The 72089-nt window shown below is 34.2% G+C and overlaps 5 protein-coding genes and 1 long non-coding RNA gene across 9 annotated transcripts; 4 read left to right on the plus strand and 2 right to left on the minus strand.

Moving 5' to 3' along the window:
• The first annotated feature begins 4590 nt into the window (after nucleotides 1-4590).
• LOC112783565 (early nodulin-93) lies at nucleotides 4591-5498 on the plus strand. Its single transcript, XM_025826561.2, has 3 exons — nucleotides 4591-4851; nucleotides 4983-5044; nucleotides 5146-5498. The coding sequence occupies exons 1-3, from the start codon at nucleotides 4755-4757 to the stop codon at nucleotides 5314-5316; spliced, it is 330 nt and encodes a 109-aa protein (XP_025682346.1). The 5' UTR covers nucleotides 4591-4754; the 3' UTR covers nucleotides 5317-5498.
• Nucleotides 5499-18635: 13137 nt separating this feature from the next.
• LOC112783524 (early nodulin-93) lies at nucleotides 18636-19731 on the plus strand. The gene is made up of 3 exons (XM_025826504.2): nucleotides 18636-19016; nucleotides 19131-19192; nucleotides 19290-19731. The coding sequence occupies exons 1-3, from the start codon at nucleotides 18917-18919 to the stop codon at nucleotides 19452-19454; spliced, it is 327 nt and encodes a 108-aa protein (XP_025682289.1). The 5' UTR covers nucleotides 18636-18916; the 3' UTR covers nucleotides 19455-19731.
• LOC112783523 (pentatricopeptide repeat-containing protein At1g08070, chloroplastic-like) lies at nucleotides 19642-22069 on the minus strand. Its single transcript, XM_025826503.3, has one exon. It carries the CDS (start codon nucleotides 21978-21980, stop codon nucleotides 19722-19724), a length of 2259 nt encoding a protein of 752 aa, XP_025682288.1. The 5' UTR covers nucleotides 21981-22069; the 3' UTR covers nucleotides 19642-19721.
• Nucleotides 22070-28511: 6442 nt separating this feature from the next.
• On the plus strand, nucleotides 28512-31050 carry LOC112785128 (RNA-binding protein involved in heterochromatin assembly dri1). 4 transcript variants are annotated; one of them, XM_025828566.3, is made up of 4 exons: nucleotides 28512-28834; nucleotides 29206-29565; nucleotides 29963-30033; nucleotides 30136-31050. In XM_025828566.3, the coding sequence occupies exons 2-4, from the start codon at nucleotides 29228-29230 to the stop codon at nucleotides 30147-30149; spliced, it is 423 nt and encodes a 140-aa protein (XP_025684351.1). In that variant the 5' UTR covers nucleotides 28512-28834; nucleotides 29206-29227; the 3' UTR covers nucleotides 30150-31050. The 4 variants fall into 4 exon arrangements, with proteins under 4 accessions (XP_025684351.1, XP_029151894.1, XP_029151892.1 ...); XM_029296061.2 differs by having other exon boundaries at nucleotides 28695-28834; nucleotides 29963-30212; XM_029296060.2 differs by lacking the exon at nucleotides 28512-28834 and having other exon boundaries at nucleotides 29040-29565.
• Nucleotides 29053-32899, minus strand: LOC140182548 (uncharacterized). The gene is made up of 2 exons (XR_011878342.1): nucleotides 32857-32899; nucleotides 29053-30266 (listed from the first exon to the last, which is right to left on the minus strand). It is a non-coding gene; the product is annotated as an uncharacterized lncRNA (long non-coding RNA).
• Nucleotides 32900-60231: 27332 nt separating this feature from the next.
• LOC112784702 (zinc finger CCCH domain-containing protein 39) lies at nucleotides 60232-62776 on the plus strand. Its single transcript, XM_025827999.3, has 2 exons — nucleotides 60232-61592; nucleotides 62119-62776. The coding sequence occupies exons 1-2, from the start codon at nucleotides 60773-60775 to the stop codon at nucleotides 62397-62399; spliced, it is 1101 nt and encodes a 366-aa protein (XP_025683784.1). The 5' UTR covers nucleotides 60232-60772; the 3' UTR covers nucleotides 62400-62776.
• Nucleotides 62777-72089: the final 9313 nt, after the last annotated feature.

The raw sequence follows: 72089 nt of genomic DNA on the forward strand, positions 1-72089 counted from the left end.
TCAAAACACCATTTTCTGTTTGTCTAACTAAGTAAATAACGCAGTTATTGTTGCTTAGTCCATCAATCCTCATGGGATCGACCCTCGTTCACTTGAAGTACTACTTGGTATGACCCGGTGCACTTACCGATTAGTTTGTGGGTTATAAATTTCGCACCAAATACATATATCAATTGTAATCGTAAAATAAGCTATTTCATAATAAATGACTTATATAACGTTGATCTCATTTATTATCATAAATACTAAATTGAATAAGTCATGATTACTTTTGATTTAAAATTCAATAAGAATAAAATTAGATATACTATTTTATTTAAATTTTAAAGTTATAAGTGTCATGTTCAAATATAAATAATAATTTTAGAATTTCGGACATCAATTCACCAAAACTATTCCCGTCCCCCTTTTCTCTATCAAAAGAGTTACAAAAATACAAAAAAAATTAATTAAAAAAGATTGAGATAATTCTTTAATTATTTTTATAAATACAGATATATTTTGGTAATATGACATAGTGATTTAATATGAATAATTTGAATTATAAAATTATTTGTGGGAACATTTGCACCCTAGCTCTCTCTAGTGCTTTTCTTTCAAGGGTCATCCATGCTCTGTGTATTGCACGTGAATTTTGTATACGTGTTGCGAATCTAGTTATTCTAGACCGTGTGATCTAATTTCAGATATCTCAATGCATGCACCTTTAATAAAGAACGGTTTTGTTAAGAATTAATTTTTTGGTTGACAAGTAATCAGTGGGAGGATATAAAATACTCCTAATTTTATTTGTTTAACTTTATCTTAACAAAAGGAACAAAATTATTTCTCCATTTGAACACACCAAAACATAATTACTTCTTGAACAAAGCAATCTTATTCTTAAGGTTTTTTTTTTTTGGCTGATTTAAATAAGTTAAATAAAAAAATAATAAAAAAACTGTTTAAACAGAAGAATAATTCCATTTAAAATTATTTTTAAATTTCTTTTAAGAAGAACAAAACTTTATTTGATAAGGTTATAATCTTATCACTATCTTTGTTATAGTGTATGTCACTATATTTGTATCTCTTATAATCAAACAAAAATCAACACGTCAATTACAATGCATGATATCTCTTATCAATTAATAAACCCAAAATCATCTTGATGATTAGTAATAAGATTAAACGCTTTCACACAATTCGTCTCACAAATAACATTTCGTTGACACACATCTCAAATTAAGAGATATCCTCTCCAAATAACAAACAATTTTTCTTAAAAATACTATTACTTTCAATCATTCTCAAACACCCCTTTTACCAACTCCCATTACAATAATCTCTATTAATGCAAACAAATCTAACACTATCACCAGAACCAGTATAATTAACATCATAATTAATCTTAAAAGTACCAATAAATAGGAGATTCTAAGAACCACTTAGAATAGAAAGGAAGGACATATGTTGTAATTTAAAAATACTCATAAACTCATTTTCTGAAACTAATGTCAGACAAATTTTTTTTTCTGGAAGCCAAATTTCATGAAGATTAAAAATGTCATTATTCCTTACTCACTATATCTACCAAAGTTTCGAAAAGAACCTAAACAAATGTTATTTACTATGATATAAGAACTAATTCTTCGAATTTAGAAAATGACAAGAAATATTTCATTTTATTCTTAATTGTTATGTTTAAAATAAATTATTATTAATTATTAATGTAAAATATTATCAAAATACTTTATATAATTAAAAACAGTGAACAAAGTTAGTTTGTACATTATTTAATAATTTCTTTATATTTTATATATGTATTTTCTTTTGTCTAACAAAAATTTAAAATTAGTGAGTTTGTGTCGGCTACATTCGTGTTAATTTTAGTGTCTGTATAACATAACTTGAGAGGCTAGGAAGCACCGATACGACACGCGATACGGACACGACACGACACGGATACGCCGACACGTTCTTTTTATAAAAAATTGGATACGACACGTTTAGGATACGTTGTGAATTAAAATTTAAATAATATATTAAATTAATAAAATATCATATTGTAAATATAAGAGGAAATATAGTTGCATAAAAAAGTCTAAAAATTATGCAATTATTAAAAAAATAAAAAATTTTAATCTACTCTTGCCATCTCGCTAACAGAAAATGTATCAATTTCTTCTCCTCCAAGTCCATCATCTGCAAATACCACAGCTTCTATGTTTGGTTCATCTAAAGATAAATACGAAACCTCACTCAGATCTGGACTGTTGTCATCAACTCTGCTTCTATTAATTATTTTATTTTTAAATTTAAATTTTGATTTGTTTTGATTTTAAAATATTTTAAAATGAAAAAAAAACAGTTAATTGGGCCATAAAACCACAAAATCGGGTCGGACTCGTTCGAATTCGTGACAGCTTCACTAAAATTCTGCACCGCAAAAAAAAACACGTCACCGATACGCTCATTTGAAGTATTCGTCGAGTGTCGGTGTCAGATTCGTGTCCGACACGGATACGCAGACACCATAGGAGAATCCGTGCTTCATAGTTGAGAGGAAAAGAAAACTTTTTAAAAGAAATCAAAACAATTATATTGATTGTTGAAAAATTACGAATAAATAAAGTGCCTTAATTAACTTAACCTGCATCAGTCCCTTGTACTATCTAGATACATATTATATATTATGATATTGACTCGATCCGAATGATTCTCATGCTTTAATTTCGTTCCTTTGATTAGTACTATTTTTAGTTTCTAATTTTTTTTGTTTAGTTCAATTCTTTTTGTTGTTGGGATGAGCAGTGCCCATGGTTTTCTAGCCTTCTCTCTCGACTAAACCGCTGGCTTCTTCTACTGTTGCCATTGCGGATTAAAGAAAAATGTGTACTTTCTTTAAGTTGCTAAATTGATATCAAGAAAACAAAGGATGTGTGTGAGGTTCAATCGAAGAAAATAAAGGGATCTTTTTTATATGACTTTTGTGATGTTTGAGACACGAGAGGATAATGTCAGTATATATGTTTAATGTTAGTATTTGTTTACTATATATATATTACCCAGGTTAACTCGTTTCTTTATATATGTAACCAGAGATTTTTTAATTTTTATTTTAATAGGGAAAAATATAGATTTTATAATAATAAATCGATGACTTTTTAAATAAATATTTTAAACTAGTCAGAGATATATATAAAAAGTTATATGTAATTATTTTTATATAAAATTTATTAAATATAGACTTCATATTATATGAGTTTTTAATTTCTTTTAATTTATTATTAGATCAAAGTTTTAGCATCTCCAACAATTTTATAGTTAAATGAAAAAATTCTAATTAATTAAATAATATAGTTTTTTATTTTTTTTCTTAAAAGAAGAGAGTAATAAAATTATGAATTATATAAAAAGTACTGATATCAACTTAAACTTTGTTAGATTCCATATTAATTAGTTTTAGAACGAGTAATTTTACGTAGTAGTCAATAAATATTATTATTTTTTTGTTAGTATTTGGTCAGTAATAATTTATATCAATATTTATAGGAGTTTTGTACATAAAATATATAGTTGTACCTATATTTATTAGAATTTTATATACATGAATAAATATAATTTGTACCTACATTCTTTTAGAATTTACACATATAAATTAATAAAATTTATCTATTAAAGATAATTTAGTATTTGTAGCGGTCAAATAATGACAAAAAATATTAAAACTTGCTAGCCTAAAAAAAATTCTCTTTTAAAATTTCATTTTAATTAGTAGAAAAGTTTTTGAAATTTTTATTTTAACAAATAAAAAATAAAAGTATTAAAAACTTCAATTTTACATATTTCCATAAAAGAAATTTCAATTAAAGCACGTGTTAACCAGACATTTGATTTTATTCGTTTAAATAAGATTAATTTGAATTACAACTTTATAAAGTAGATGATAATGCATTAATTTTTGGGAAGACAAAAGAAATGAAGGGACAAGGACAAGGACTTAAATGAAAAACCACTGCCTGAGACGGTGGATTTAGGAGAAACCATCAAACTTCACCTGCCAAGGACGGGTGCAATGCATAATGCATGCACGATGCAATGCAACTCCCTCTCTTTCTGTAATAAAAATAGATAAAGTAGTTAAATCATAAAATATGTGTTAATATTTTATTTTTTATATTGTCTACTATGTTATTAATGTATATTTTTCTCTAATTAAAAAGAGTGTGATATTATGTAAAATGATTTGTTGTAAGAAATAAAATATATATTATTTAAAAAAAACTCACCTGCAATTATTTTCATATAAAATTATTAGTTGAAAATTATTAAGTAATTTGATATATTTAATTAAATTATTATGTAATAATTTTTAATTAATAACTTTACATGAAAATGAGTTTTCAACGTATTATTTATTAAAACAAGAAATATATTAGTATATGATGGTTTCGAAGCAGCTGAGTGTAATGTTAAATAGACAAAAAAAAAACAGCTAAAACTTGCTTTATTTAACATTAATTAATTATCATAACAATTAATGAATACTAAATAAGACAAGTTATGACTGTTTTTGACTGATTTTCTTTTGTTACCAAACATTTCTGGAGTTATAAATATGGCAGCAACTTAACCCTCTCTTCACTCAAATTAAAGCTATTGAGTTATATATATTGTATTGCTCTGCTTAATTACTAAAATTGAACTTGTATTATTCTTCCATTAATATTATAAATTTTTTGTTGAATCAAAGTAAGATATAATATCTGAATATGGCAAAGGGAAATGTTACTGCGAATTATCCTCTTGAGAGGACCAGCTTGGCTTCTCTGGATCAGAAGCTAGCCATGGCAAAGCGTTGTTCTCGTGGTAATTAAATTATTCTTCACACTTATCTTGTGTTATCAATAGTTTTCCATGCATGTAGTAATAATAATAATAATCTTGTATTAATTAATTAATTTTTATAATTATTTGGTTTGTTCATGATTTATAAACAGAGGGAGTGATGGCTGGAGCTAAGGCAGCTGTTGTTGCCGGCATTGCCACTGCCATTCCAACAGTAAGTATTAAGTATTATGATTATTCCATCAAATAATAATTAAGATTTAATTATATACTATAATAAGATTGATGCAAATACATTATTTGCATTAATTGTAGCTGGCTAGTGTAAGGATGGTGCCATGGGCAAAAGCAAATCTGAATCACACTGCTCAAGCTTTGATAATCTCAACCGTGGCTGGAGCAGCATACTTCATAGTGGCTGACAAAACCGTTTTGGCAACTGCTAGAAACAACTCCTTCAACCAACAACCCTCCAATAATCCATGAACTCTTCTGTTATCTATCAAATTAAAAATATCTATGCATGTATTCATAGATAAAGAAACAGTTCAATTTGCATTTCAGATCCAGATATATGTACTACTGATCTGATGATGATGGATGAATGGATTGATGGTTGTCTTTGATTATCTGAATGCAAATTTGATGGCCAGATTATTTTATTTCAAGCTTGATGGTTAATTACTGTGATGAGACCTAATTAATTTGATATACTAATTCCAATTAAGTGCCTTTGTTTGAAATATTTATATATACAATGCAACAAATTTCAATTAATTGTATCCTAAACTAAACCAAGTTTTATATCTTCATGCTTTAGTCAGACTATGGTAGTTAATATTCAAATCTAAATGTCAATTGGTCTATTTGAATAATAAAATTTTTTGGGGGTAATTCACCTAGATAAAATAAATAGAGTTTAAAATTATAATAAATATTTTAAATCATAATTATTTACATGACCTAAATATTTTTATATAAATCGAATCAAATTGATTTAATTTACGCTATTTACGTGTAAATCGAATCACTATTTGTACAACACAAACATAGATTATTGACAATTATATTTTAAAGTTAAACTTTTAACTAAATAAAAAATTTAACTTTAAAACATAAATGTTAATAAAGAAATATTCTCGTTTGAATTCAAATAAAAAATTAAAAAAATAAAATAAATAAAAATAGAAATTCAATTTTTGTATTTTAATTCAAATTCCAAAAAATCTACATTTTTATAAATTTATGAAAAAATTTATGAATTCAAAATAGAATAATAAACTATTTTTAAAAGTTCATTAATAATTATCCTTTAACTCCTTAGTATTTAGTAATTAAAAAATTATTACTGGAACTTTGATAGTGAATTATTTCTCAAATAACATATTGTATAAATATAGTTAGTCTTTTTAACATTAAAAGTCCTGGTAATATAATTAGTCTCTTGATTAACTTAATTCGATTTACATGCAAATAGCATGCGGGAGCCACTTAGATAGAGATGTCAAAAATGTCTTTTTTTAAAGATATTTTTAATAATTAAAATTTAACACATATAATCGATTAAATTGTTCTATTTTTATTAAAATTAGACCGGACAAACCAGTTCAGCCGAAAAATTAATAAATTAAATTTTGAACCGGTCTAAATTAATATTTTTTTATAAAAAATTACCACAATATCCCTATTATAAAAAATAACTAAAATACTCCTAATATATATATATATTAATTTTAAAAACTCTAAATCCTAACCTTATGACTACAGAGAAGTAAAGGGCTAGAATTTAAGATTCTCAAAATTAATATATATAATAGAAATATTTTAGTAATTTTTTATAATAAATATATTGTAGTCATTTTCTATAAAAAAAAGATAATATTAATTTAAATCAGCTCAAGATTTGATTCACTATTTTTTTAATTTGACTGACCTAATTTTGACTAAAATAATACAGTTTAATTGATAATATATGTTAAGGGCTTGTTTGGATAAGCTTCTAAGAAAAGATCTTTTTTGAGTTATCCTTTTTTAAAAGATCTTATGAAAAAGTAAAAGTAATTTTATGTTTGGATATCTCATGTAAAAAGATCTTTTTATCTATCAATTATGTTTGGGTATAACAATATAAAAGTACTTTTTTGTTTATTTATTATGTAAAAAATATCTTTTTTTTAAGGAAAAAAGATCTTTTAAAAAAAGATGTAAATTGTAACTTCTCAAAAAAGATGTTTTTTTTTATTTTTCTAGTGCTTTTACTTTTACTTTTACTATTAGAAATTTGTCAAACACGTTAAAAATAAAAAATAAAAGATATTTTTTCATTATTAAAAAAATCTTTTTTTATCAAGATAATGACACCCAAACAAATACTAAATTTTAATTATTAAAAAACATCTTTAAAAAAAGACGTTTTAGACGTCTTTATTTGAGTGGCTCTCATAGCATAAATCGAGTCAATTTGATTCGACCTATATATAAATGTTCAAGATAGAATGCGTAACTAATTTTTAGGGTAAAAAACTAAAATAAGCCATGGGGAGATACATATTACACAATTCAGCCAAAAAGAAAATTGATTCACCAATCAACCAATGCACAATTTAATGTAGTTCGAATCAACTCATTTCGAACTTGAATCCTATGTAATTCAAAATGAGTTGATTCGAACTACATTAAATTGTGCATTGGTTGATTGGTGAATCAATTTTTCTTCTGACTGAATCGTGAATCGTGTAATATGTATTTCCCCATGACTTATTTTAGTTTTTTATCCTAATTTTTGTTTAGAATATCTGTATAATTTTAAACTTCATTTGTTATCAAAATAAATTATCCTATATTTTGTATATGTAATATGTGGATTAAGTTCTTTTTTTAAGTGAGAAAATCGACAAAATAAGAAAAAAAATCTAAAAAGACCCTCAACTTAAAGTTATAAACTGAATATGATAAATGTTATAAATTTAATAGTAATTACTTTTTTATTTTATTATTTTATAAATCTCTTTATTTTAGAAAAAAAATTCGCAATAACATCCAAAATGGAGAAGATTCGGCTCCCTGTGTCAAGATATAAGCAACTTTCATTTTAGTAAATGATTCTTTAATAAATTTAAGTACATGTTTTAATTTTATAAATTTGATTTCGATGTATGTATCATTAAGTATAATTTTTTTTATAATATATCTAATTGCATATTATCATGTTAGTAACTAAAAAATATGAATGTGATTAGATAGTTGTAAAAAAAATCATACTATTTGTTATTATGGGTAACCGGAGATTAATGGGCTGGACTTGTTAGGCTAGTCCAATCGTTCGAGGAGGGAAGCCTTTGAAGGGATTCACGCTTCTAGGCCTCCGTCCGACTTGTGAGTATGAGTGAATGGGGGTGGTACCTGCAAAGACACTCCGATGCCTAAGTCAGCAAGGGTGTAAGCAGGCCTAGAGAGTATTGGGACTTAGAGATACCTGATGGGTGTCAGTGTATTTATAGTGGTGAACCAATAACCACCGTTGAAGCAGTTCCACCTTTTAAGGTGGATAACCGTCCCTTTATCTTAGGGAAGTTGAGATATGGCTCCCGGAAGTGGGTTGAGAGATTTTAGGGGCAGTTACTCATTTGAATGAGTGTCTATCTGCCAGCTGATCTTCGTCCCCGACTTCTTTGGAACAGGTCGTGGCATGAACCGACTTCTTTGGGAGAAGGTCGGTGCAGGGTGAGGCTCAAATCTTTGGGTTGAGCCTTTCGTTTGGACCTGGGCCTTAACATTGGGTCAGGGTATGAACAGTGCCCCTACTCGAGCCCAATTTCTTTCAAGAATTTGGTTCGAGTATTCTACTCGGGGTTGTAGCCGACCTGTAGGGGAACCGACGTGATTTTTTGGGACCGACGTGACTTTTTGAATTTCCACAGTCGCGTCTAATCAACCGTCGCGTCTGTTAGGAATTCGTGTATCCACACGTAGGGATTAATTGCGTTGGTAACAGTGCACCCATTAATGATTGCTTCCATTTTTACTATTATGCCCCTAGCGTGTTTATAAATACTTTCCCTCTCTTTCGTTGTTTCGTTTCTAAAAACTTCATATTTGTGCATCCTTGTTTTTGGAGAAAGCTTCGTTCTTGCCTTCGATTGACTGTTGCTATTCTCATTGCTTCAGAAGTAAAGGTCAGTCCTTCTCCTCTATCACAAAATGCTTTTTATTTGCGTGTTTTTGTTTCGGAGGAGCGTTTGATCGTAGTTTTAGCCGTTCCGTTGGTTTTGGAAACTTCTGCCTCAGACCCTTAAACTTTATTTTGATTTCTTTCCTTTTTTCTTTGTAGGATTCGTTGCCCCCTTTAGAAAGATGTCTACCTTAGAGTCTCTTTCATTATGGGTTGACGGTACGGTTCTTGGGGAGGAACCTTGGGTGGATATTGACTACATCATCGACCTCCGCATACGTCATAGGCTCTGTACTTCTGATGAGGATGGGCCGAGATATGAACTGATTGCCTGGGTCCAGGAGACCAGGTTTGCTTTGGGAGGGCTTCTGAGGCGGCCCCTCATTTTTTCTATATGTATGAGAACATGATTACCCGCTTAGGTGTTTTTCTTCCTTTTTTCGACTTTGAGATAGCTGTTTTATGCCACTGCCGTGTTGCTCCTACCCAACTTCACCCTAATTCTTGGGGTTTTCTGAAGATTTACCAGTTTATCAGCCATGCATTAGACTTTCCGACTTCCTTGAGGATTTTCTTTTTTCTCTTCCACATGACTAAGCCCTTCAGTGGGCAAAATAACAAACAACAATGGGTGTCTTTCCGGACCATACAAGGTCGGAGAGTTTTTACCCTTTTTGATGAATCCTTCCATGACTTCAAAAATTTCTTTTTCAAAGTTCAAGCAGTAGAGGGTCACCACCCCTTTTTCCTGGATGAAAATTCTTCTCCTCGTTTTCCCCTGTACTGGCTAGAGGCCTCTCCTTGTGAAAAATATGGTTTGGAGGATTTGGATGAGGTAGAGGCGACCATTGTGGGGTTCCTCCGAGAAGTATGGGGGAGAGCCCCTTACCTGGATACAAAAAAGTTTCTTCATGGGTCTCCAACCTTTGTCCAGGCTCAACTAGGTAGATTTTATTTATTTATCAGATTTTCCGACCTGATGGTCGCACAACTTGTATTCTCTGACTTGTTTTACTGACTTTAGCTTCCTAATTGCTTTTTACAGAAATGGCGAAGAAGAATTCCAAGGAGTCTTACCAGAGAGTTCAGGAGGTCAAGGCGAGGTCACGCGCCAGAGTCGGCGGTGCCAGGGCAGCTGGTCCTTCTCTTCCTTCTCCTCCCCCTCCTCCTCACAATATGGGGACCCCTACCCAACCTATTGTCCTTTCTTCCTCAGCCTCTTCTCAGCCGTCCCCTCCTCCCCGATCTTCCCCTGAGCCAGAAAAGAAGAAGCGCAAGACTTTAGAGTCTAGCTCTTCTTTTGAAGGTGAGGCCAATGTGGATGCCCCTCAGTTTGTTCGGAAACATATCTATCCTCATACTCACATAGGTATGGATGATGCTTTTGATCGAAACCACCTCACTATTCTGGCTCAAAAGAGTATCAGGGCGGCAGGGGTGTGCACGAAGTTCCTTAATATTTTTTAGAAGACTCCCCTTAGCTTTTTGGGTTCATCCTCGAGGGTTGGGGAGTTGGAGAGGAGGCTTCGCTTATATCAAGGGCAGGAGAAGGTGCTGAGGGAGGAGGTCGCCAAATTGAAGGAGGAGAGGAATGGCCTCCAGGAGAGGGAGAGGAAGTTGCAGGCCCAGTGTTCCATGGCGGAGGGTCTAAGGGAGAAGGCGCATGAGAGCTATTCGAGTTTGTTCGAGGACCTTGTGTTGGTGAAGAAGGACTTGATGAGAGCTCGGGAGGCCTACACAGAGTTGGAGGACTCCATTGCTGATGGGGCTGAAGAAGCATGGAGGATCTTTAAGGAACAGGTCGGGGTTCTTGCTCCCGACCTGGATCTCTCTCCTTTGGATCCGGATAAAATTGTGGTCGAGGGAGCTATCGTTTCTCCTCCCTCTCCCTGCTATGTCACCGAGTCTGATCTAAAGACTCGGGGCAGAGGATAATGGAGTCCCCTCCCCGACCAAAAGATGCCCCGAGTTCTTCGAAGGCTCCTGGAACTTCCACTCCATCTCCTATGGACGCTTCTCATCCTGGCCCTGATGGCGCTCCGACCACTCTCCCTGACTCTGGTGGTGACGTCCTTCCTAGCTGAAAAAATTTGTTGTGCCTATATGGGGGCCCGGCCTGTGGGTCCCCCTTTTTTTTAAACTATTTGTTTTTATGTGGTGGTGGTGATCTGCTGACATTTTCTTGGCCTTTTATGGCCGTAAACAAAATATTTAAAAAGACCCTTTTTTGGATAAGGGTTTAGGTTATATTTCTTTGTCTTGTTGTGTGCATGCTTTTCTGTTTTTAGGTTTCGAAAAACCTTTTTGATCCTTGTTTTGAAAAACCTTTTTCTTGGCTGACTGCCCCTCCTTTCAAGTTTCTTTTAAGTTTTCCTTAAGAACTTGGGGCAGCCTTTTGCCTTGGCGCTTTCAATAGGTTTTCTGATCTCTTTTTGGTATTCCTTATACTCAATTTTTTTATTTATTGAGTTCTTATGACTTAGGCTATTTTTGCGATGCGTTTCTTTACTTCTCGGTTATTCCGACTTATAAGTCGGGTGTTTTCGAGTTTTTCACGATCTACTTTTATAGCCTCTTTACACCGACTTGTACCTCGTCGTTTCATCCTGACGACCATCTAGGTCGATTCATGGGATTTTCACATTTTGTCGAGTTTAAGTCGGCGCGTTTCGTAGAAAGAAAGAAAACGAGAAGGAATTTATAAGAGATATTGTAAAAGATCTTTATTTATTTGCGAAGGTACTTTACCGCTACTAAGGGTTTTTGACTACCTATGGTCCCTTAGTCTCTACTGTGATGCCTCGTTAAAAACCACCCTTCAGAAAAAACCCTTTTCTTTTGGGAAAAAATCATGAAGTTGGGAAAAGAGTACATCAGGGAGTAGAGTTAGCTATAGTACCTTTTCATATTATAAGCATGCCACGACCTTGGTAACTCGGTGCCGTTTAAGTCGGTCACCTTATAATAACCTTTTCCTAAGACTTCACTAATTTTGTATGGCCCCTTCCAATTAGCAGTGAGCTTTCCTTCCCCAGATTTGTTGACTCCAATGTCATTTCTGATTAAGACCAAGTCGTCTGGGGAAAAACTCCTTCGAATGACTTTTTTGTTGTATCTGGTAGTCATTCTTTGCTTCAATGCTGCTTCTCTTATCTGGGCTTGCTCTCGGATTTCGGGGAGCAGTTCAAGCTCCTCTTTGTGCCCCTGTATGTTTCCGACCTCATCATGGAAGATCACCCTTGGACTTTGTTCGTCGATTTCTACTGGTATCATGGCTTCTACGCCATAGACAAGTCGGAAGGGTGTTTCCCCTGTGGCAGATTGAGGCGTCGTCCGGTAGGCCCATAACTCTTGTGGGAGCTCCTCGGCCCAGGCTCCTTTTGCATCTTGTAGCCTTTTCTTTAGTCCTGCCAGTATGACTTTGTTAGCTGCCTCGATTTGTCCATTTGCTTGTGGATGTTCCACCGAGGTGAACTGGTGTTTGATCTTCATACTGGCTACTAGGCTTCTGAAGGTAGAGTCGGTGAACTGGGTTCCATTATCTATAGTGATGGAATGAGGTATCCCATACCTTGTGATGATATTTTTGTAGAGGAATCTCTGACTTCTCTGGGCTATGATGGTGGCTAATGGTTCTGCTTCTATCCACTTTGTGAAGTAGTCTATTCCCACAATTAAGTATTTGACTTGTCCTGGGGCCTGGGAAAAAGGTCCTAACAGATCCATCCCCCATTTTGCGAAGGGCCATGGAGAAGTTATACTGATGAGCTCCTCCGGGGGAGCCACGTGGAAATTTGCATGCATCTGGCATGGTTGGCACTTTTTCACAAATTCTGTGGCAGCTTTCTGCAAGGTCGGCCAGTAGAACCCAGTTCGGATTACTTTTCTGGCTAGCGACCTGGCTCCGAGGTGGTTTCCACAGATCCCATTATGAACCTCCTCTAGTATTTCCGTAGCCCTTGAGGTCGGTACGCACTTCAGTAATGGTGTTGATATTCCTCTTTTATAGAGGATATTTTTCACCAGAGTGTAGTATTGTGCTTCCCTCCGAATTTTCTTGGCCTCTTTTTCCTCTTTGGGGAGGATGTCGAATTTTAGGTATTCGACCAAGGGGTTCATCCATCCGAGGTTTAGCCCGGTCACTTCAAGGACATTTTGTTTGTCCTCTGCTTTCACCACAGAGAGTTCTTGGAGAGTTTTCTGGATCAAGCTTCTATTATTCCCCCCTGGTTTGGTACTTGCTAACTTGGAGAGGGCGTCTGCTCTGCTATTAAGATCCCGAGTTATATGCCTGATCTCGGTTTCTGCAAAGCGCCCAAGGTGCTCCAGAGTTTTTTCCAAGTATCTCTTCATATTTGGGTCTTTGGCTTGATACTCTTCATTTATCTGGGAGGCACCACTTGGGAGTCACTGAATATCATCACTTTTGTTGCGCCAACCTCTTCTGCCAGCTTCAAACCTGCAATCAGGGCTTCATATTCTGCCTGATTATTTGAAGCTGGGAATTCAAATTTGAGGGAAACCTCTATTTGTGTTCCCCTTTTATTAACCAGTATTATGCCTGCACCGCTTCCTGTCTTATTTGAGGATCCATCTACGTATAGTTCCCATGTAGTTGGCTTTTCCTTTTGATCTCCTGCGTACTCCGCTATGAAGTCAGTGAGGTATTGGGTTTTAATTGCCGTCCGGGTTTCGTACTTCAAGTCGAACTCGGAGAGCTCTATTGCCCACTGAACCATTCTCCCTGCAACATCCGTCTTTTGGAGGATTTGCTTCATAGGTTGGTTCGTTTGGACTCTTATTGTGTGGGCTTGGAAGTAAGGCCGTAACCTCCGTGAGACTATTACTAAGGAGTAAGCGAACTTCTCTAGCTTGTGGTACCTTAGTTCAGGGCCTTGTAGGACTTTGCTGGTGAAGTACACGGGATGCTGCCCGACCTCATCTTCTCGTATTAGTGCGGATGCTACAGCTTTGTCTGCTACAGACAAGTATAGGACGAGCTCTTCCCCAACTAGAGGTCGGGTCAGAATTGGAGGTTGGCTCAAGAACCTTTTGAACTCTTGGAATGCTTCTTCGCATTCTAGAGTCCATTTAAACTGACATCCCTTTCTTAGTAAAGAGAACAGTGGAAGGGATCTTAATGCTGATCTTGCCAAAAACCTGGAGAGGGCTACAAGTCGTCCATTCAATTGTTGAACCTCTCTTAAGCAAGTCGGGCTTTTCATCTCTAGGATGACTTTGCATTTGTCGGGATTTGCTTCAATCCCCCTTTGCGTCAGCATAAATCCCAGGAATTTTCCAGCCTCCACCGCGAAGGTACATTTTGCGAGATTTAGCCTCATCCCATGCAACCTTATAGTGTTGAAAACTTGCGAGAGGTCTGTCAAGAGGTCGGCTTCTTCCTTGGTTTTTACCAGCATGTCGTCTACGTAGACTTCCATTAAGTTCCCGAGGTGGGGAGCGAACACCTTATTCATCAGCCTTTGATATGTGGCCCCGGCATTCTTTAATCCAAATGGCATGACCACGTAGCAGTAGTTTGCCCTAGACGTGATGAATGATGTTTTTTCTTGATCCGGCTTGTACATCGGGATCCGATTGTATCCCGAGTAGGCATCCATAAACGACAAGTATTGATACCCCGAGCTAGAGTCTACTAGAGTATCAATGCTTGGGAGTGGATATAGGTCCTTAGGGCATGCCTTATTCAGGTCGGTATAGTCAACGCACATCCTCCACTTGCCGTTTTGCTTCTGGACTAGTACTACGTTTGCTAGCCATGTTGGATATTTAACTTCTCTGATGAAGCCGGCTTCCAGTAGTGCTTGTACCTGCTCCTCCACCGCTTGAGCTCGTTCTGGGCCAATTTTACGTCTTCGCTGCTGCACAGGTCGTGATCCAGGGTATATTGAGAGTCTGTGAGACATGAGCTCGGGGTCTATCCCTGGCATGTCGGAAGCTTTCCAGGCAAAGAGGTCATAATTATCTCTTAAGAGCTTTGTCAACCTTTGTTTTAGGTTTTCTTCTAGGTCAGCTCCTATGTTGGTATTTTTTTCCTTCCTCTTCGCCGACCTGTACTTCTTCAGTTTTTTCCCCTGGTTGTGGCTGCAGCTCTTTTTTGGCTCTCGTGCCGCCTAGCTCTATGGTGTGGACTTCTTTGCCTTTTCCTCTCAGGTTCAGGCTTTCATTGTAGCATTTTTTTGCCAATTTTTGGTCTCCCCGTACCGTTGCTATCCTCGCATATGTCGGGAATTTCATGCAAAGGTGGGGGGTAAATACCACTGCTCCGAGTCGATTTAGGGTAGTTCTGCCAATCAATGCATTATATGCTGACCCCACGTCGATGACTATAAAGTCTATGCTCAGAGTTTTGGATTTTTCCCCTTTCCCAAAGGTCGTATGGAGGGGCAGGAATCCCAGTAGTTTTATTGGCGTGTCTCCCAAACCATACAGGATATCGGGGTAAGCTCTTAACTCTTTTTCATCGAACCCTAGTTTGTCGAACGTGGGCTTGAAAAGGATGTCTGCTGAACTCCCTTGGTCTACCAGAGTTCTGTGGAGATGGGCATTTGCCAGGATCATGGTTATCACCACTGGATCATCGTGTCCAGGGATTACTCCTTGCCCATCTTCTTTTGTAAATGAGATAGTTGGGATGTCGGGTGCTTCGTTCCCAACCTGATGAACTCGCTTGAGGTGTCTCTTACGAGATGACTTGGTGAGTCCCCCTCCCGCAAATTCTCCCGAGATCATATGTATGTGTCTCTCGGGGGTTTGTGGTGGTGGGTCTCTTCTGTCCCCGTCATCTCGCTTTCTTTTCCCATGATTGTTTGACCTTTCCATGAGATATCTATCAAGTCGGCCTTCTCTGGCCAGCTTTTCTATCACATTTTTGAGGTCGTAGCAATCATTTGTTGGGTGGCCATACATCTTATGGTACTCACAGTAATCGCTGCGACTTCCTCCCTTTTTGTTTTTGATGGGCCTGGGAGGCAGCAGTCTTTCAATATTGCAGATTTCTCTGTATACATCCACTATGGAAACTTTTAGAGGAGTATAAGAGTGATATCTCCTTGGTCTGTCGAGACCGACCTCTTCTTTTTTTCTTGGGCTCCCTTTCTTTCTCCTTTATCGAGTGGGGGTGCCCAAGTCGCCAACTCGACTCTCTTAGTCTGGCATTCTCCTCCATGTTGATGTACTTTTCTGCTCTTTCTTGTACATCACTCAAGGAGGTGGGGTGCCTTTTTGATATGGACTGTGAGAATGGACCTTCTCTAGGTCCATTTACTAGTCCCATGATGATTGCCTCAGTGGGCAGGTCTTGAATCTCCAAGCACGCTTTGTTGAACATTTCCATGTAGTCCCGTAAAGGTTCTCCGACCTCCTGTTTTACTCCCAGGAGGCTCGGTGCGTGCTTTACTTTATCTTTTTGGATGGAGAACCTCATTAAGAACTTTCTCGAGAGATCCTCAAAGCTGGTAACCGACCTTGGAGGGAGGCTATCGAACCACTTCATCGCCGCTTTCGACAGGGTGGTCAGGAAAGCTTTGCAGCGAGTTGCATCAGAAGCATCAGAAGCATCAGCCAGATACATCCGACTTTTAAAATTGCTTAAATGATGCTTCGGGTCCGTGGTACCGTCATAGAGGTTCATATCAGGACTTTTGAAGTTTCTTGGAACTTTTGCCCTCATTATGTCCTCACTGAATGGATCCTCTCCTCCCAGGGGCGACTCTTCTCGGTCGCCACGGGGGTTCCGACTTCTAAGGGAAGATTCTAGCTTCAAGAGTTTTTCTTCTAACTCTTTCCATCGCTCTATCTCTTCCCTTAGATTTCGCTCCGCCTCCCGTTGTCGTTCTAATTCTTGTTCCATCTGTTCTAAACGACCTTGGTGATCATGGACCAACCCCATTAGCTCGGCTTCAAAGGGTGGCCCTTCCTTTCCTGATTCTCATCCCTCCGAGGAGTTTACCTTTGGGTTTTTTAACCCAGAGGTGCCTTCTCTATGTTGGTCGTTGGCTCTCTGGTGAAGGGTTAGGTCCGCGTCGTTGTTTCCAGTATCTAGGTTTTCTTGTTCGGAATCGGACGTTGTATGACCATCTTCTGGTGAATTGTCCGCCATCACTGGTTGATCTCTCGGGTCCCCGGCAACGGCACCAATGTTACGATGGGTAACCGGAGATTAATGGGTTTGACTTGTTAGGCTGGCCCAATCGTTCGAGGAGGGAAGCCTTTGAAGGGATTCGCGCTTCTGGGCCTCCGTCCGACTTGTGAGTATGAGTGAATGGGGGGTGGTACCTGCAAAGACACTCCGATGCCTAAGTCAGCAAGGGTGTAAGTAAGCCTAGAGAGTATTGGGACTTAGAGATACCTGAGGGGTGTAAGTGTATTTATAGTGGTGAACCAATAACCACCGTTGAAGCAGTTCCACCTTTTAAGGTGGATAACCGTCCCTTTATCTTAGGGAAGTTGAGATATGGCTCCCGAAAGTTGGTTGAGAGATTTTAGGGACAGTTACTCATTTGAATGAGTGTCTATCTGCCTGCTGATCTTCGTCCCCGACTTCTTTGGAACAGGTCGTGGCATGAACCGACTTCTTTGGGAGAAGGTCGGTGCAGGGTGAGGCTCAAACCTTTGGGTTGAGCCTTTCGTTTGGACCTAGGCTTTAGCGTTGGGATAGGGTATCAATATAACAAATTTAAAATAAATCTAATATTATCACTAAGCTTCTTTTTATAATGTTGTGAGAATATATAAAATTAAGTTTAACTATTTAAGAATGACCTAGCGATTTATCAGTTAGTTTGTTAAGTAAAAGCTACTTGGTAATTCAAATTCTATCATCGCTATGTGAAACATTTCTATTTTCTAGACAAGGCATCTTAATTTGTTTAATAACCCTAATTTATTTATCAAAATATTTAATCATCTCTTTCAATTTTTCTTTTAAAATGGCATAGCTTAAAGGAAAAAATGTTGCGTTCTTTAACTTGTCCAGTAAAATGTATGAAGTTAGCAAAGAAAGAGGCACAAGAACAGGTTCAGGTTCAGGGGAAGAATACAAAGTTTTTAATGGCATTTTTTTGGGTGTTTTAGGAATTAGGACACGAGTTGATAACGTAATAAACTTGCATACTTTACTTTCGTAGGATCTGATCTTGGATCTAATAGCACTTCCAATCAACGTGATGCTAAATCAAGCAACTGCAATACTGGATAATGTTTCTTTTCACATACTCTTTTAAAAGATTTTCCTTTCTTTTGAGTTTTGAATAACACTAATTTCCTTTCAAAAATGATTATTTCTTTATAATAATAATAGCTATAAATATATGATTAATAAAGATGTTAAATATTTTATTTTTTAATAACTTTAATTTAAGTTTTAGTTTTAAGAATAGTAAAAGAATTTTATATTTAAGGAAGAATATTTTTAAAAAATTATGTACGAAATCTTTTTTAGTTCTCTTCTTATGTGGTTTATTACCAGGAATAATATAAAAAATAATTAATTCAATAAATAAAGTTATTTGAATTAATGCATATTCAAATTTTTTTATTCATTTAAATTGAAAAATATATGCTTGGTGTGCAACAGTGGAAGTACAAGCTTAGAAAAAGTAGTGGTATTTTAGGAATAACAAAAGAATGGACAGACAACAACACAAACTCAAAACAGCTGCCTTAGACGATGGATTTTGGATGAAACCATCAAACTCCACCTGCCACGTACGGCGCAAATGCAAAATGCACTCCCCCTTCCCTCTCTCTGGCGAATTGTTAATGGTTTCCTTAATCAGTGACTCCCTTATAAATATGGCATCAACCATTCTTCCTCTTCATTCAAATCCACTCTACTCATCATCTGCTTACTAAAACTTGTTCCATTGTTACAATATTAGCTTTTCTGTGGATATGGCAAAGATTAACAATGTTGCTCCTCACTCTCCTCTTGAGAGGTCTACCTTGGCTTCTCTTGATCACAAGTTGGCCATGGCCAAGCGCTGTTCTCATGGTAATGCATGCCTTATCTATGCCTCTAACATACTTAACCTTCCTTTTCTTTTATTCACTTGGTAATAAACTTGAAAATCTGAAAATTACTTTGTTCATTTCATTTTGTAAACAGAGGGTGTGATGGCAGGAGCTAAGGCAGCTATTGCTGCTGGAGTTGCCACTGCAATTCCAACTGTAATTATTTCTTTCACCACCTATTCAATCTTTTTTCATTTGTTCTACTGTTTTACAATCAACCTAATTGGGGTCGTTCTTGGTAATTCATATACAGCTGGCTAGTGTAAGGATGCTGCCATGGGCAAAAGCCAACCTCAACCACACTGCTCAAGCTCTCATAATTTCAACAGTTGCTGGAGCAGCATATTTCATAGTAGCTGACAAAACCGTTTTGGCAACTGCAAGAAAGAACTCCTTCAAGCAACCCACCAACCCATGATTTATTTCCCAGTGGATTGCAAGAAAGAACCCGTTTAAGCCACCATCCAATGCATGATTTCCCATTGGATAATGCTGGATTCGGTTGCTTACATTGTATTAGACAATTTACTTACAGCATCTACCAACCTTGGAACACATCAAAATATGTATTAATAAATAAAGAGTTTCAAGAGACAGAGAGCATATATGTACCAATTATCATTTAGTTCTCTCAGAAATGCAAATCATTAAGTTTTCCCCCTTGAATATAAAGAAAAATTAAGTTTCACCAGCAATCATTACATGAGCATAACCCATCTTTAAAATGGTGGAATCGGTTTCTATCTCTTGCTATTATTTCCCTATTGAAAATCTTGGATATAAGCTTGGTCGCCAAATGGCAGTTCCTACAAACACGAAGATTCTTCACGATCCTAATTGTAGTCCCTGGTTTTGTGCTAATCAAACCAAAAGAAATAGCCAATTTCTCACTGTGATGACTCAAAGCTCCTTCCTTCCACTCCTCATCCATATCATAGAGCACCTCTGAGGTATCAGGCACAAAACCAGCCTCCCCCAAAAGCTTATCTACCTCATCTAACATTGTATGTATCTCTTTACTCTGAGGATGGAACTTATCGCCTACAAGGAACTCATGAACAACACCATCAACCTCTATAGAGGTACATCCGGGAACTTTCTTCATCCCTTTGTCATTTAACATGGTTCTTATCCTTGCTACATCATCCCACCTTCCTGCTCCTGCATATATATTTGACAAAAGCACGTATGCGCCAGTATTTTCCGGCTCCAATTGAAAGAGCTGTTCTGCGACATATTCACCAAACTCGACATCACCATGAACCTTACAAGCATTAAGCAAAGAACCCCATATAGCTCCATCCGGCTCCATGTCCATGCTTCTCATTAGGCTCTTTGCTTCTTCAAACTTCCCAGATCTAGCTAGGAGGTCTATCATGCAACCATAGTGTTGCAACTTTGGTGAAATTTTGTAATCTTGTGTCATTGAATTGAAATACTGCCGCCCAAGATCTACCAAACCAGCTTGAGTACAAGCAGATAACACCCCAACAAATGTGATGTCGTCCGGCTGGTACCCTTCATCAGTCATCTCGGAGACAAGCCTGAGGGCCCGATCTGCGTGCCCGTACATTGCCAATCCCGATATCATGGCATTCCAAGAAGCCAAGCTTCTACAACTTGTGCTTCTAAATACTTGTTCCGCTACCTCAATGGACCCACATTTTGCATACATGTCTATGAGACTTGTCCAAAGTGCAGAAGCATTGTCTATGCTCTTCAAATTCCTATCAACATAGGCATGAATCCACTTGCCAAGGTCCAGAGCACCAAGGCAAGCACAAGCTGGAAGAACAGCCAAGAAGGTAACATCGGTAGGCTTCACATTTGATCGAAGCATGAGGTCAAAGAGTGCCAAGGCATCCTCATAGAAGCATAGGTGAGAATAACCACCAATCATAGTATTCCATATAATCACATCCCTTTCCTCGACCCCATCAAACAAATCACGAGCCTTATCAATCTCGCCACACTTGGCATACATATCAATTAGTGAACTAGTAAGCTGAAGATTTGAACTAAGCCTATGATCTCTAACCCAAGAACCAATCCACTCCCCCAACTCAAGCTTCCTCAAATGACCACAAGCACAAAGCAAAGTCACCATTGTGCTCTGATCAGGCTCAACACCTGCCTCCTTCATCACGTCAAAGCAATCCAGTGCTTCTTCAAATCGATCACTCTGCACATACCCCGCAATCATGGCATTCCACGACACCACATCCTTCCTGGGGATTTCATCAAAGAGAGTTCTAGCATCATCCACACGACCCTCCGAGACATACCCAGTAACCAAAGCCGTAAAAGAAACAGCATCTCTTAGAGGACTTTTATCAAACACCTTCCTTGCATCACCCAATTCACCAACTTTAGCGTACATAGCAATAACCGAGGTGTGCACATGGGGATCAGATTGAAGGCCAAGCTTGATGACTTGCGAATGGAGCTGTTTCCCTTGACGGGGAGCCTTGGATTTGGCGCAAGACTTGAAAATGGAAGGGAAAGTGTGGGAATTGGGTTGAACACCAGAAGCGATCATTTCGGAGAAGGTGTTGAGGGAATGGAGAGGGGAAGGGGTAAGGGAATGGGCGCGAATAAGGGTGTTGAAGATGAAGGGGTTGGGTTGTTGGGGGGCGGAGCGGAAGAGGGAGAGAGCGTAGGAGAGGTCGCCGGAGGGGGAGAGGGCGCAGAAGTGGATGAGTTTGCTGAGGGCGAAGAGAGTGTTGTGGAGACCAGTTTTGATGACGTGGCAGTGGACTTGCTTCAGGGTGTGGATGCTTTCGCATTGGGACAGGAGAATCAGGGATGGGTGGTTCTCCAGGAGCGTGTAGGGAGGGTCGGTGGAGCTGGGAAGAAAGTGGAGAATGGAAGAAGAAGAAGAAGAAGAAGAAGAAAAAGAAGGAGCAGGAGCAGGAGGAAGAGGGGGCAGTGAAGAGAGAAGCATTGTTGGCGGTGGTGGTGGCTGACGCTGCAACCGTTGGCGCCAAAAGCATAAGGAGTTAGTTATTTGCAGTTTGGAATGTGGTTGGAGAGCTTGGTAGTTAGCGCCTCATGGATATGGATATTATTATTATGGAAAAGTCTAAAGAGCACCAACTTTGTTAAATTTTGGCCAGCATATAACCAGCAAAGAAAAGTAAATTATTGGATAAAATCTCACACCAATCTTACACCATTAAAATCATTATTAATGGCTACAAATCACAAAAGTTGCTGACCCCTTAGTATTCTTCTATTATTATTATTATCAAAATGGTAATTTCATTTTTATTTATTTTTTTATATTATTTTTATTTGACCACAATTTGATCTCATTTTTAAGCCATATCGATCTTTCAAAGACACTTTTAAATAATGTATGGATCGATTTCAACCTCTATTTTTTTTTAAATCCTTTGAAACTATATGTTGGCAATTGCTCCCATATTTTCCAAAACTACAAGGTAAAGTTTGTTGGTAAAAATTCAGTTCCAGTTAATTTCATATGAAGTTAATAGATGAGAACTGATAGATAATAATTTAGTATCATTTAACGACTCTCAATTATCAACTTCACATGAAATTAACTACACCTGAATTTTTACCTAATTTGCTATAATCATATAATAGGTTTACTACGTTCACTTTTAACGCATGAAATTATCACATCTTTAAAGAATTTAACTTAAAATTTGGACAAAAGTAAATTTTGGAAAATACATAGACCGTGCAACTAAATATCTTTTAAAAATTATTTATCATTCAGTCTTTAAAAGAGAGAAACTAAAAAACTAAGTAACTTTTTATAAAAATCAAATAATTTCCTATAAAAGTAGATATTTAAATTAATTAAATAATATTTAAATTAATTAAATAATATTTAAATTAAAAATTTGACTAAAGACTGAAAATTTAAAGGATAAATAACATTTCTCATTTATTAAATATGCGCTTGAATTACGTAAAATATTAATCAAGTTTTATATTTCTATAATAATAAAAATAATATGATAAATAATTGTTCATAATTCAATTCAAATAAGATATTTTAAAATAAAATAAAATATATAAAAAATTTTATTTCATACATGAAATAAGTGCATAGTTAAATTTTTCACGCAATTAACTTATCCTTTAATTTTCGGAGAATACCAAATAATTGTCTTATATTTTGTATAAGGGAAAAAAAAAAATAAAAAAAAACCCGTACTCCTATGCCTATCATATGCACCAAATACTTATCTCCCTGCAGAGGCTAATTAATCAATATGATCACTTTGTATTAATTAGTAGCAGTAGACATCAGGAAGTAAGTTACAATTTCATCTAAAAAATTTGAATAAGTGATAAAAATTTAAAACGCATTTTGTTAAAATATAAATCCAAATATTTTCTGTCAAGGTGATGATCTATATAACGTATGAACATGAAGAATGGAAAACTTAGTCACACTTTAAGCGTAGTAGCTATAGTTAGCAAGAGCACCGATAATGATGATGAAGAGTAGAATGAATTCCTCATTGTAAAATGATCTCCTTAAAACCCTTGTTTGATCCAATAAAGAGTCTCACACCTTTTGTAACAGAGTTTGTTTTCTTTGATTTTTACTTTTTATTTTTTAGCGCGAGTTGAGAATGATTGTTGACAAAAGAATATCTTCTTTTTATGAGTCACATGTTGCTCCTTTATTCTATAATGTAACGTTTCTCAACATTGCTCCTTTGCTTCAAGTAGTCCCCTACTATATTTATATATATGTTTGTTTTTATTTATTTTGCCCTCCTATTTTTCATGGCCTCATACACCACCTCTTTATAGTTTTACAAAACATATTGCTAAAGCAGGGGAAATGTAGCATATAATTGAAGCTTTCTTTAATTTAAAAAGTAGATAAATAAAGAACTCAATTCTCCTGGTATAAAAAAAGGTATTAAGTGAAGGCATATGGAGATCAAAAGCATATCTCAATATTAGAGCAACTCCAATGCTAAGAAATAGAGTTCTTGTGACTCAATTACGATTGGAGTGAAAAGGAAAGGAGAACTCTTCACGTGGATCAAGATTGAGAGTCCCTCTAAACAGGAACTTACAACAATTAATAAAATTATGCCATGTGGTAAGTTAATAAAAATAAATAAAAAATATATTAAATATATATATTAAATAATTAAATTATAATTAATTTATTAATAATTATAATAATTTATTATATTAAATACTTATATATCTATTTAATTAATTATTTATATTAATTATTTAATAATTAGTTATATTAAATTATAATTAATATAAATAATTATGTTAAATCAATATCTAATATTATTTATATTGTTATATTATAAAATAATTTTTAGTTGGATTATTTATTTTTATTTATAAAATTTAAAATACTAATCAAATTTAAGTTATTTATTTTAATATTTTATAATATTGAATTATTTTGAATTTATACATTTAAATAATATTATTATAAAAAAATAATAATTATATTAATTTTAATTACTTTAATTAATTAATTAAGTGGGACCACAATAGGGATTAAAATTAGTTCCTTCTAATGGAGAAGAGAGAGATTCTTTGAGTTCCTATTTATTGTTTATGACACAAAAGCTGATGTAGAGTTACTTTTTGTGACAGGTGGGTCATAAATAGGGACTGAAATGAGTTTCCTACTGGACATGATCTTAGAGCCGTGAAAACAAACGATGGCTCCTGAGCTGGCTCATCATATCATGCCTAAAAATAGGCGCATCAAATTAATAAAATTACAATTTGTTTAAAAATTATTCAAATTGGATATCTCTAAATGAGGAGGGAAGATTATGCTATTTTAAGTTATAGTTTGTTAGCATATAAATTTTTTTTTTTGTTAACTAGTATTTTAAACTTTAAATAATTTACTATAAAAATATTTGGATGTATAATAATTTTTTTTATTTGTATAGATTGTTAAAATTATACAATAATGTTTAAAAATAAATGAGTTGACTTATCTAACTTGTTAACTTTGACGAGTCAAGTCAGATTTAATATTGTGACTCGGATTTAACATTTTCTTGACTTATTTAAAATACAGACTAACTCGTTTTCTAATTTTGACTCGTCGGTTCGAATTTGCCTACTAACTCATTTAAAAACTAATTTTATCGCATTGGAAAATTGACTTTTGCTTTAAAGAATGAGTAATTATTTATGAATAAGAGAAATTAGAAATAAAAAAAAAAACTAATTTCTAATTATAGTATATTAATTAATACTAATTACTCATTACCAATTATCCAACTTGGAATATTTAAACTTTTTAAGAGGTCTTAACTAAAACTCGAGGCAAATTAAAACCCACTTAAACTTTATAAACACGTGCATGAAATAACAAAATCATGTATGTAGCAGGCTTATTCTAAAACGAAACACACAAAATATGGCAATTATCAACCATTAAAAAGTTCCCACTTGTACTAAAGTCTTGATGTGACTTTGAAAAAAAATAAACAAAATCCTGAAGAGTTCGTTGTCAAGTGGTGGCTTATCAAGTAGTTTCCATGAACTAAGATGACTCATATACATGGATTGTTCGTTTTAATAATATGTAAACAACAACATAGATTAATGTATGTATAATATATGCTTAGTTTGTGGTGGTGGTGGTGGTTGGTGTTGTTGAAAATCCAAAAGGAACGGCTATACTTTAGAAGCAGCGTTGGATTCTCTTCTTTTTTTAGGGTATTGTTGAACAGTGTTGGAATTGCCATTGGCATTAGCATTGGGCATGGCATGGCCCCTCTAGAGAATAGTTCCACGCGTTGAGAGAGAATTCGGAATTCAGAATAAAACTAAAGTGGCGGTGATAACTGTCAGTCTAAGGTTTTATTTCATGTCAATTAGATTTTTTATTGATTATATAAAAAGAATTTTATTCATTAATATTTAATTAAATAATATTATATTAATAAAAATAATTATTTTTTATATTATAAAAAAACGAATATAATACTATATTGCATCAAAATTAAATCTATGTCTTTTATTTAACTTAATAAATATTTATATTTAATGGTTATAACGTGAATTTTAGCCATATATTTTTTTTAAATATGCGAAATATTGATCTTGTCATGTTAAAAACTAGTGAAAGTGAGATTAGGATACATTCTTATCGAATCCAGGGCCACCCCGCCAGCACGGTTGCCAATCAGGATTCCGCTTATCTGCCACTTTGCCCATACATGCCATGTCAGTATCCAGATATTTTTATTAGATAATTTTTTTAAAAAAAATTAATGATATAACTTATATTTTAATGTCTTTCATTTTTCTATAAATTCATATAAAGATATGATGAAAAAAAAACTAATTGAAAAGTAATATTATGTCCAAAGATTAGATTGATCATATAGTTAGTTATAAGTGATGGAAATGGATAAATACTTGCAAAGATATGAGACTCAAATCTGTGACATAAGTATATAAAGATTATCTCATTTGAATTATAAGGAGACAATGGACTATTTGTACAATGTGTATAATGGGTTATTGAGTTACAAAATGAACATCTCCCATACTATCTAGAATAATCATCCGAGTACTAGCGATAATAAACATCTTCCCAAAAATTTAAACTGATTTTAGGATTCACCAAAACTCAAACTTTTGACCTTTTGAATTTAGCGCTTTAATACCATGCATGATACCACTCATCCCAAAAGTTTCAACTGATGGGAAAAGATAACACTAATGATTATATCTCTAATACTCTCTAAACTTTTATTGTATCCATTGTATAAATATTCCATTGGCTCCTCGTACTTTCCCTAATTAGATATATGTTCAAAGCATTCCATTTTGTTTAAAGTTCACCGACGTTACTCCTTAAAATTAACCACAAAGCCTAGTTCCGATGGGTATTTTTACTAACAGGTAACTAAATGGCCGAGAATATTGTTATTTCTATTTTTATAACATTGTTCTACAATTTACACGTAATTTTTTTCTTTGTATATTTATATAAATTTGTGGGAATACAAATAACATTATTAAAATATGAGTGACAATATTCAGGAATTTGATATGCAGGAATTTTCATATCTTTTTCTTTTCCCGTAGATGTTAAGATATTTGCTACTTTTGTTTTAGTCTTTTAGAGAAGAAAAGGGTTAGAAGAAGAAGAAAAAATAATGGTATGTAATTTACATTTTATATTAACCAGTTTTTTTCCGGTAGAGTTTGAAAGCGAATACTAGAAGGATAAAGTTTTTATTTCACCACCCACTCGTTCTTTCATCTGTATTTTCACTCTTCCATCCAGAAAGTAGAGAAATTAAATAATTCACTGATTCCACAGACTGAAAATAAAAAATAAAAATGAAGAAAAGGGAGTTCAGCTTAGAACTTAAATGCTTAAAATCCATTGCTTTCTAGTTCTGGAAACATGTTTCAAGTTAAAGAATGTGGGGGTAAGAGGTTTATGTCATGTTTATTTTATTATTTTTTTAATAGAAAAAAGAGCAATGAACTAGAAGTTCAAGTAGTGTTCATCTGTGCTTACAGTTTGATTAGATACTTATGAAGAATAAAGATAGAGAGATGTGGAGGAGGCAAATATATTTTTAAGGTTTATGCTGCTAGATCCGTTTCTTACCCTCTTGCATATAAAATTCCAGTTTAGAGGTCCAAGGGACTTTGATTCCACTGTAGCACTTTTTAGAAACCTATATTTTTATATATGACTTGTCCATTCTCACCAAAGTCTGCTCGCCGCATCCTTTTTCTTTCACTATAATTTCTTCTCATTTTAATCTCAACAAATATACCTCGTTTTAAATACAAATTATTATATTAGTCTAAAAATTTTCTAATTAAACTAAAGTAAGTAAAGCAACAAGATTAGCTTATTATCTTTCTAATCAATGGCATATGGGCTACATGTCAAAGAATTTAACTGCATATATAATATAACTTCAACTCATGTTACCCTGATATAGAGACATTGCATCAGTTTTAAACACACTTAAATCATCTTAATAGACTTATCAGTAATTAAAGAAGTGTCGATATTGCCATATTGGATACGAATCTTGGAATGGCATTTCAATTATTGTAATAAAGCGATTGGAGGAGGGAAATAAAAAAAAAGAAATAGATGTTGCATGAGATAGATAGGCATCTATTCTCCATATGTACATGTTTTTTATTTCTTCTTTTTTAACTGTGTAACTCCACAGACACCATTGCATAACTGCATAAGCCTAACCAGTGAAGGCTTATTTGCACATATAGAGCAATGCATTTAATCAGAAATATTTTCTTCTTTGAAACAGTTACTAAACGAGACGTTATGCATGGATCCGATAAAATGCCGGGTCGGATACTCATGTTGTGGGGTTGGTTTAAGGGATGTTTGGATTCTAGACCACATAGCAGCTACCCCTCATAAGCCTTGCTTCCCTTGGATATGTTCCTCTCAATAATGCATAGGAATCACGTAAAGATATTGGCCAAAAGACTATATGGAAAAAAACGTGTGCATACATGCACTATTGTTTACCAACTTTACAAGCCTCGCCTACTCTCTCTTAGATTAACCACAGAATTAGTAGTAAAAGATTGCAGTAATTTCTACTTTTGGAATCTCATATCAAGAAAACCACTTATGGATTACCAGGGAACTAAAAGGGACATTCATGTTCCCCACAATAGGTCTTACAACCAGTATATAAAGCCTCACAACACAAGCAACCAAACTCACCATCTTCACCAGCAACCTGTTTTAAAACTAGTAATCTAGCAGCAACAAATTTTGTTCATAACTCTTCATATAAGGTATATTTCTTGTTTCTATGTTTGTCAATCATCACTCTTTCCTTGTAAATGCAGAGTCATTGATCATTCATCTTAAAATTAGGGAACTTATTGAAACTACTATAATGATAGAACTTCTATGCTATGTTGAAAGAGTATGCTATCACTCAACACTGTAGCTACTTAATTATGCAACTAACTTCTATGCACTTTACATGCCTTTTGAATTTTAATAGAGGTTAGGAGCAAAAAGTGAAGGATTATTATTATTATTTCCTAGTGGCATGTAACATAACTCTAGGCAACATGCACAAGGAGTCAAGTAATATAACTCTTAGCTTGCTGCTCTGAGATTTTATGAACCCTAAATTTCTTGTCATTTGCCACTACAGAGTTACATATCAAACAGGGAAAATGAGCTGGTCAGGAGGAGATTGGATGTGTGGTGCTTGCCAACACATAAATTTCAAGAAGAGGGAGGCATGCCAAAATTGTGGATATCCCAAGTTTGGAGGCCCTGACCCTTCAACTTATAGATATCACAGGACGGAAGCATTGGCCGGAGACTGGTTTTGCACCGGTATGAACTGTGGAGCTCACAACTATGCCAGCCGATCAAACTGCTATAGATGTGGTGCATTCAAAGATGATTATTCTTCTGGATATGGAGGGAACATGGCAGGCTCTGTAGGCTATGGATCTGACTGCAGTTTCCCACCGGGATGGAAGAGCGGTGACTGGCTTTGTCCTAGGTCAGTTCACATTATCTTTATATATATTTGGAGTATTGAAAATAGTATCTCTTCTGTTGGTGTTAATGTGAAATAATTTAATAAAGAAGCTGCATTCAGTTGCAACTTTCAACTTAAATGACCTACTATATAACACATAAATGTCCTACTATCATAAAAGCTGAACAATGTGATTGAATAAGAAGTAAACTGATATACACAAAAAAGCTACAATGCAGCATTGTCTTGTACTGAAGGCAGAATCTATTTTCTTTACTCAGCACTTGCACATTGATATATAAATCGCTGAGATAGTTAATAAAGACCATGCAAACAAGAATCGAAAATTCTTAGATGATTTTTTCTTTTTACCAAGGTACAGTATCTCATCTTTATTTTCTTTATCCTATTGCAACAGAATTGGCTGTGGAGTGCATAATTATGCTAGCAGGACAGAATGCTTTAAGTGCAAAATGCCAAGGAATTTTGGTGAGAAGAGTTTAGTGTTCTAGACAAAAAGCATTATCCAAATGTATCTTAAGATAAACTCTCACTCTCAGTTCCATGATACATATATTGCTTCTATTACAGGTGGTGCAGACTAAAGGAATTTCGGTACATCTGTGATATCATTGATTTCCCTTAACATCTTCCTTCTCCAAACAACATTCCATCTTCCTTTCCCTATGTTGAGCTCTAGACTAGTCATGGATGAAGGCCCTCTGTTAGAATCAAAGCAATGTTCTTTCATTTAGAAGAATTTCTAGATGTAATTGTTTCTTGCTACATGTACTGACAAGAAGGTTATGAAATCCTTGTATTTTCACTTTTCCTTACTGAGGTAATTAAGATTTACGGTCTACAACCCATTTCCTAAAAAACACTTCTATTTAGCTTCATTATTTTGAATGCAAGACAAGCACCATGAGAGAGAGAAAGAGATAGAGAGATCATTTAAGCACTAGTCATGAGTTGCCTCTACTGGTCCAAAGAAGGTTTTGCATGGCTATAGAGCAGGCCGATAATTTAAACACTAGTTATGCAGAGAAATAGATTCAGCAACACTCTCCAAATTAGAAGGTATACTAAAATGAGTTCACAGTCAAGGGAAATATGCACACAATTTACTACGAAATCCAGCTTAATCTCTTACCACTATTAAGCATATATAATCTGAGCAAGAAAATGAGAAAACATGAACTTGATGCACTATGTAAAAGTAGAGATGCTTCAAACAAATTCCAGACTTGTCACTTATATTTTTGTTGCTAATTAATCTGTTTCTGGGCCATGAATACTGTCCTGATTCCTTGTTATGCCCCAAAATTGGGAAGGAATTCGAAATTTCAAATCAAGCATTGAGCTTCATTATCATTTTGTGATCTTCCTTCATTGACTTAATAGCAACTTTGGAATGTGGAAGTTGAGTCAAAAAGAATATATATGTTCTCTCTTTCTCGGTGTGCCCTATCACTTAGCTTTCAAAATATTCTTGGCTTTCTTTAAGCTAGCTTTCTGTTTATATGCTTTGAAGATGTTAAGAAAGGACCCCACTTCTGGTGAACTAGTTCCCCCAGCATAATGCAGGGGATCCAAAGTGCTGGACCAGTAGTCTGCATATGTTGGATGCCTTTGTTTCCTCTCATTATATAGTTTATCTATTATTGGTATCTTCATACATGGAAAATAACTGGATTAAGAAAAAAAATGTAATGTTTAACCTTATATAAATATTAGAAGATGCAACATGATGAAGGGAAAGAAAAGAATTATATTAAACTTTAGGAAGAAAATAATACTTTTGAAGAGGCATCTATAATCTGCAAATCTACATTCGATGGCTAGTGTCCGACACTCTGTTATTATTTTAGAGATAGTGGCTATGTTTTTATCCATTGCAAGACTATAATAAGAATGCAAAGAAAGAGAAAAGAGAAGGAGGAAAAAAAAAAGAAAAGGAGGGGGAGGGGGGGGGGGGGGGGCAGAGAAGGAACAATGGGACAGGAATATAACAAAAGATAACTAAGATAGGAGTAATCATGCACCCAAACCTTGTGTTCAAGTAGCTGCACTTTAACTATGCACTCATTTTCTCTCATTGTTCCATAGTGAAATGAATTTGTAACTACTGTTCAAAATTGTCACTACTACTGACTTTCACCCCATGATAATGTGCATCAAATGATCAACCTCGATGATCATCAGTTAATTACGCAAAGGTAAAAAGGAATGAACAATTTAAGTGAGAAAAGAGGAGTAGCTATTGTCTCCAAGCACATATTCAATTTACCATGAGGAATTATTGATATTAAAATAGACAAGTACAGTAAATGATAGATTATGCAGACATGTGCAACAAATCATTTGTCTGGCTTTTCTAACAGGAATTCATTCTAGACTTCCCCAGAAGCATGATCTTAAAAACTTCCCTTCATTAAAATCCAAACAACAGGCTGAGTAATCTTGGAAAGAGTGAGAATGGCTTATGCAAATGCAAGAATGATTCTCCCAGCAACCTAATTAACCAGGGTTTAAGGCTGTGATCCCCCCAAGTTTGAACATAGGCAATGCAATATACTAATTTCATTACAAATAAAAGAGAAATGATATTTTTCCCATATTTGGTACACCACTAAATGTACACTTTTTTTTCTTGTTATAACAAACTTTTCATCTAAATCTTTTTCTAACTTATCATGAAACCACTCATCCCAAAAATTTAAGTCGATAGAAAAAAATAACATAAATAATTATATCTCTAACACTCCCCTCAAACAAGAATCTCTTTTGGATTTGCTTAATTTTTTATAGGCTTTCTTTTTTCTTTTTATTTACCTTATGCTATTTTTTTTACTTTCATTTTTTTACTTTTAGAGTTCACTAAGAATTAAACTCTAATCCTTTTGGACCTAGACCTATAATACCATATCATAAAACCACTCTCTCAAAAGCTTAACCTGAGAAGAATACAACATGAATAATTATATCTCTAATATAATTTTTTGTCGATCACTTTAATATTAATGGAGAAGTGGTGCACATAAGGTGTACATATAAAGTGGGGCATATACCATTACTCCACATTTTAGCAAACATAACAACTGCTTTAAAAACATTGTTAATGTGGAAGCAAGGCTCAGCACATGATAATCAATAACAGGCCAGGATCATTACTTGTAATAAGTAGCAACTGAAATTTGAGCACATAACATAAATATGAGTTGTAGCCGAGAAAGATTGCAGAGAGAACAGATATTTTTCACATGGAAATTGGAAAGGAAGAAGAAAGGCATAGAAAGAGATGTTACTTACCTTGGTTGGTTCAACACTCAACAAGTGACACTCCTATGAAATGAAAGTTGAAGTTATTGGATAGCGATCTTTTATATCATCTTGCCATATCCTGTGGGCCTTAGCAGCGGACACGTGTTTTTTAAATCTATATTTATATTCAAGCTATAACGCTTTTCATTTTTTTTTAATTACGATTTAACTAATACAGAATTTTAGAACGCATAACAAAATTACTATTGATAAAAATTATTTTTTAATATGTACAAATAAATACATTAAAAATTTAAATTTTTATTTTTTCGACACAAATTTTTTAATTTATACTCATAACATGTGATTTTAAAATATAAAATAACTAAATTTTTTAATTATTTTTATAATAAATTTGTATTATTTTATATATATTAGGAAAATAAATATAAGAATTAAATAAGATAAACAAATTTTTTTAACTGTTTTCAATTAAATCCTATTGCATATCTTTTTCCTTCGTTGTTTTTTCTTATTTTGCAATTTTTTTTTTATGTTTCTTCTTCTCCTTTACCTTCTTTTTGTTTCAACAGCAGCTCTTCTACAATTTGTTTTTCTTCTTATTTCTTTTAAGCCAGTTGGATGTAGAGAAATTTTTTGAATAATTACTCAAATGCACAAAGATTTTAAAAATAGGTATTTTAGTTTTTTAGAAAAAGTAATACACAAAAATATTTTGAAAGTTTTATTTTAATAGATAAATTAGTTTTTGATTCATTTCTTGACAAAATAATTTTTTAAATCAGTCTCCAAAAATTTTAAAAACAAATATTTTAGTTTTCAAAAAAAATTAATACTCACCAATTCCTAATGTTTTTTTTTATTAGACATAATAGTCTCTCGTCTATTTTTCTATATGACTCACTAAATTCTTTAAGTATTTATTAGAAAAAGAATATTAGTGGATATTATAATCAAATTAACTTTTAAAATTAAGTTAAACATATTTGATTTCTAATATGGTATTTATTATGATGTAGAAATTCAATTAATTTTTTGAATTAATTAATAATTTGGTGATCAATTTGAAATTCAAGTGAAAATAGAAGAATAACTTTGATTATATTTAATTCCTAACTATCATGCTAAACTAAGTTATATTAAATACAAAAAATATCAAATAGTTTTAACCTTAAATTTTTGTAGAATAATCTCAATAACTTTATTGAACAACACTATTATTATTATTGAGTGACAATATATATATACTTTTTTACATTTTTTATGCAAAAACTCTTTTTATATTATAAATGCATACATAATAATCTAATGAAATGAAACGTACAAATAAAAAAAACATAAAACTAAACAAGTCACAATAATATGCTTTTAATTTAAGAGAATGTGAGACTTAGTACATCTCTTTTTGTTGAATTTGAAATTGTGTATGTAGTGAGGATGGTTCATAATATATTTTTTTTAATATCATATTAAAAATCAAATAGGTTTAACTTAATCTTAAAAGTTAATTTGATTATAATATCTACTAATATATTTTTTTCCTAATAAATACTTGAAGAATTTAGTGTGTGTTTGGATTACAGTTTGCAAACGGGAGTTTGCATAAAAGTGATTTTGTAAACTTGATTTTGATGAGAAGTAAGTTTGTGTTAACGTGATTTATGTTTGGGAATCTTTATATCAAAATGGATTATAGTAAAATAAATGTTGTTTAGATTATATTACTCAAAATCACTTGTAGATAAAAAATTACTAAAAGAGACATCAATTAAAATAATTTTTTATATTATTCTATTATTTTACTTTAGATATTTGAATAGATCTTATTAATACATTTTATAATAAAGTTAATATTTACTTACTAAATTAAAGTAACATATAAAAATTGACAAAATATATTTTAATACATAAAAACACTAATAAATATTAAATTAAAAAATAAAATACTAATGAAATACATAAAAAATAATATCTTATACAAAATTAGTATATAAGAACACTATTATTTTTACTGCATATGATTAATAATTTGATCCCTAATTGAGTCTCGAACACGGTCCATTTTCGCAGAAGAGTTAATAGTTAGAGTTTGATCTGAGCTTTCACCAACATAACTATTATCTTCTCCATCAACAATGTTTGCATGTGTCATATTGATTAAACTCAGTATCTGTTTCAGAATGTTTTCTAATAAAATTATGAATAGTCATTGTTGCACACACTATCTGCACTTGAGTTTCAATTTTGAACTTGGGCATGTGTCGCAAGATAACAAATTTATTTTTCCACACTCCAAAAGTCCTTTCTATTGTGCATTTTAAGCTTGAGTGATAATAATTAAATACTTCATTATGATTTGTAAATCTAGAAGAACGTCTAAAATCTGCAAGATGATAGCGCTCACATTTATATGGACCAATATATCCTTTCGGTGTTGGATAACCGGCATCTACCAAATAATATTTACCTAATGAGGAATAAAATTAGTTACATGATAACCAAGTAAGTATAGCTTATTTGTAAGAAAATGATAAAAATTAACCTAGAGGAGGATGCGAAAAATTCATGGTAGGAATTATAATAGCATTATCAAATACACGAGTATCATGCGCAGTGCCTTCCCATCCAGGTAAAGCAAAAATAAAGCACATGTCCCAATCACATATAGCCATTATATTTTGTGTTGGATATCCTTTTCTTCTAATAAATTTGGGTTGATCACTGGGATATGAGTACCATCAATATAGTTGGTCATTTTTTATTTTGCTATGAACATTCTGAAACTTAGAATCCGATGGCTTAATATATTTAATAGATAATCTCAAGCAAGCAACCAATACCTCATGAAAATGTCTATTTACTGTCTCTCTAGAATGTTGAAACCTTTCTTCTATCATCCTATTACCCACTCCATGACCAATCGTATTTAAGAACATTGCAACCATTTTCTGAACTCCCATTTGTCTTGTACATTTTAATCCTTGTTCAACTAATTCATCACAAAATTGAAAAAAACATGTTTTTCCATCCGAAACATTTCATAACAACGAATGCCATGGCCACATAAAATTTTTTGTACCCATAAATAACTTGTTTGTTTACTAGTTCTGCATAGTTTTTTGCACAGATAATTGACTATATATTGACCAATTAATGCAGAAATATTTTCAATTTCATCCGTTTCTTCTTTTATAATGGAAAGTAATTTTAATTCTTCATGTTGTTCTTTTTCATACTCTTCAAACAAGTACTCCATGTTCATTCCAAATTAATTAACAAAAATTAAGTCCTACATAAAAATATAAATAAATTCTTATCAATACCAAGCTAAGAAATAAATTATATATAATAAGAACAATAATTAAGTACCACAAACATTATATTATAAAATGATAAATAAGCAACCCATAAAATTTTGCATGAAAATCACAAAAAAAAAAAAAAAAAAAAAATTTGCATGAATGGTAATGGATTATATGCTGCATGTTTGAGCCAATCTAACAATCTTTGCTCATATCTTTTTAAGGATACAAACATTTCTCTAGTAGGTTTAAATATCATTAGTTGACAACATCGACCATGAAAATCGGGATCACTAGTGATCATTTCTATCTTTTGAATCTCAGCCATTACTTCCCCAATAGATGCACCGGGTACTAGAAATGTGGACACAATAGTTGAGCATGATTCAGATGCAAAGGCAATTCTACTTATTGCATCTGCAATTTGTTTTGAGGCAGGGACTTTAAAATTTTTCTTCTTTTTTGTTGTTTCACAAACCACATCTCTCTTTCTTTTTTTCGTACTCTTTTGACTATTATTTTCTTGAGAAGAGCTCAGATTTATATGTTGGAATTCAGAACTAACTCCCACACTAGCACCTATACCTTCTTCACTATCTCCAGAACCTTCTTCTATGTCAACATGACCTTCCTCAAAGTATGGTCGATATCCATCATCATTTTCTTCTATGCCACTAGGTAACATCCCAGATGAGGGAACACAAGCAAATTTGCCATCGGTCATAACATCTTTAAATAATATAGTTAACTCATCCTTAAAAGGAAGCCCTTTATTTCTGAATTTTCCATATAAGGGATTTTTCTGCATGTGTACAACTAATCAACACGAGACTTATTACCAAAATTAAAGTTAAAATTTTTGCTTTAATAATAAGTTACTAGTACCAATTGTTTTCTCTCCCACCATTCATTTGGTGCATCAACGATATGTTTAGTATAATCCCATCCTAAACCTGTTTTTTTGCCAAAAAGCTTGTACCATGCTGATCATTCCTTCCTAAGATTGTCCCACTTATTTTTTAATTGAATCTTATCATATTGTTTTCCAGTTTTTTCATTAAATTGAGACAAAACATCCTTCCAACTTTTTTTTTTGTAAGAGAGGTTCTATTACGTTGCTGTTTAGCAACTTGATCTAAACATGCTTGAATAAATTATTTAGTAGTCTCCATGTCCTATGCTGCTTTTGTCTTTAGAGATTCATTGTTACTCATTATTCTATTAAAAAAAATATAAATTATATATATATATATATATATATATATATATATATATATATATATATATATATATATATATAAGTGATGAGTTTGGAAAACTCTAAGTTAATATTAGTGATAACTAAACATTATTAATATAATTATTTACAAAATTATTAATTTGATCTCAATTTATACTTGTTTAATTAATAATTTTGTTGGTGCAGATTTTGCTATTGGGCTGAAAAAATAGCAAGCCCAAGATGATGGAAGTGAATCAGCCTTGGTTATAAAAATTGCTAAATGTTGTGGCTAAAGCAATTTTTGATTATTGGGTCAGATTGATTTAAGCAAGCCCAAATTAAAATTAACAATCAGCCTTATGCAAAATTGTAATACAAAAGTTGGCTGAATTATTTAGTTGGGCCTGAATACAATTATTACTATGAGCCCAAATTGTTTTGCTTGCTTGGTTCGAAACCAATTGAGAGAGAAAGCAAATGTTTTTGCTTCATGCTTCCAACGGATTCCATTTCTATCATGTGGTGGATTTCAAAATTTTCTTTACTTGAGTTAATTACCTTGGAAACATGAAAGAGAAAATATCAAAGTGATTTGATGGCAATTAAGTATAGCTTACACGCTACTACACAAAGCATGGAGAGTTGCGCCTAATTAATTTATCTAACACTCATAGATTTGTTTTTTTCTTTCTTCTCTCTCTACTCTTTCTTCTTCTTTTGGTCATATCACAGAGGAAACTATGGAAGCTAAGCCTAGCCACCGAAAAGAAGGTGAAACAAGTAACAAGACCATCACAATGATGGCAAGAAAAAGAAAACAAAAAGTATGCTGTGGCTGAGATTCTCATCACTTATGATAAGATTTGGTGAAGAGATCTTGTCTTCTTCATACCAAAAATGGAAGAAGAAGATTTCGGTCAGTAGAGGAAGATCCTTGGAGGGATGGCTTGTCTCTGATTTTGCTCAACCACCACAAGAGGTAGCTACAGTGGCTACGTGATGGAGGAGGCAGAAGTTGGAGCAGATGAAGCTATCATCATCATAACTCATCAAGGGCTAGGAATCCGTCTTGGAGAGCAAGGCAAGATGGAGGACTCAAATTGATGAAGATTGGTGACCAAGGAAGGACTAGAGGTAATTGCATGTTGGGTTTTACATTTGGTTATCTCTCCTCTCTCTCTGGCCGAACCGGTTTTCATGAAGAAGAATAAGTTTAGCTTGGTTTATTTGAGTTTCAACCGTGGAGGCTTCCCCCTATAAGTAAGGGAGAACAGCCAAGGCTTGAAGTAAGGAGTTGAGAGTGTAAGGCACAGAGTTCTCATAGCTACCTAAGCTAACAGAAGTTCTTCTCCTTCAATGTTCTTCATTTTGTATTTTTCTGTTTAATTTTGTCTGTCTTGAGTCTCATGGAAAAAGACAAACAGTGAGGTTTGTATGAAAAAGCCATAGATGTCCTTAGAGGTCCTTTGTACATCTGTATTGTGTTTCATGATTCTGTGGGAATCTCCTTGCAAGTTGGGTTAGCACTTAGCAGTTGAAAGCTTGGCAGTGACCAAGTCAAGTTCAGGATTGGAGTTTAGATTCTGGACTTGTTCCGAATAGGAAGGGTAGTTCCTAGGGAGAATTGGTGTTTGTAATCAAGAATTATTATAGTGAAATTCCATCATTGTTGTGATGGAGACTGGATGTAGGCTGCCTTGTACTTAGCAGCTGAACCAGGATATATCTTAGTGTAATTCTCTCTCTCTTCTACTCCATTTCTGTTTCTGCTGCCCAGGAGATAAAACTGAAAAATATCTCGTGTCGGGTGACGAGATAAAAAGAAAAAGTCTTGTGGCTGGGTACGAGACAAAAATCATAAAGTCTCCATAAGCTGTTTCAAAGACCAGCAAGTGTTATTAAGTGAAAAAGGGGCTAAGATTCAACCCCCCTTCTCTTAGCCACTGAAAACCATCAATTGGTATCAGAGCTTGGTCTCAAAGAGATCAAGTTTTGCAGCTTGGAAAAAAGATCCAGATGGCAGAGAACAGTGGCTCAACTCTGGTGTCCTATAATCTGACAGAAAGACAGTCAAGCAACAGACCTCCTCTTTTCAATGGAAAAAACTACACCTATTGGAAGGAGAGAATGAAGATTTTTGTGCAAGCAGTAGATTACAGACTATGGAAGATCATCCTTGAGGGTCCTCAGTTTCCAACCACTACAAGTGCTGAAGGAGTAATCTCACTCAAACCAGAAGCCAGCTAGACCGAAGAAGACAGAAAGAAGGTGGAGCTCAATGCCAAGGCTATCAACTTGCTCAACTGTGCTATCAGCTTCGAGGAGTACCGACGGATATCACGATGCACAACGGCAAAGGAAATCTGGGACAAACTTCAAATGATCATGAAGGAACCACCATAGTAAAGAAGACAAGGATAGACATGTTGAACAGAGAATATGAAATGTTCTCAATGAAGGAAGGAGAATCAATAGATGAAATGTTTGAGAGATTCAACATCATCATTGTTGGCTGGATGCTGGGAATTACGTATCCTGATTCTGTGCTTGTGAGGAGAGTCCTAAGATGTCTTACTAAAGAGTGGAAAATAAAAGCCTTAATCATTTCTGAGAGTAGTAGTTTAGATTCCATGACATATGATGACTTGAGAGGAAACCTACTTGCTTTTGAAAACACTTATTTGAAAAAAGATTCAAAAAAGAAAGGAATTGCTTTTACATCTATTACTAACCCCCTAGATGATGAATCCAGTGATAATTCCTCTGAAAATGAATTTGTGTTATTTGCAAAAAAATTCAGGAAAATGGTGAAGTTTAAGGAGAGAAGCAAGGGAAGCAGCTCTAGGAAACAAAGGAAAGATCTCAGCAAGGTGATATCTTACAACTGCAAAGAAACTGGGCACTTCAAGTCAGACTGCCCTAAGTTGAAGAAAGAAGAGAAGCCAAAGAAGGGAAAGAAGAAAGGTCTGATGGCTTCTTGGGAGGACTTGGAAAACGATTCTGAAGATGATGAAGAATTTGAAACCAAGTCTCAACCATGCCTTATGGTAGACCACGTTGAACAAGTAGTCACTTATAACCCTGACACTGAAGCTCTTCATCTTATGATATATCACCTTTCTGAAAAAATTAGATGCTTCTTGCTGGATAATCAAGAACTTGAACAACAAATCACCATTCTTAAAGCAAAAAATGGTTTTCTCAAAGAAAAACTAAGGGAGGCCGAAACTGCTATTGAGCTTGTTGAAGAAAACAAGTAGTTAAAAGCCCAACTTAGGAGCTGTGAAAGTGATCATTCTGTTGTTGCATATGTAAACTGTTTTAAGGAAAATGAAGAGTTGCTTAAAGAGGTCAAAAGGCTTAAAGAAGACTTAGCCAAGTTCACTCAAAGTTCTGAAAATCTGAATCAAATCTTGGCTAGTCAAAAACCTCTTTATGATAAAGCTGGCTTGGGCTTCTATAAATCTTTGAGAAATCTTATTTTGAAAACATTGCCTCATCTTCTAATGATACAAGGTTTCAAAACCCAACAAGTTTTAACAAAACAGCAACTCCAAGATTTTGTAGACTATGTAACCGAAATGGACACTTTCTCATTCAATACTTTTTTGGTGAGAGGATGATTGGTGATAAAGTTTACAAAGTTGTTTTTGATTATAATGGATTAGGACATAAGAGATAGTTTAACGTGAAAGGATCCAAGAAGATTTGGATACCTAAGGTCACTTAAGCTTGTTTTGTAGGTGTGCCTAGCATCCAAACGGAAGGAGAATATGTGGTACATGGACAGTGGATGCTCTAGGCACATGACCGGAAAGACAACCTTCTTCATAAAGCTTGATGAGTATGATGGAGGACTTGTCACTTTCAGTGATGATGGTAAACGAAAGATAGTGACCGTTGGAAAAGTTGGTAAAAGCTTTTCATCTTGTATAAATGATGTTCTTCTTGTAAATGGTTTGAAACATAATTTACTTAGTGTAAGCCAATTGTGTGATCTAGGATTTGAAGTCATTTTTAGAAAGTTTGTATGTTTGGTTGTTTGTAAAAAAACTGGGGATATTTTATTTGAGGCTAAAAGGTGCAATAATGTGTATGGATTGACTCTTGAGTACTTGAAAGAACAAAATGTAACATGTTTTACTTCTCTTGAATCTGAAAAATGGCTATGGCATAGAAAGTTGGGTCATGCTAGCATGTACCAAATTTTTAAGCTAGTCAAGAAAAAGTTGGTTAGAGGAATTCCAGATATCAAATTCGATAAGGATCTTACTTGTGAGGCTTGCCAATTAGGCAAACAAGTAAAATCCTCTTTTAAACCAAAAGATGGAATTTCAACCAAAAGGCCATTAGAAATATTACACATTGATCTTTTTGGTCCAACAAGAACTCAAAATTTAGGAGATAAACACTATGGTCTAGTGGTGGTATATGATTACTCTAGATTTGGTTGGGTACTTTTTTTTGCTCATAAAAATGATGCTTTCCATGCTTTCTCCACCCTTTGTAAAAAAATTCAGAATGAAAAAGATTTAAAAATTGCCCATTTGAGAAGTGATCACGGAAGAGAATTTGAAAACCAAAACTTTGAAAAATTATGTGATGACTTTGGAATTGCTCATAACTTTTCATGCCCTAGAACTCCTCAACAAAATGGGATGGTTGAGAGAAGGAATAGAAGCCTTCAAGAGATGACTAGAGCCATGCTTTGTGATAATGAGATTCTAAAATTTCTATGGGCTGAAGCTGTAAATACAGCTTGTTACATTTTGAATAGGGCCATTATTAGAAAAGGGTTGAAGAAAACTCCTTATGAGCTATGGAAAGGAACCCCTCCAAATCTTAAGTATTTCTATGTTTTTGGATGCAAATGCTTTGTACTTAACAATAAAAAACTTGGCAAATTTGATCCAAAATCCTATGAAGGGATGTTTGTTGGATACTCCACCACTAGCAAGGCCTATAGGATTTATCTCAAAGAACATAGGACCATAGAAGAATCTATACATGTCTCTTTTGTGATTCTAATTCAATTTCCAGTACTGTGATAGAAGATGATACATATTGTGAAGATGTTATCAACAAGAAAACCAGTGAAGAAAATCCCAAGTCTGCTCAAAATGAAGAATCTGCCAGTCCAATTTTGTCTCATCAGATTGGAGTAGACATTTCCATTTTGTCTCCTGAGCCAGCAAGAGAAACTGAAACAGTAAGACCCACAGAAGCTCATCAAAGCTCAACACCACTACGGAAGCCTAGAGAATGGAAGTCCATGAGGGGTTATCCTCATGACTTTATCATTGGTGATCCCTCTCAAGGTGTAACAATAAGATCCTCAACCAAAAGGCAATCCGAACCAAGCAATTTTGCCCTCTTGTCACAAATAGAGCCTAACAATGTAAAACAAGCTCTTGAAGATCCATCATGGGTCAAAGCCATGCAAGAAGAGCTTGCTCAATTCGACAAGAATGAGGTTTGGACACTAGTACCTCATCCGGATGGTAAGAAAGTTACGGGTACTAAGTGGGTGTTCAAAAATAAATTATGTGAGGATGGAAAAGTTGTTCGTAACAAGGCTAGACTAGTGGCCTAAGATTACGATCAAGAAGAGGGTATAGATTTTTATGAGTCTTTTGCTCCGGTAGCTAGAATGGAAGCAATTAGGTTGCTTCTTGCCTATGCTACCCATAAGGGTTTTAAAATGTTTCAAATGGATGTGAAATGTGCTTTTCTTAATGGCTTTATTGATAGAGAAGTGTTTGTGGCACAACCCCCCGATTTTGAAGATAAAGTATTTCCAAACCATGTTTTCAAACTCTCAAAGGCTCTTTATGGCCTTAGACAAGCTCCAAGAGCTTGGTATGAAAGGCTTAGTGCCTTCTTGTTGGAAAATCAATTTCAAAGGGGTACCACCGACACTACTTTATTTATTAAAGCATCTAATGATGATATTCTCCTAGTTCAAGTTTATGTGGATGACATTGTATTTGGATCAGCCAATGAGTCCTTGTTTGAAGAGTTTGGAAAACTCATGACTAGTGAGTTTGAGATGAGTTTAATGGGAGAGCTAACTTTCTTTCTTGGCCTCCAAATTAAACAAACTCCTAGTGGCACTTTCATTCACCAAGAAAAGTATGCAAAAGAACTTATTAAAAAAATTGGCTTAGAAAGTTCCAAACCAATGGGAACACCAATGCATCCGAACACTAAACTTGAAAAGGATGATGATGGTAAAGATGTGGATGAAACACGGTATAGAGGTATGATAGGTTCACTTATATACCTTACCTCCTCTAGACCGGATATTGTTCAAAGTGTGAGTGTATGCTCAAGGTTTCAATCTCACCCAAAAGAATCCCATCTTTCAGCCGTTAAGCGCATCATTAGATACATTAAGGGAACTAGTGATTATGGCTTGTGGTATCCAAAATCTGATGATTTTTGTGCAGTAGAGTTTTGTGATGCAGATTATGCGGGAGATAGGGTGGATAAAAGGAGCACATCCGGCATGTGTTGCTTCCTTGGAAGCTTACTCAACATGTGGTCAAGTAAAAAACAAGCCACAGTGGCTCTATCCACAGCTGAAGCTGAATATATTTCTGCATCTGCATGTTGTTCACAACTAATTTGGTTAAAAACGTAGTTGAAATATTACAAATTAAATATCAATAGTATACCCTTATTTTGTGATAATATGAGTGCTATAAACATTTCAAAAAATCCTGTTCTGCACTCAAGAACTAAGCACATTGAAATCAAATATCATTTTATTAGAGAACATATGCAAAAGGGTACTATTGATATTCAATTTGTAAAATCTGAAGACCAACTCGCTGACATTTTTACAAAACCCCTCTGTGAAGACAGATTCTGCACTTTGAGAAAAAGTTTGGGAATGATAGATTTAAGCTCTATTGATAACTTGTGAAATTTTTTATTTTGCTCAGTTTTGTCTCGTAGGAAAGTAGGAGATAAAAATCAGGATTTGTTGAAAGGGCTATGATCAAGGGGGAGACTGCGCAGACATCAATTTTTTTGGGCCCCACCAAACTTCTTTGACCTCACTCTGACCGTTTTGTTAGTTTCTCTTTGTGTAAATCACCATTCCTTTTTTGATGTCTCATCAAATCTTGTTGGAAGAGGTTAATGTCAAATCAAATCTTTTCCCTCTTCTCATCCCTTGATTCTAGAAAACCACTTTTTAGTTTTCATTTCAAATAAAAAGAAACTATCTTTGGTTAATAACCGCCCATTAATGAGTATTAACTCCCTCCAATTCTCTCTCCACTCCACATTTAATGCGTCTCTAACCTCCCTCTTCTCTCCACTCAATTCGGCTCTCTTCATCTTCCTCCTTCCACTTCTCAATTTTCATTATCATGAAAAAGAAAACCGCTCCAAGAAAAAGTGAGCGAATTCTCTTCTCCCAAAAACCTTCCACACCTCAAACCCACACTCATATACACATTCATTCTACCTCTTCATCTTCTCCCTCATCATCCTCCAAACACACAAACACCATGAGGAGGAAAGTGATAGCAACGAAGACTTCTTCAAGGAAAAAGAAGGAGAAGGTACCCGTGGCTGAAGAAGAAGAATCCCACACCTCACCTCTTCCATCACTGCCGCCATCACCACCTAAGAAGACCACCCCCAGGCGCAGTTCCCAGAAGTAAAAAAGTTTTGTGTTGCACAATACCAGGGAGCCCGCAAATTTGGAATCGTTGGATTTCAAAAACAAGTTCAACAAATCACATTCACACTTTGATCTAGCCAGGTTCAATTCATGTGCCTCCTATGAGTTCCACAAGGAGGTATTGGAAAAACGCCACCTTTGTGCCACCTACCTAGTCAATCTCGACTCACTCACAAACAAAGGGATCAACATTTCTCCTCTGTTTGAACTTCTACAATAGACTCCACTGTTCCATATTCAGAAACCTGTTTACCCTGGATTGGTACGTGAGTTCTATGCTAATATGAGGATGATCAATGGTACCATTCACTCCTATGTTAAAAGGGTATACATGACTCTGAACTCTGAGACAATCGGGGTTGCCCTAGGCTATACAGATGAGGGGCCAAGAGCATACATGACTGAGAAGTAGGGGTGGAAACAGGCCAGGCTAGGCCAGGCTTTGCTCTTAACAGGCATGGCCTATCATACAGTTAATTGGCCTGAGCCTGGCCTGCAGCCTGTTATAGGCTCTTTATAAGGTACTAGGTCTGGCCTATTATTAGCCTAGCCTGGCCTGAAGCCTGTTAAAAGGCCTGATAATTTATTTTTACAAAAATAAAAATATTATTTAAAAAAATTATTTTTTAATAAAAATATTTATATGTAATATGTCATATATTTAATATTTATAAAAAAATTTAAACTTTTAATATAGTTAAAATATACAAAAATATTTATAATAAAATATAATAGATTTAAAATATCTCATAATTTTGTTATAATAAATAATTATTTATATATTTAATTATATTTTAACAGGCCCAGGCAGGCCTGACAGGCCAATAAGGCTAATTAGTGAGCTTGGGCCTGGCCTATTAATGTATTAAGGCTTTTAAAAGAGTCTGGGCCTGTGCCTATTTTATAATAGGCCAGGCCAGGTCAGGCCAAACACAGGCCAGGCTGCAGGTCCCTGGCAGGCCGCCTGGCCTTTTTCCACCCCTACTGAGAAATGGGATTCCCAGGTTGGAGTCACATACAAGATTGCCCTGCAACATATTTGTGAAAATTTATCTGGCTTGGATGGCACCATTCCAACTCACAAGGCACTCGGCCCCACAAACTCCCTGCTCCACAGGATCATCACTCATATCCTAACCCCTCAAAGCGGTTCACATAACAGAGTAACTGTTTCTGACTCTTTCTTACTTTTGCTCTTGTTACTTTTACTCCTATCTCATTTGGTTACCTTATGATAAGGCACATGTGGGAATCTGTTAAAATTACAAAAAAGACGAGTCTACCTTATGGTATGTTTCTCAGAAATATTTTTGAATATTTTAAAATTGATCTAACAAATGAAGCTGTAGAAAATAAGGTCTCAATGATTAAAAGAGGAGGAGCTATGAAGGGAACCAAGGGGAAGAAGTCAGTAGCCTCGGATAGTGAGTTTGAGAGTCGGCCTGAGTTTTCCAAGACAATAGAATCAATCAAAGAAATCCCACCGAATTTACCAACATGTCGGAGCTAATGGTATAATCCTATAAGGCAACCCGCAAGCAAGCCTTTGAACATGAGAGGGCTTGGATAAGGTGAAAAGATAGGGTGAGTCTGATGTTGCAGAGTTTTGAGGAGGAGTTGGGTGCTGCTAGTGAAGAAGAGGCAGATGGCTCTGAGTTTAATTTATCTGATGATTAATAACTGTGTTCTCTCTTTTATTGATATTTGGCTTGTTTCGGCTCAATCTGATACTGTAGTAGTCTGCTTGGATACTTTAGAACTATGACATTGTGATAAACTCTTGGTATTTTGATTATATTTTGGATATTTTGCTTTCAATGTCAATTTTTTGCAGGTGTCCCTTGATGTCAAAAGGGGGAGAAATGGCTGAAAATTGAAATTGAGAAAAAACAGGGGATGAAATCCTTGTGGATTTATGATCACCCTTGTTTTAAATATTTGCTGTTTTGTTGGTATGATATGATTAATGCTTGTGATGCATTTGTTTTATAGATTTGCTTGCTAGGTTTTGAATTAGAAGCTTGTTACCTTGGTGAATATGTTTGTTGCTTTGGATTAAGAATATACATTTGATTTATGTTGGTAAATATACTTGCTGAATACTTTATTTTTTGCAGTTCTGTTAAGCTGTGATATGAAAATAAATGTTGATAGTTGCTATGGTTTGAAATGATTATGCTTGACTCAAAATATTTTTCCCTGCTCTGATATGTCATATGTTGATTGGAAAATATTTTCGAATAGACTGAATAGCAACTTCTTGAAACATCAAAAATATTTTTGATTGATATGTACTCAATTGCTTTGTGTAAAGTTTGAGCAGAAAATCATTTTTATGATAACGAAGGAGTTTTGTTTGTCATTCAATTCTGCTCATAAATCAAGCCATTCAACATCCTACATATAATATGTTGAATAACTTTGTTGCCTTAAGCTTGATTTCAAAAGTTACAAATATAAAACTTCCCTTGGTAAAATAGCATACATTAAGGGGGAGTCATGTAACAATTGGAAAGGAAGGAATCCAAGTATTCAAAAGGGAGTACAATAACCTTTGATTTCTTTCCATTTCAATTTTTAATAATGTTTGTCATCAAGGGGGAGATTAATGAGTTTGGAAAACTCTAAGTTAATATTAGTGATGACTAAACATTATTAATATAATTATTTACAAAAATTTTAATTTGATCTCAATTCATACTTGTTTAATTAATAATTTTGTTGGTGCAAATTTTGTTATTGGGCCAGAAAAATAGCAAGCCCAAGATAATGGAAGTGAATCAGCCTTGGTTATAAAAATTGCTAAATGTTGTGGCTGAAGCAATTTTTGATTATTGGGTCAGATTGATTTAAGCAAGCCCAAATTAAAATTAACAATCAGCTTTATGCAAAATTGTAATACAAAAGTTGGCTGAATTATTTAGTTGGGCCTGAATACAATCATTACTATGAGCCCAAATTATTTTGCTTGCTTGGTCCGAAACCAATTGAGAGAGAAAGCAAATGTTTTTGCTTCATGCTTCCAACGGATTCTATTTTCATCATGTGGTGGATTTTAAATTTTTTTTTGCTTGAGTTAATTACCTTGGAAACATGAAAGAAAAAATGTCAAAGTGATTTGATGGCAATTAAGTGTAGCTTACATGCTACTACACAAAGCAGGGAGAGTTGCACCTAATTAATTTATCTAACACTCATAGCTTTGTTTTTTTCTTTCTTCTCTCTCTACTCTTTCTTCTTCTTTCGGTCATATCACAGAGAAAATCATGGAAGCTAAGCCTAGCCACCGAAAAGAAGGTGAAGCAAGTAACAAGACCATCACAATGATGGCAAGAAAAAAAATAAAAAGTATGCTGTAGCTGAGATTCTCATCACTTATAGTAAGATTTGGTGAAGAGATCTTGGCTTCTCCATACCAAAAATGGAAGAAGAAGATTTCGGTCAGTAGAGGAAGATCCTTGGAGGGATGGCTTGTCTCTGATTTTGCTCAACCACCACAGGAGGTAGCTACAGTGGCTACGTGATAGAGGAGGCAGAAGTTGGAGCAGATGAAGCTGTCATCATCATAACTCATCAAATGCTAGGAATCCGTCTTGGAGGACAAGGCAAGATGGAGGGCTCGGATTGATGAAGATTGGTGACCAAGGAAGGACTAGAGGTAATTGTATGTTGGATTTTGCATTTGGTTATCTCTCATCTCTCTCTGGCCGAACCGGTTTGCATGAAGAAGAAGAAGTTTAGCTTGGTTTATTTGAGTTTCAACCGTGGAGGCTTCCCCAAATAAGTAAGGGAGAACAGCCAGGGCTTGAAGCAAGGAGTTGAGAATGCAAGGCACAAAGTTCTCATAGCTACCTAAGCTAATAGAAGTTCTTCTCCTTCAATGTTTTTCATTTTGTATTTTTCTGTTTAATTTTGTCTGTCTTGAGTCTCATGGAAAAAGGCAAACAGTGAGGTTTGTATGAAAAAGCCATAGAGTGGAAAAAGGCAGAGAGTGCAAAATTAAAAGAAAAAGTCATAGATGTCCTTAGAGGTCCTTTGTACATATGTGTTGTGTTTCATGATTCTGTGGAAATCCCTTGCAAGTTGGGTTAGCACTTAGCAGTTGAAAGCTTGGCAGTGACCAAGTCAAGTTCAGGATTGGGGTTTAGATTCTGGACTTGTCCCAAATAGGAAGGGTAGTTCCTAGGGAGAATTGGTGTTTGTAATCAAGAATGATTATAGTGAAATTCCATCATTATTGTGATGGAGACTGGATGTAGGCTGCCTTGCACTTAGCAGCTGAACCAGGATATATCTTGGTGTAATTCTCTCTCTCTTCTACTCTATTTCTGTTTCTGCTGCCCAAGAGATAAAACTGAAAAATATCTCGTGCCAGGTGACGAGATAAAAAGAAGAAGTCTCGTAACTGGGTACGAGACAAAAATCATAAAGTCTCCAGAAGCTGTTTCAAAGACCAGCAAGTGTTATTAAGTGAAAAAGGGGCTAAGATTCAACCCCCCTTCTCTTAGCCACTGAAAACCATCAATAAGAATATTTAATCAAATATGTTACCTTTTTATACCGCACTCTCAATAATTTTATTCTTATAATATTTTTTTGACATCCAACATTTATAATTTTATTAATACTTATGAATAATTTTTTATTTAGTTTGTCTTTTTTAATGGAATCAATTAATCTATATTATAAAAAAGTTATAATAAAATATAATATATGAGAATTATAATTATAAATTTTACATAGTCGAATAAAAAATAAAAAATTTCAGCCAAAACAAAAATAAAGTATAATAAAATATAAAACGGGAACTCATGTAAATAAAAAACGATAAAAATTTTATAAAACCAACAATATATATCATATGAATAAAAGAAATATAATAAAAGATAAAAAAAATTCATATAAACTATATCAAATAAGAAAAATAAAATAAACTTCGTATAAGATATAAATACAGTGTGTAAAAGAGAAAAAAATAGAATTCATATGAACAAGAAATAATAAGAATACGGAGATTAGAACACTGAAAAAAATAATATAAAAAATGTCAATAATAAAATAAGTAAAAAATAAAAAAGAATAAAATCAAATAAAAATAAAAAGGACACCTTACATATTAAATATAAAGAATAGCGAATGATAAAAAAAATTCATATGAACTAAAAAACAATAAGAAATAAAAATATAAAAGAGATTACTATATATTTTATAATGTCAAACAAAAAGAAAATATTTTATAATTTATTTTAGTGTCGTTAGTACTCTTTAATTTAGTATCATTTTGGACTATAAATTTTTATTATTTATGACTTTTTTGTTTCTTATAATTTGTATATAATAAAAACAAAAATAAAGTACAGTAAGAAGTACAATAAAAATAAAAAATAAAAACAAAAAAAAATTCATACAAACATAGTATATAATAATTACAACCAACAAATAAAAAAAATATTATAAAAATTAATAAAAATAAAATTTATATCAATAATAGTTGTCATATAAATAAAAAATACAATAAAAATATAACAATAGAAAATTAAAAAAATAATATCAGAATACTAAAAAAATAATATGAAAAATATTTATCATATAAATAAAAAATACAATAAAAAATAAAAATCAAAATATGAAAAAAGAACTAAAAATAATAAAAAAAATTAAAATCTTTACCTTGTCAGTGATGGAAACAAATCTGAAAGAGTGTGATGGAAAAAAGAAATCTGTAACTAAGAACTAAGAACATATAGAGAACTACTGTGAAATTATGTGCATTCTTTTTATAGAAGAAATGAAGAATACAGTTGGTAGATATGGAATAAATTTCTTACCTAATTCCTCCAACAGTAATTAATCTTCCCAACACTGAACTGAACGCAGAAGCTAGAAATTTTAGCTTCACGTGAACGTACGTTCAGAGGTGAAATCACTTCTGGGTTAGGGGTTCCAAAAAATTGCCAAACGTAATAATGGGACGTTCAAGACGCTCAAACGAGCTTTTTTATTCCCAACGTGAATGCCAAACACACCCTTAGTGAGTCATGCCAGAAAATAGACGGAAAATTATTATGTATGACGGAAAAAAAGTTGGAAATTGATCTACATATTAATTTTTTTAGGACTAAAATATCCGCTTTTAAAATTTTTGGAGACTAATTTAACTAATTAGTCTGCCAGAAAATGAACTAGAAACTAATTTGTCTATCCGAATAAAGTATTGGAGATGATTTTGTCTATTAATTTTTCTTGAAGACTAAAATATCTATTTTTAAAATACTTAGAGACTAATTTAGGTAATCTGTAAATGTCACTTGATATTTACCAAATTGGCTTATTAAGAGTGGTAATAGAGTAGGTAGAGACGAATTTTTGCCATATCTAATCTCGTTCCATCCTATAATAAGCTACATAAAACTTATCTATTCCTATTTTCAAATAGTAAAAAATTAAATCTTAACCCGTCTTTATAGGTATTCATCCCACTTCTACTTGCTTTTATACTTTTTTTATTCAATTAAAATCTAACAAAAAAATTAAATTTTATAATTTATATAACTATCATTACATACATAATATAAATTAAAATAAAAATTTAAATATAATATAATATTATTAATTATTTTACATATATTATATATATCAAAATAAATAAGACAAATATTACCTAAATTCCACTCCGCTCTATCCATCACCTCGTCCTGCCAAAAAATTCGCCGTGTCCCGAACGGACTTATACGACATTCACTTAATCATGTGGGTATATAGAGCCAGCATCAAATAGGTTGAAGAAGGTCACAACTCTTTCATTCAATAGAAAGTTCCATCTAACTCACTAATAGTTTTAGTGTGTGTTTGGATTATTATTTGTAAACGAAAATTTATATAAAATTAATTTTGTAAAATTGATTTTGATTAAAATTAGATTGGCATTAACGTAGTTTATGTTTGATAACTTTTATGTAAAATAAATTATAGTAAATTAAATATTGTTTGGATTACATTATTTAAAATCATTTATAGATAAAAAAATTACAGAAAAAAACATAAATTTAAATAATTATTTTATGTTATCTTATAATTTTATTTTATATATTTAAATATGTTTTATTTTTTTAAAATATTCTCATATTCTTTAATACTCTAATAGGCTTAATAGAATCATAATTTAAAACAAAAAAATATTTCATACAAAAAAAATAAAAATAACGGTAAAAAAATTATATAAACAAAAAATAATAAAAATTTTATAAAAAAATAATAATATGCATGAAAGAATATTGGAGAAACAATATTGTAAAAAAAAAAACAAAATTCATCATATAAATAACCAAAGATACAATTGGTACATTAAAATCAATTTCAGTGCAACATAAAAAGTTGAATTAAAAATTGTAGCTTTTGATAAATGTGGGTTAAAAGGTAGAATCAAGTTTACGTTCCGAAAATATTTACACAGCTCTGATCACATTCGCAATAACCAATATGAGGTGCTGCTAAATCTTATGGAGAATAGGGGAGAACGGCACTTAATAATTGGTGATTTCAATGCAATTTTGTCTAATCAAGAAAAACAGGGAGGAAAGGAGAAATCAGCTCAATCAATCCAATCTTTCCAAGACTTTATCAACAGAGGACAATTGATAGATATGGGTTTTAATGGTGATAAGTTTACCTGGTGGAACCATAGTTGCCAAGATAGTGCTATTCGAGAAAGACTAGACCGAGGATTTCCATCTCCTAAATTAAGAGAGGAGTATCCTTTGGCCAATGTTACTCACTTAGAAGACACAGGATCAGACCATAGACCGCTCCTGATGTGCACTAACCAGACAACACATAAGGGCAAGAGGCGCTTCAGATTTCAAGAGAGATGGTGTGGAATGGCAGAGGTTGATAAAATTGTATCTGAGGCATGGCTGACTTCTTTTTCAGGTTCATCAATGTATCAACTGTTTCAAAAATTAAAGAAGTGCAGACATGAACTGGTTAAATGGCAATCAGCTGGAATAAGTAACTCTAAAAAGAAGATAGACGAGCTGAAAGTACTATTATCAATGGCCAAAGCAGATCCAATAACAGCAGACAAAGAACAGATTCTATTATTAGAAGATGAACTAGCTGCCGCCCACATTAGTGAGGAACGCTACTGGAAAGAAAAATTAAGAGTGAGCTGGCTAAAATGGGGAGATCAAAATACCAAGTTTTTTTAATGCAAAAAACCAGTCCAAAAACAGAAGAAACAAGATATGGAAATTAGAGAATGAAGAGGAGAATTGGTGCACCACACCCGAGGCAATTGGCGACAGGGCACAGAGGTTTTTTGTTGATCTATTTGAAAGCAATAATCCAGAAGATCCCTCTCAATTTTTTACCGAACTTAGAGTCAAAGTTTCTTCTGAAGTGAATAGGAGTCTAACTAAACCAGTCTCAGATGATGAAATTAAAAGGGCTACATTTTTCATTAATGCAGAAGCCGCCCCAGGAGACGACGGATTCACCGCAAAATTTTATCAGTTTTATTGGGACATGATTAGAGGGGATGTATGTAAGGCTGTGAGAAGTTTTTTTAGTGGTAGCAGCATTCTAAAGGGATTTAATCACACCCAAATTTATTTGATACCTAAAGTGACTCAAGCTACTTCTATGAATTAAATTCGACCAATCAGTCTCAGCACAGTCTTCTACAAAATTATCTCGAAAGTTCTAGTTCATCGACTTCAACTTTTTATGAGTATGTTAATAAGCGACAATCATAGTGCTTTTATTCGAGGAAGACTCATTAGTGACAACATTCTTGTGGCTCATGAATGCATGCATTTTCTAAAGAATAAAACTCATGGGGGAAAACGACATGGCGATAAAAGTTGATATGAGTAAGGCATATGATAGGGTGGAATGGAGTTTTGTGTGGTTTATTATGAAGAAGTTGGGTTTTTGCTCAAAGTGGATTGAATGGATGAAGGCTTGTGTCTCTACTATATCCTATTCTGTTATTGTAGATGGTACACCAACTGTTTTTTTCAAACCAAGTAGGGGTCTCAGACAAGGAGACCCCCTCTCACCATATCTATTTCTTTTCTGCGCAGAGGGTCTATCCTATCTGCTCCACAAAGGAGAACAGAATAACCTCTTTCAAGGACTGCGATTGAACAGTAGATGTCCGACTATTCATCATCTCCTATTTGCCAACGATTCACTCTTATTTTGTAAAGCTACCCAATACAACTGCTCTAATCTATCCCAAATTCTCCAACTATATGGCAGACTAAGTGGACAACAAATTAATTTCTCCAAGTCTGCTGTGTTTTTCAGCAAAAACACCCCTTTACCCATCAGAACTGAACTAGCGGCATCTTTAGAAGTCCCAAATATTGGAACGCAGGATAAATATTTGGAGCTACCCTCCATAGTACACAGATCCAAAAAAGAAACATTTACTTTTATAAAAGAGAAGGTGGCGAAGAAGCCCTCGCATTGGAAGAAATCATTTCTATCTGCTAGTGGAAGGGAGGTGTTAATCAAAGCAGTGGGTTCAGCTATACCAATTTATACTCTGGGCGGTTTCAAACTCCCAGATACCCTCTTGGATGAACTGCACTGAATGATGATGCAATTTTGGTGGGGACAGAAACAGAATGAAAAGAAGATGCAATGGATCAGTTGGGACACTATGATCAGAGAAAAGAATTTTGCGGGTATGGAGTTTAAGGACCTAAAGGCATTCAACCTAGCCATGTTAGCTAAACAAGGATGGAGGCTGATGACTAAACCACATTCTCTTTTTTACAAAATCTTCAAGAATAAGTACTTCAGATATAGTTCCTATCTAGAAGCCAAACCAGGAAATCGACCATCCTGGTCTTGGCAGAGTCTTCTGGAAGGAAGGAAAATATTGGAGAAAGGAGTTAAGTGCAAAGTTTCAATTCAGGGAGTTGTCAGAATCAGAGAAGACCTATGGTTTGGGGACCAACCACCATTTCGCATTACAGTTAATGAATGCAGAGATGAATCGCTTACCTGGGTTAGACAGCTAATCACAGCCGAGGGAGAATGGAATTACCAACTCCTTATGGAAGCCTTCCCACTAGACACAGCTCAGCAAATTCAACAAATTCCTATCATAGAAGAGGAAGACTCGATTATATGGTGCAATAACAACTTAAGGGAGTATTCAGTAAAATCTGGGTATAGTATAGCATACCAATTCTTTAACCCTCCAGTGAATTCACTCCATCCCTGATATGCAGACTCAGAAATGTGGAAAATCTTGTGGAAAATGAGAGTAACACCAAATGTCAAATTATTTTCTTGGAGATTAGCCCATGAAGGCATTGCAGTTAAAGCAAAATTGAACGAGAAATTACCACAAGTTAGCAGCATTTGTCCCCGCTGTCAATCGGCGCCGGAGACACCGATGCATGCCATTGTCTTCTGTCTAGAAGTTCTTCAAATTTGGAATAGCTCCCCAGTAGCTAGCACTATTCTCCGCGCGACCCTAATCTAAAAGCTTGGAATTGGTGGAGTCAATTCATGGAAGTTGAGAAATCCAAACCCAATTTTAGAATTAGAAGTGCTTAGCTGGCTTACCTTCTATGGCAGATTTGGTTAGCGCGGAACGCTTTAGGCTTGGTTTGGTAAAGCTTTTACTTTTCAAAAGTAGCTTATAAAAGCTAACTTTTAAAAGATGGCTTTTTAAAAGTTGTAGCATTTATGTTTGGTAAATTAAATTAAAAATAGCTTTTAATAAATACAAGCAACAACAATTGCGTTTGGTAAAATAACTTTTAAAATTTAAAAATACTATAATAGACATAAATGCAAGCATTAAATTTGAAAATTAGTTAACATATGAGGTTATATTAGACTTTTAAATTTTGAAAAGCACAAGCCAACTTTGAAAAGCTCTATCTTCGGTGCTTTTAAAAGTACCCCCAATCTTTTAAAAGGTGCAAGCACAAGCACATGATCTTTTTAATTTACCAAACACAAAATGAGGAGCTTGAGCTTTTAAAAAGCACAAGCACCTCTTCGAAAAGCTTTACCAAACCAAGCTTTAGTCTTTGAGGACCAACGACTAAATTGTTTTAATAGCTATTTGTTCTCTTTCAAATTTCTATCCAAATAAATTGAAAAAAAAGAGTAACTTATTTCTTAATTTCTTTTTTTTTGGTTATTCGTCGTTTAAAGAATTTTCGGCAAACATATATAGTTGAATGGTTAAAAATTAAAATGTCTATAATTCATAATTGATGTATGAGAATTTACAAGTCTACAATTAAAGGTGTATTTGGAGTATCAAAAATTCGTTTAATTTTTTTCACAGCTTAATTTTTTTGTTTAGCTATTTTTTCTTTTTCGGAACGTAAACTTTTTTTTTTCAAAGATATATCTTTTATTGCATAAAAGAACTTTATACCTGGAGTACATTATGTTCTCCTGGAGTACATTATGTCAAGACAAAGAAATTTTTCAATTGAGATGTTAAATAAAATTTATCTAATGGATAAAGGAGAGAAAGAAAACAATTAAATGAAAGATTTATTCCCATATTAAAAAAATTATTTTATTATTATAATTTATTATTTAAAATTAAATATAAAAAGTATTAAATAACTATATTAACAAATACTTTTACTTTTTTTTTCTTTTTTTTTTTGTCTGAAGTCTAAACACTCCTTTTTCGTTTTTTTCTTCCTCCATGTCTTCTATCTCCCATAGATTTCTTCTCCTCTTCTTCTATGTCGTTTGGAGTTGCTATCATCATGCTCCATCAAAGTCTCGTTCCTACTTTGTTTTTTATGTATCCTCCTTTTTCTCTCAATTTATAAATCAATTTTGGATGCTTTACAGTAAATATTTTTATCTTTTTTATTAGGATTTTGACTATTTTTATTTAAATTTTGGAGGTTTATTTGAATGTTTTAATGATTTTTGAACAAATAATTTTTTTTTGAAAATCAATAATTTTTAATATATCTTATTATCATTTGATCAATATAAATATTAAGTTATTTTTAATAAATAAATTCTATTAATTTATGTATTTAAATTTTAAAAAAATCTGAGTACAATTTATATTAATTCATATATAATAATATTTTAATAAATATAGGTACACATTATATATTTTTTATGTATAAAAAATTTATAAATATAAGTATAAATTATTATTAATTAATACTAACAAAAAATAATAATATTTATTGGTCATATAGTATTTTTTTTTTTAAATATACAACAACAACAAAGCCTTATCCCACTAAGTGGGGTCGGCTACATGAATCAAACGACGCCATTGTGCTCTGTCATGTATCATGTCTACAGAGAGATCGTTTACATGTAGATCTCGTTTGACCACCTCATGGATGGTCTTCTTAGGTCTTCCTCTACCTTTCGCCCTTTGTCCATCTTTCATCTCATCCACCCTCCTGACTAGATGTTCTATCGGTCTTCTTCTCACATGTCCAAACCACCTGAGACGCAATTCAACCATCTTTTCCACAATGGGTGCTACTCCAACTCTCTCCCTTATATCTTCATTCCTTATTTTATCCAATCGCGTATGATCACTCATCTATCTCAACATCTTCATCTCTACCACACTCAACTTATGTTCGTGCTCCCCTTTAGCCGCCTAACACTCCGTACCATAAAGCATAGCCGGTCTTATAGCGGTGCGATAGAATTTACCTTTAAGTTTTAAAGGCACTTTTTTGTCGCATATAAAGCCAGATGCACTCCGCCATTTTGACCAACCTGCTTGAATCCTATGATTTACATCATGTTCAATCTCTCCATTATCCTATATAATGCATCCAAGATACTTAAAACTTTTAACTTGTCGTAGGATGTTTTCTCCAATCTTCACCTCTATATTAGTGTTTTCTCTTCTCAGACTGAACTTACATTCCATATATTCCGTCTTGCTACGGCTTATGCGCAGACCATATACTTCTAGAGCTTCTCTCCATAACTCCAACTTCTTATTTAGGTCTTCCCTTGACTCTCCCATAAGGACGATATCATCGGCAAAAAGCATGCACCATGGCACAGGCTCTTGGATGTGCTCTGTGAGTACTTCCAAGACTAATGTGAAAATGTATGGACTTAAGGATGATCCTTGGTGTAATCCTATACCAATAGGGAATTCCTCTGTCATACCACCTTGAGTCTTCACACTAGTTGTGGCCCCATCATACATGTCTTTAATTACCCGAATATATGCGATCCTTACTCTCGTCTTTTCTAAAACCTTCCATAAGACCTCCCTTGGTACTCTATCATACACTTTTTCCAAATCAATAAACACCATATGTAGATTTCTTTTATTACTACGATACCTCTCCATCATCCTTCTTAATAGGTATATCGCTTCAGTGGTAGATCTGCCTGGCATAAATCCAAATTGATTTTCCGTTACTTGTGTCTCTTTTCTCAGCCTCCGTTCTATCAACCTTTCCCATAACTTCATAGTATGACTCATAAGCTTGATCCCTTTATAGTTTCCGCAACTTTGTATATCCCCCTTATTCTTGTATATCACCTTATTATTTTTTTTAAATATATAACAAATAAATTTGATAAGTTTTTAATTCTTAGCTTTCTTCTAGCGTAAGTATAATCTATTACTATAATTTTCTTTCATAAAGTGTATATATAATATAAAGAAAGCTAAGGCGGCGTATTAATTATATATATATATATCATTAACGTATGTGAGAGGAAAGAAAACGGAGAGAGAAGACCGAGAGAGAACGTAAATTCTTTTGAACCTCCAGCTTCGATTTCTTGAAATCCGTAACTCCAATAAAAAATCTAATCCGGTAAGAGTATTCGTAACCTCCTCCTCTACACGTTGGTACCATTTTTTATTAGTGGAAGTTGACAGTGACGTAGTTCCTCTTTCCTTTGGGTTTGGTCAACGGAAGTTTTAGGAGGCACGGACGATTTTGGACATTTTCTTCTTCGATAGCTCACTCAGAAAGCTTCTCCTGAGCTTTGAATATTTTGATTTCGTACGAAGATGCAGGTAAAAAGGTATCTCATTAGGCGTCTGGACAGTTGAAGCGAAGTGGTTACTGTGTTATTTTGTTGTGCAGTAATGTATATACACGTACTTAGCTTTCTCTCCACATAACTTATTCTTTTTGATCCTCTTAGAGGTTTATGGAGAGGCAGGATTTTGTTTATGTACATCTTGGGTTTTGGATATGTATATATATATATATATATATATATATATATATATATGTAAATATTCTCCGGCCAGCCTTGACTTCGCAGACTGAATTAGGAGCTTGTTATTTTGTACTTATGGCTTTCGATTCCTCCTTTTATTGTCTTACGTTTTATAGTTATAGTTTGCCTCACACGCAAGTTGTTCCGTTTCCAGAGCGTGGCGCTTTTCATTTTACGATTTTGTTTTACCCAATTTTCAAGGCTCCTAGTCTATTATATTCTTTCTACTATTATAAGTATGTATTTTAATTTTTAGAAGTCGTAATATCTCGCCACCTCTGTTTTACGACTTAAGCGTAAATTTTTGGGTGGTAGGGTGTTACATGTGGCCCCATCATACATGTCTTTAATTGTCCGAATATATGCGATCCTTACTCTCCTCTTTTCTAAAACCTTCCATAAGACCTCCCTTGGTACTCTATCATACGCTTTTTCCAAATCAATAAACACCATATGTAGATTCCTTTTATTATTACGATACCTCTCCATCATCCTTCTTAATAGGTATATCGCTTCAGTGGTAGATCTGCCTGACATAAATCCAAATTGGTTTTCCGTTACTTGTGTCTCTTTTCTCAACCTCCGGTCTATCACCATTTTCCATAACTTCATAGTATAACTCATAAGCTTGATCCCTCTATAGCAACTTTGTATATTCCCCTTATTCTTGTATATCCCCTTATTATTATTTTTTTAAATATATAACAAATAAATTTGATAAGTTTTTAATTCTATTTTTAGATTTTTTATGCGATTCTAGATGTTTATTTGGATGTTTAAAAATAAAATTTTAAAAAATTAGTTAATTTCAATTGGTATAATATTCTCGATCCTTCTTATCTCAAATATTTTCTATTTTCCTTTTTTTTATCATGGAATATTAATCTTTTTTATGTTTATAAAAAAAAAACATTTTTAAATTTCAATATCTTTTTTGAGTGTCAAGTGTTACTATAGTCAATGTTGGTTGTGTGTTAGGCGGCTAGGGTTTTGGAGTTTTTGACTTTCTTATGCCAACAAAAAGGCTTAAACCTTGCACTTGGCCTCCTTCTCCTCCTCCTTCATTCTATAATTCGTGATCAATCCCTCAAAAGATTCAAACTTCGATCACCCTTCTCCTTTCTCTTTTATCGTTTCAATCTCTGTCTTCCCAATTCCTTCGTTTTGATCCTTCAATCTTTTTCTCCCTCTCAGTATTTAGCCTTAAACCCTCAATTTCCTTTCTTTTCTTTTTCTTTTTTATTGGTACTTAATTATTTGATTTGATTATATATATTGTATCAGAAATTCAGAATCAGCATCATTCTCTGGACTTCGGCAAAGCCGTTGAATCGGTTCATATAACTCCGATTGCATGTTTTGAATTCTTGATCTGACTTGTTCAGCAAGAACGCTTTTTTTTTTTTTTTTTTGTCTTCTTCAAAGAAGAAAAGAAAAATCGAAATTTGATAGAACAGTATCAAAATCTGTTCCGTGATAATTGAAATTATGAATTTCCCTGATAATATACAAACATTCACGATGTCACCGACGAGATTCGCATCAACGGATGCCATTGATGTGAGGCTTCGTCAAGTTCCAATGAACAATGAATCATTGGACCTGCATTCGCATTTGGACCAAACCCCTTTGGCCAAGAGGCCAAGAACTTCAATGGAGAACCTCAATGATTCGCCAAGGACGATGAACACGGCAAACCCTGCAGGGAACAAAGGAACGAGCCACATTTTCTACAAAACCAGAATCTGCGCAAAGTTCCGGCTCGGAACCTGTAGGAACGGCGAGAACTGCAACTTTGCGCACGGCGCCGACGATGTGAGGCAGCCACCACCTAACTGGCAAGAAATTGTTGGATTGAGAGGCAATGACGAAAGGTCTTCAGGGAATTGGGATGATGATCACAAGATCATCCATAAGATGAAGCTATGCAAGAAGTTTTACAATGGTGAGGAGTGTCCTTATGGTGAGAGGTGCAGTTTCCTTCATGAGGATCCTGGAAAGTTCCGGGAGGATTCGAATTCTGCGAGATATAGAGATAGGGAGAGCTCAGTAATAAGCATAGGGACTACTAATGGTTCACCGCCAAAGGGATATGGTGGTGGTGATGGTGGTGGCTCTAGGTGTAATAGTTCAGAAGGTTGTGGTAATAATAGGGCTGTGAACAATGGTAATGGTGGTGTGGCTGGGTTGAATGTTTCAAGGGGTTCTTCCAAGGGTACTTATTGGAAGACTAAGCTTTGTATCAAGTGGGAGACTACAGGGCACTGTCCTTTTGGTGGGGACTGTCACTTTGCCCATGGACAAGCAGGTACATGCTTATACTTATGCATAATCCTTTTAAAAACATATTTTTGTTATTCTTGGATTTGGTTATGTATGCTAGAGTTGGTGCTGTTATAATTTTGTTGTGTTTGATTATATGGATTCTGGTTTATGTGGGTGCTGTGTAAAAAGGTAGATGCTTATTCACATTGCATAGAGATGTTGAATTCTATGTTTTGAATGTGTCAGTTTGGTTATTAAGATGTTGTCAGCAATGAATGGATGACTTAAATATGGCGTAGAAGCCACTATCATCTCCCTCACTGTCATGATCAAACTAAAGCAAGCGTAATTGGAGATAGGATCCTCGCCTAATTGAGAGCCTCTGTATTTTAAGTTTTTAACTATGTCATGTAGTTGAACCCTTACTTTTTGTTCATGATTCTGACTAACTAGTTTGATGCCTGGCTGAGATCACCGGGATGTACTTTCCTTAGCATATGAAAACTTATACATTATTAGTGTTGCAATTTCTCATCTGGCTACAATGTATTGTTTGTCTTGAAAACCAGAGTTGCAAGCTCCTGGTGGACGCGCTGAAGCAGAAGTTGTTGGAGCTATTTCAGCTTCAACAAAGTCTGCCGTTCCAAATTTACCAAATGTTGTATCATCAGTTCATGCCAATGAAGTGCACCCCAGCAACACGGCAAGTGTACCTCCGGCGAATGAAGACGGGCAGGGTAACAAATCTCTGCTCAAGTGGAAAGGATTTAAGAAGATCAATCGGATTTACGGTGATTGGCTCGATGATTTTCCACTTGTGCACAACTTGCCAAGTAGAGTGGAGACCTGAGTTTGACTTTGTGCTGTTTGAATATAGCCAATTGTTGGACTAGGATACTGAAAACCATGGTCACTGATTGTTGGTGATCAATTCATAGTTTTTTTTTTTTTTTTTTTTATTATTCTTAATATTTCTTTGTGTCTGGTAAAATTGTTACAGTTTGCAGTTTTCTTGTTAGAGATGTCCAATTGTAAGTACATCTCAGGGATCTTGATGGAAACAAATCTTTTAGGACCTTTTTGTGGGTTTGAGGTTTAGGTATTCAGCAATTGTCAAATTCTGAACCCACATCCAGGCCATAAATTTTGATTCAAGTGTTAAAACTATATACTGTAGTTTGTTTCTATTCTTATATTAAATGTTATATTAAATGTGATTATCTGTTATTTTGATTGTTTTTGCTAGTTCTTCCACCCTGAAATTCCAAGCAATGGAATCACAAATTCCCTTCATAGAATGCAGAGACTTGAAGAGATTTAAAAAAAAATGATTTTTTTTTTTAATCTAAAAAATGATTTTTGTCCGTGAATAGTGATCACCCCTACCTGTAATGTCTTTGGTTTTCACCTTTTGGATGGTGAAAACTCAGGTGCAGATAGTTTCAGGTGAAGTTGAGAGCGATTAGAAAACAATTATTTAACAACTCTCAACTAGGGGTGTACAAGGCCCGGTCCGACCCGAAGATCTGGCCCGGGCCTAAAGGAATTTGGGGTTTGTTGGCCCGGACCTGAAGTGGCCTGGCACTAACTCGGGAAAAAAATATGAAGCCAAGAGAAGGTATGAAACTGGGACCGGACCATAGCTCGGGTCACCCGGCCCGGTTGGGGGGAGGGGGGGAGGAATCAGTTTCTATTTTCTAATTTCCTAAGGGGTCTAGGGCACTCAGATCAGATGCATTCACGCCTTCACTCTTCCATGCCTCACTCCCCCTCTTCCACGCACCCTGACCCTGCCACAGTGTCACCCTCAGACTCAGAGCTCAGTCCCCTCAGCCCTTCCCCTCCGCTGCTAGCCTTTCCGTTGCAGCCCATCGCCACACTCTTTCGGTCTTTTATATATTTTGTAATTTGTATTTTGTAGGTTTTACTAATGCATCCATATCACAAGGAACAAGTTGACAACATTAATAGCAATTGATGGATGATGACTATTCTTCTGTGGTCAATGTTGTGTTATAAAGACTATGAGTTAAAGTTCTATGTTTAGGAAGAACAAGACTTTAGTGTAATGTTTTGTGTTATTTGTATGTGACTTAACTATTTAGTGTTATGAGATAATATTAGTATTGATTGTGGTTATGTTTTAATTTTAGATAATGGTTGGTTCTTGTTATAATTTTTTAAGTGAATTTTACTATGTGAATTGTGAAATAATGGTTGGAGATTAGGTGATTTTTACATGTTAAAGACCTGGTTTTCATCCGGCCGGAAGGTGCATAGGTTTCATCGGGTGTAGGGTCGGGTTAGTGTCTAAAAATTAGGTCCGGTCTATATTTCGGGTCGGGTCTGGGTTAGGCCAAACCCGGTGTGGCCCGGCCCATGTACACCCCTACTCTCAACTATCAATTTCACAGAGTAAATCCTCATAGGCCATAGTGGTCCCTGAGATTCACGCAATTACCCAATGTGATCTTTGAGATTCCATTTTCACTATTGTAGTCTCACAAATACAGTTTCGGGCATCATAGTGGTCCTTCTGAGTATCTTTCCGACGATGAATAAGCTATCACAGCATTAACGTGGCATCACTTTGCCACGTTGGATCTTCTTCTTCCCTTCCGCTCTTCCTTCCCTTCCACACCAAAGCCCCATGGAAGCAGCTCTTCCTCCCCTTCCGTACCAAAGCTTCTTCTTCTTCCTCCTTCCAACACCAAAGCCCCACGATAGCAGCTTCCACAACTTCTTCTTCCTTCCCTTCCGCACCAAAGCTCCACGGCAGCAGCCTCCACAACTCATGCTTCTTCTTTTTCATCCTTCCCTTCTACCTATACAAACCCTGCTCCTCATCGGCCTTCCCCATCGCCCATGCACATTGCTCTCCTCTTGCCACGTCAACCACCTCTACTGGCACCATCCATGATCGTTTTTTCTCTGGCACGTTCCTCTAAAATGCCTTCCTGAATCTGGACACGCCATTCTTCTTCTTCCTCACGTACACCCTTCCCAGCGGAGCCAAGAACGAAACTCCAGCAGTGGTGACATCGCCAGAACTAAGCGGCCCGAAGAAGGAAAGACCAAATTGGGTTTAGCGTGGCAAAGTGATGCCATGTCAGCGCTACGATAGCTAACTCATCGTCGGAAAGATGCTCAGGGGCCACTATGGTGTCTAGAGCTCTATCTGGAGGACTATAATAGTAAAATTGGGATATCAAAGATCACATTGGGTAATCGCGTATTTACTCCAACTTCATTTGAAATTAACTGCACTTGAGTTTTCACTTTCCACCATTCAAAAAACCGAAGGCATTACAGGTAGAGGTGATCACTATTGACCGGCAACTATTGATCTTATCATAATTGGTTTGGACTTTTTACTACTATTTTTATCCATAAATGTTCAGAACATTGATAAATGATAAATCTATCCACAAAAAAATAAAATTAATTTTATATCCATAAAAGATTAATTTTTACTGATAAAATTATCTAAACTTTAAAAAATTATTTAGAATTTCTAAACTGTCCTCCTTACTTATCTTAACCCATCTCTAACCCTTACCATCACCTCCCAAATTTCCAACTCTTTACCACTATCACCCAAATTCATCATCATCCAAATCTCATCCTTAACTACCACCACTGTTATAGCTGCCATCGGCTATCACCACCATCACCATTGTCGCCGACATCACTCATCAGTACACCTCCACCACCACCAATAACTCACAGTTCGAAAATTCCTAAAACCAACATTTCTCTTTCTCTCTCTAAATCTATCATCAGTATTACCAGAAATTTAGCTCCTCAAAATCCTTCATGAGTATTATCTCCAGATTTCAAAACTAAAAAATTTTCTAAAACCCCACTTGAAAAATCAAAGCAGAGAGAGATGAAAAAAAAAGCAGTAACATTCAAATGGTGGACATGGTAGTGGCTCGTCTCACTCCTAACAGCAGCTCCTCCCCTATGTGTTTCCTCCTTTCCACTGCATAGTGTCCTCTTTTTGTGTCTCAACTGTGACAATAGTAGCTCCTTCCATCGTCTCCATTTTTACTCCTCACCATCGCGTCTTCTCTCTTTCTCTCTTTCTCTCTTTCAGATCTTTCAACAATGACAGCGGCGGCTGTGGTTCCCCTCAGTCATCGCGCTCTTCTCTTTTCTCTATCTCAAATTATTTTTCTCTCTCATTATTTCTGTTTCGTCGTCTTCTTCCACGACGAGCTTTTGGTAACAGTTGTTGTCGTGAGCAAAGAAAACTAGGTAGGGTGTAGTATCAAAGTGTTTACGGAACTGTTAGAGAGGAGGTTTGTAATTTGCTCCTGGATGAGACAAAGGAGATTTGTTATTTATTCCCAAATGAGAAAGAGAATAGATTCGTTGGCAGTGATTGGAGGAAAATGAAATAGTATAATAGTAGTGGTAAAGAGAATGAGGTGGCAATAGTAGTAGCATGGTAATGGTAATGGTGGTGGTAATAGTGGTAGTTGAGGACAAGTGGTAATAAAAAAGGATTTAAGTGGCAGTGAAATTTGAAATTGAGATGGTGATATTGTGGGTTAAAATTTGAATTTGAGATTAGGTTAAATTAAAAAATAATTTTAAAATTTTAAATAATTTTTTAAAATTTAAATAATTTTATTAATAAAAATTCATCTTTTATCGTTATAAAAACAATTTCGTTTTTTATTAGAACACTTTTACCTTCCTCTACTTCTTCCTTTGAGAGATAACCTTTTCATTTTATGGCAATATTATTCATGTTCTCTCACCAAAGAAAAAAAGAGTGTAATAGTTATGTAAACGTAAAAAAGATGTACTTAGGTAGCGTTTGGTGGAGAGATAGAGACGAAAAGACTGAGACTGAGAGACAGAGACTAAGAGATAGAGATTGAAATAAATTTCAGTATTCTGTTTGGTGCAAAATGGGAGACAGAAATTGAAACAAGAATGAAACTCTAATTTAATTTGCACAAAGGGTAAAATTAGAATTAATTAATTGAAATGAAGGTATTTTAGGTATAAAATGTTATTAAAGTTTCAGTCTCCATCTCTAAAAATTTTAGTCCCCTGTGTCCTCACTTTTTGGAGGTACTGAAATACTGAAATTTTAGTACCAGTCTCTAAACTAACAAACATGATACTGAGTCTCAATCTCTCCGTCTCTGTCTCAGTACCTCAAAACAAACGCTACCTTAGAGTTTGTTTGGGAAGTTTTAAAAGTTATTTTTTTTTAAGTTTTTGACTTATAAAGAGTAGTAGTATTAATGTTTAATGCAATTTTCAAAATCAAATTGTAACTTTCTAAGAAACTATTTAAATGCTTATGGAGAAGTTAAAAAAATAACTTCTCTCATAGTAAAAAAATTTTTATAATTTTTTTTAAATAAATACTTTTAAAATTAAAAAACAAAAAATAAAATAATTTATGTATAAACTATTTTTAATATAAATATTTATTATTTAAACTATTTTTTTAAAAAAATTTAATTAAACTGTTTATTTAAATTGAACTTTAATCCAACCTAATTTATAAGTAATCAATTAATTTAAATTTTTTTTATTCAAGTTAATCCACTTGAGTGTTCAGTGTTTTACCCGAAATTTAACGAAGAATTGGTTTCCACAAAGGAAAATTATTTGGTGAGGACAGCAAAAATAAGCATGTGATACTGACATTATGTGTCAAGCTTGGATTGTAACACGTGTAAGATGCATTGATTGTAGGGTAATTATGAGTTCCAGTTTTCGTTTCTGGTAAATAAAATTAATGATATTAATTCATGATTAGGTGTTGATGTATAGAGCATATTTAGGCCAACTAGAGGGACCTAGATAGTGAGCCTAACAGGTGGGCTAAAGTGAAACGGGTGTTTTTTCAGATTGTATTGTTTGTTTGCAAGTATATGAACTTCAGTAGAAGTTATTATTTGGAATAAAGGAGAGAAAAGATAGTCGAAAAATAAAATTTGTTTTGGCTGGGCAACATTTTCTATTGTATAAGTTATGGTAGGAACAAAAATATGGAGAGGGGGAACAAAAGAAGGAAAAATGAATATCAAAATTTTAAGTTTGAAAAATAATTGAAAAAAATAAATAATAAATTTTATCTTTTTAATCCTATAAAATTAATATTTGTCATTTTTTTATGTTACTAATATGTATTTGTTTCTTCTTATAATTAATTCTTTATTCTTATTTTACTCACATCTGACTTGATGCCAATGCTTATTTATTTGTTCTTACTCTAATTTCTTGATATTTTATCACTAGTTTCATACAGTTAACTTAAATCAGGTCAACAACTTAAATAATAATAAAGTAAAAGATAAATAGGTCCCTGACCTTTTTTCACGCGGACATTTTTGTCCCTGACCATTGAAAAATACTTTTAAGTCCCTATTGTCTTTAAAAGTTGGACGGATAAGTTCCTCTGTCCAAATGCCTCTATCAGACCCAACGGAAAAGTTTGACATGGCTCTCGTAATACTTGTCACGCGTACGCGTCGCCTGGCAGACTTCCCTCTCATGCGTACGCATGTGTCACGCGTACGCGTCACCATGAATTCAGCAAATCCTCATTTCTTAATGAATTCTCCACTTTGCATGCTTTTTTTTTCATTTCTTTCAAGCCATTCTTGCCTTTAAAACTTTAAATTACTTAAAGAAACATATCAAGGCATCGAATGGGAGAAAAGTAAATTAAATTTAGCCCTAACCCCATTACAACTCTTGAAAAGACCTCTTGATATGTGTATTCATGCATTGAATATATGTTGATTGGTAGAAGAAGAGCAAGCCTTAGAAAGCAAGATTAGTAGAGAATTAAGAGAATCGACCCTCAAACACTAGAAAGATTAGAGTGCAAACACTTCTGGTGAGGGTTCGATGCTCAATCCCTTGTTCCTTGCTTTCACGAGCTTTCTTCTTGCAAGTATATTTATACTTCATTTTGAGATTTGAATTAGTGGAATTCATAAATCATCATATTATCTTAGCCCTACTTGTTCATATATGTTCTTGGAGATTGATTCATTTTTAACCAAGTAGGCAGACGCATTTTGCATATTAGTTGATGAACCACAAAATTTTAGTATGAGGACATGCTAATATTTAAGTGTGAAAAAGTTGATGAACCACAATTTTATGGTTTATATTGTATTGAATTTGGTAAATTTTATCAACTTTTTTCACATTTATTCACTAAAATAGCATGGTTTTGTGAATTTCTCTTAAGTGTGCTTAATGATTGAAAACATGCTTTCTGGGCTATTAAATTGCTAAATTTAATTTATTTTTCTCCCATTCGATGCCTTGATATGTTTGTTTGAGTGATTTAAAGTTTTGAAGGCAAGAATGACTTGAAAGAAATGGAAGAAAAGCATACAAAGTGAAGAATTTATGAAGAAATGAGGATTTGTTGAATTCATGGCAACGCGTACGCATGAGAGGAAAGTCTGCCAGGCGACGCATATGTGTGGGTCACGCGTACGCGTGACAAGCACTACGGGAGCCATGTCAGACTTTTCTGTTGGGTCTGACGGAGGCATTTGGACGGAGGGACTGATTCGTCCAACTTTTAAGGACGTCAGGAATTTAAAAGTATTTTTCAATGGTTAGGGACTGATTTGTCCTTTACTCATAATAATATTATCTTTGGAATTAATACTAATATTCTTTTTTTTTTGTAGCATGTATTAATTAATTTATATTGTATAACAGTAATTTTAACATAATGATTAAGTATGATAAATAGTAAAAATAATTTTAATTTGTGGCAATTTAAAACAGAAAGAGTGAGTTTTTTAAGAAAATGTGTGAAACTTGTATTTAATTTATCATATATAACATGTTATAATATTTATATTGTTTATTATATACAACCGATGAGGTACTGTCAATAAATAATATTCAATATGATTGTGAAAAAAAAAATTAATATTAATATTCATATACTTTGTATATAAATTTATGACATAAATAATTTTTATGATGATATAATTTGATTATATATTTACACCAAATAAATAAATTTAAATTTAAGAATTTAAAAATTTAATTTCTTAATTAATGATATCTTACTTAACATATTTTGGAGCATTTCTAATTTTTTTGGCCGAACTCATTAAACATAATTATCTTAATGTTTATTTGTATGCCATTAATAAATTTATTCTATGACAGTAATAATGTTTAACGTTGGCTTTAAATTTTTTTTATTACTATTAATTTATTATTGTGATTTGATTTTTTTATTACTGTACACCTTAACTTGCACAAACAAATATAAATGATGTTTTTCTTTTTTTTTTCTCCTAATTGAACTATACTACCTTTTGGCTCTTTATTTTTTTAAAGTTCTCTTACCCTTTTCTTTTAAATTTAATATGAAAATTCATATTATACCAACAAGAAAAATTAATATGTTTTTTTTTTGAAAGACAGAAAAACTCAACACATTCAGTAGAGCGTACAACAAGAGAAATCAATATCTTTAATAATGATAAACCAACAAGAGAAACTCATATTAAACTCCAGCATTTTGTCTCATTCACCAGCCTTGTAACACCCTACCACACGGAATTTTATGCTTAAGTCATAAAGTTAAAGTGACAAGGTATTACAACCTCTAAAAGTAAAAGTATATATATAATAATAGTAGTTGAAAGGAATTTATACCGAGGAGCTTGTGAAGAAAAGTTTAAAACAAAAGTCGTAATGCTTACGTAAACGGAAAACTTGCGTACAAAGAAAACTAAGGTTCATAAATCTAAATATATAGAAAGTAAGATAAGAGAGTCAATGATACAAAATAACAAGCTCCTAACTCGGCCTGCGAAGCTAAGGCTGGCCGGAGAAATAATTACATACATATATACATATCTCAAAATCCAAAAATACATAGCTAAAACCCTAATTTTCCATAAATCCTCTAGGAGGAGAAAATAAACAAGTACATAAGAGGAGAATCTATATATACATATATCAAAAGACTAAAAAAACCCCAAAATAAACCACTTCGCTTCAGAAGCTCCAGACGCCTAGTGAGGTGCCTCTCGACCTGCATTTGAAAAACAACAACACAGTATGGAATGAGAACCAGAGGTTCTTGATAATGAGGAATTGTTGTGTCGGTCTATAATTTTTCCTATAGAAATAAGAACTTCGTTGTAAGCATAGTTCCAAACCAACAAACAATTCTCACATAAAAAATTTGAGTTGTCACATGTACAAACCCCAATAAAAGTTAACCGAAGTATTTAAACCTTAGGTCGTCTCATAAGGAATTACAATGAAGTGAATGATTATTGGCTATGAAGGAATACGGGGGGTTTGATTTGATAAGAGGACAAGAAAATAAATGGTAAGAAAAGTAAAGAAAACAATTAAAGAAAGCAAGTAATAAAGAGAGACATTCATGGCAAGGATTGAGAATATAGGTTTTCTATCCTAGTCACTAATCATAACAATAATTAACAAGAATTTATCCTATTTCATTATCTCCAACAATGGAAGAAGGTATAATGTTATCTTCACATTGAGAGAAAGTCAAATAAGACTAGCTAATCTCAATCCAAAAGTCCTAATCAACTCACTAATTGAATTAGAAAGAGATTAGAGTCAATGAAAACAATACTAGCTAACAACTCTAGATCACTAACATAAGTTGGGTCTTAATGACTCAAGATTGCCTAGTTCCTCTTTCCAAGCCAAGAATGCTCAAAAATCTACTTTAACAACTAACCAAACATTTTGTCAAACACTTGGAAAGCATAAAGAGAAAGCATAATAAATTGCAAGGAAGAATAAAATCTACCAACTATCAATTGCAAGGAAACAATAATACCAACTCAAATCAACAATAAAAGAACATCAAACATGAAATTGCATTAAAAGAGATCCAAATCCAACATGAGTTCATTAACATAAAAGAGGCATAAAGAGGGAAATTAACACTACAAACTAAGAGAATTGAGATGTAAAAACAGAAAATTGTAAAGGAAACAAGATGAAAATAAGAATTAAACCCTAGATCTAAGATGCAAAATACCCTAGGAACCCTAATTCTAGAGAGAAGAGGGATCTTCTCTTTCTAGAAACTAAACTACATGATGCTAAGCTACAACTAATTGCTCCCCCCTTTTGTCCAAGCTTGAATTCTGCATGAAATATCCTCAAAAACGAGTTGGATTTGGGCCTGGACAGCTCAGAAATCGCCTCCAGCGATTTCACTTTAAGTGAGTCACGTGTCAAGCGTCACGCGTACGCGTGGACGACGCGCGCGCGTCGCTGGCAAAACCTCTTACTCACGCGTACGCGTGGGTGACGCGTGCGCGTGGCTTGCAAATCTTCAATTCACGCGTACGCGTGGCCCTCAATTCTCTAAATACTCATTTTTTCATGAATTCTCCATTTTGCATGCTTTTCTCTTCACTTCTTCCATCCAATACTTGCCTTATGAACCTGAAATCACTCAACAAACACATCAAGGTATCGAATGGAATTAAAGTGAATTAAAATCACCAATTTAAGGACTTAAAAA

This window comes from Arachis hypogaea, chromosome 20 (assembly GCF_003086295.3).
Source record: "Arachis hypogaea cultivar Tifrunner chromosome 20, arahy.Tifrunner.gnm2.J5K5, whole genome shotgun sequence".
NCBI lineage: Eukaryota > Viridiplantae > Streptophyta > Magnoliopsida > Fabales > Fabaceae > Arachis > Arachis hypogaea.

Coding starts and splice junctions, on each gene's coding strand:
- LOC112784702 (XM_025827999.3), top strand. CDS start 60,773: ATGAATTTCCCTGATAATATACAAACATTCACGATGTCACCGACGAGA. Junction 61,593..62,118: donor CTTTGCCCATGGACAAGCAG/GTACATGCTTAT, acceptor CTTGAAAACCAG/AGTTGCAAGCTCCTGGTGGA.
- LOC112783524 (XM_025826504.2), top strand. CDS start 18,917: ATGGCAAAGATTAACAATGTTGCTCCTCACTCTCCTCTTGAGAGGTCT. Junction 19,017..19,130: donor GGCCAAGCGCTGTTCTCATG/GTAATGCATGCC, acceptor TTTTGTAAACAG/AGGGTGTGATGGCAGGAGCT. Junction 19,193..19,289: donor TTGCCACTGCAATTCCAACT/GTAATTATTTCT, acceptor ATTCATATACAG/CTGGCTAGTGTAAGGATGCT.
- LOC112783565 (XM_025826561.2), top strand. CDS start 4,755: ATGGCAAAGGGAAATGTTACTGCGAATTATCCTCTTGAGAGGACCAGC. Junction 4,852..4,982: donor GGCAAAGCGTTGTTCTCGTG/GTAATTAAATTA, acceptor ATTTATAAACAG/AGGGAGTGATGGCTGGAGCT. Junction 5,045..5,145: donor TTGCCACTGCCATTCCAACA/GTAAGTATTAAG, acceptor CATTAATTGTAG/CTGGCTAGTGTAAGGATGGT.
- LOC112785128 (XM_029296059.2), top strand. CDS start 29,171: ATGAACCCTAAATTTCTTGTCATTTGCCACTACAGAGTTACATATCAA. Junction 29,566..29,962: donor GGTGACTGGCTTTGTCCTAG/GTCAGTTCACAT, acceptor CTATTGCAACAG/AATTGGCTGTGGAGTGCATA.
- LOC112783523 (XM_025826503.3), bottom strand. CDS start 21,980: ATGCTTCTCTCTTCACTGCCCCCTCTTCCTCCTGCTCCTGCTCCTTCT.